Below are 72,089 nucleotides of genomic sequence, written 5' to 3'. Positions count from 1 at the left end.
AATATGATTTTAAAAAATTTGTAAAAATAATTCGCTTATCCTAAACTCTTCATAAACAGTGAATCATAAAAATTGAATATGACTTCGTAGTTGATAATACTTTAAAATAATTTGCTTATCTTAAATTGGATAAATAGCTACTTGCTTTAGGTACATTCAATTTAGATAACAAAAGCTAGTTAGCACTTCAAAACTTTTAAAATAAGAATAATACAAGAACATATGATAAAAAAAAAATAAAAAAAATAATTTGTTTATCAAAAATTCTGCAATAACATTAAACCATAAAAATTGTTATGACTTCGCAATTTAATACTTTTATACTAATCAACTGATCTATTCCAGCAACGTCCTTTAAAAGATTTATAATGCATAGAATATGGATGCCAAAATACGTCTTCGTATGCGATTATATATATATATATATATATTTGGATTTAAAAACGTATTTAGAGAACATATGAATCCCATTTTGCAAATGGGGTTTTGTTTAGGTCAACACATAAATCACATTTGCCAAATAAGTTTTTCTTAAATTTGGCCATATTTCTTTGATTCATTATATACTACGCAAGTAAAAAGAAATTAGATAACAAAAGCAAGTTAGCAATTCAAAACTTTTATAATAATAATAATAATAATAATAATAATAATAATAATAATAATAATAATAATAATAATAATAATAATAATAATAATAACATGACATATGATTTTAAAAATTTTGTAAAAATAATTTGCTTATCTTAAATTCTTCAAAAACAGTGAACCATAAAAATTGAATATGACTTCATAGTTATAAAACTTTTAAAATAATTTGCTTATCTTAAATTGGATAAATAGCTACTTGCTTTAGTTACCATCAATTTAGATAACAAAAGCTAGTTAGTAATACAAAACTTTTAAAATAATAATAATACAAGAACATATGATAAAAAAAATAATAAAAATAATTTGTTTATTCAAAAACATTAAACCATAAAAATTGATATGACTTCGCAATTTAGTACTTTTAAAATAATTTGCTTATCTTAAATTCAGTAATAATTAATTAAATTCAAATTATATTCACAAGTTTAAATCTTCGACCTTGTAGTTATTTAAATTCAAATTAGTCGCTAGAAAGAGGGCTTGAACCTCCACACGCTCTAACCAACTGAGTTATTCCAGCTACCTTTATTAAAAAGATTTATAATGCATTGAATATGGATGCCAAAATATGTCTTCGTATGTGATTATATATATATATATATATATATATATATATATATATATATATATATATATATATATATATATATATATATTTATTTATTTATTTATTTAAAAATGTATTTAGAGAACATATGAATCCAATTTTGCAAATGAGGTTTTGTTAAGGTCAACACAAAAATCACCTTTGCCAAATAAGGTTTTCTTAGGTTTGTCCATATTTCTTTGATTCATTAAATACTACGCAAGTAAAAAGAAATTAGATAACAAAAGCAAGTTAGCAATTCAAAACTTTTAAAATAATAATAATAATAATAATAATAATAATAATAATAATAATAATAATAATAATAATAATAATAATAATAATAATAAAATTACATATGATTTCAAGAAATTTGTAAAAATAAGTATGTATGAAATCATCAACAATTAGCCTCCAAACTACGCATTCCTTCGTCGCTTTGGTTGTTTATGTTTTCCCTATCTCCGTTTCTACAATCAGCACAAAATAGAGTATCGTTTTGCTCCATCTATCTTCCTTGGTTACCAGAGTTTTTTAGAGGATATCGTTGCTTAAATCTAAGTACTGGAAAAATTCTTACCATTCGCCATGTTCAATTTGATGTGCGTGTTTTCCTTTTTGCAATTAAACTCTTCCATAGGTTTCCACTACAACTCAAGATGTAAAACCATGGGTTGTCGTCAATGTACTAGGTGAACTGGAGTGGCAGAATTTTGACACACACGTGTTGCCGGCGTGTCACAGCCGTGTCGACATTCTAGTGAGTGACACGACATGACCCCAACACGGGCATGCCACGGTGAATCCAGGCGTTGCAACTCTTGACACGGGCGTGTCGCCATCGTATCAGGACCGTGTCTCACTTCCAGCAAGGGACACAGCCTCGACACGCCCGTGATACACCCGTGTCGCCGGAACCTCCACACCTCTAGCCGATTATACTCCCAATCCTTCTCTGGTTTACCCTTCCAGACCTGAGCGCCATCAACGCACACATCCTATGATCCTAAGGAACATGACTCATGATTCCACATGTAACAACGCTCTAATTGCATGTATTGATGAATCATAACCCACATGCCACTCCCAAGCTGTGAAAATCCATGAATGGAGGACCGCGATGGATGAAAAATTTGATACAATGCTACACAATAACACTTGGAGGCTAGTTCCACATGAAAACGATATGAATGTCATTGGATGCAAATGTGTTTACCAAATCAAAAGGAGAGCTGATGGTACAATTGAAAGATACAAAGCCATACTTGTTGCAACAAGGTTCAATTAGGTTAAAGGAGAAGATTACTTTGACACTTTTAGTCATGTCGTTAAATTAACTACAGTAAGACTTCTCTTATCACTTGATATGACAAATGATTGGTCTATCAGACAGTTTAATGTTCACAATGATTTTCTCAATGGCTGCTTGAGTGAAAATGTATACATGAAGCAACCACTAGGATATATTGAAAACAATTTTCTCACTCATGTCTGTATGCTCCAAAGGTCTCTTTATAGTTTAAAACAAGCACCACGTGTATGGTTCAAGCATTTCAAGATTGCCTAATCTCAATTGGTTTTAAGGCATCAAAAACTAATGTTGTCACTATTTATTTATTCCATTGTTAATACTCACATTTATTTCATTGTCTATATTGGTTACATACTATCATGAGTAGCAGCACCAATCTCTTGGCTTCAGTAACAAGCAAACTAGTTGATACTTTCAAAATCTAGGATATGGGACCTCCAAGCTTTTTCTTAGGGATTGAAACAGTAAACAACAAGGGGCGCTTATTTTATCACAACGGAGGTACATGCTAGAGATACTCAAAAGATCCGGAATAGAACACTGTAAGCCAATTTCCACACCAATTCCAATCAACAACAAGCTAAGTGAATCAAACTCATCTCAACCGTATGACAATCCAACATAGTATCACAGCATAATTAGAGCACTCCAATATCTCACCATCACTCATCCATATCTCTCATTTGCTGTCAACAAACTTTTCCAATTCATGCAATCTCTAACCAATGATCACTGGATTGCCCTAAAACGTGCTCTAAGATATGTCAAAGCCACTCTAGACTATGAACTTCGACTTATGAAATCAAATTAAATTCAGACGATATTCATGCATTCTCGAACTTGGATTGGGCGGGCTGTCTTTTTTTTTTTTTTTTTTGTAAGAATCTAATTTCATGGGCCTGCCGCAAACAAAAGATAGTTGCTAGATCCTCAACAGAAGCATAATAGAAAGCTATTGTTGATGTCTCAACGGAAGTTACATGGTTAGTTGTTTTAATTAAAGAGTTTGGTCTTACAGTTGAAAAACCACCAAAACTTTGGTGTGACAATCTTGGTGCCACCTATTTGTTTGTAAATCCTGTGTTTCATGCAATAAGCAAACATGTTGAAATTGACTACCATTTTGTTCGTGACAAAGTGGCCAAAAAAGAAATACAAGTGAAGTTCATCTCTACAAAAGACCAGCTAGCATTCATATTCATCAAGTCACTAACCACAACAAGATTCAATGGTCTAATTAGGGACAATTCACCAAGTCACTAACCACAACAAGATTCAATGGTCTAATTAGGGACAAACTCAATATTTTCTCAAGAGAAGCTCAAGCTTGAGGGGGTATATTAGGACTCTGTATTCTATGCACACTAGAATTCATTCTCCCTCTCCCTATATTATTAAGAATATTATCATTTACCATTCCTATCCTAACTAGGACTCTTTGTATCACTATAAATAGTACTATATTATTTCGAGGTATTCAATAACAGTACAATTTATTCTTCCAGAATTATTATTCTCATCAAATTATTTGTTCCCATCATTTCTTGGGCCTTTGTGGAATCGGGGTTCAAGGGTGATCTTGTGAGCACCAAAGGTAACTCTCTCTCTCAATAAATTTAAGAACATCTTAGGCAATAATTTCTTGAACGAATTATCCTTATAAGATTTGCATCAATTCCCCACAAGAAAAATAATTATATTACCTGGTAGATTCTTGTGAATTTATTAGGCAAAATGATGATATTTCTACAAAAATGTCTTCAAAAAGATCATGATATTCCCTTCAAGAATTTCTTAAGGCAAAATGACTACAAAAATGTCTTAAGAAAAATGATGATATTCCCTTCAAACTTATAAGCCCGTATTACAAATTATGACCAATATCTTCAAAGTACTGACACACTCTAAGCAATTGAGTTATTCTACCTACCTTTATTAAAATGATTCTTAACATTATTTAAGTAATAAAGAATAAAATAATAATAATAATTTTATTTTGTTGTTCTAGTTTAAATAAATGCACTAACTTATTTACGTATTTATAGTGAGAAAATGAGAGAAATCTTCATGGAGAAAGTTTTGGACAATATAAACATTTTAATGAGGTAATTGAGGAATTGAAAAAATAAAATCAAACTTTTAAATTTTAATTAAAGCTATTATTAGAATTTCGGTGTAGCCTTTAGTGAGTGTTTGTTCAAGAGATCTTAGATTATATTTCAGAAATATTAAATCTTTGAGAATGTTCTTAATTTGTCTTTGATTTAAATTAAAATTGATCGGATGCAATATTAACCAATTTGGTTAAGAATTTTTTTTAAAATATTATAATCGTTGTAAATTGTTTCATTTTAGCTCATAGCATTCTCCGGTGGAACGAATTATAATATGACTAAAGAAGATGAGAACTAATTGTATTATATTTTCTGAACTTAATTACAATGAGATCAGATGATGTGAATATATAGAATAGAGAGTCACAGTGTGACAATGATAAGAAGTAGAGAGTCACAGTGTGACAAGGATAAGAAGTTCTAAACAGACTCATATACATAGAGTCCTAATACTCCCCCTCAAGCACAGTGTATACTGGTAACCTGTAGCTTGTCCCCTAAGGAAGAAAATCTAGGTCCAGGCAGAGCTTTGGTGAAGATATCAGCAAGTTGATCCTTTGTGGAGATGAAGTTGACTTGGATATCGCCCGAAGCTACTCGATCACGAACAAAATGATAATCAATCTCCACATGCTTGGTGCGCGCATGAAAGATTGGATTGGCACTCATATATGTAGCTCCTAGATTATCACACCATAATTTTGGAATGGAAATACCCGGAATCTGTATCTCACGCAATAATGACATAATCCATAGAACCTCAGCACAAACATCTGCAAGAGCTTTGTATTCAGCCTCAGTGGATGACCTGGCAACAGTTCTCTGTTTCTTGCAAACCCATGATATAAGATTGCTCCCCAAGAAAACAGCAAAACCACTCCTGGATTTTCGATCGTTAGGACAACCAGCCCAATCAGAATCAGAGAAAGCATGAATGTCTCTAGATGAGCACCGTCGTATGCGTAAACCATGATCAACTGTTCCCTTAACATACCTGAGTACCCGTTTGAGCTGCTCCCAGTGTGATATGGTGGGGGCATGCATATGCTGGCATAACTGATTAACTGCAAAGGATAGGTCAGGTCGTGTGACAGTGAGATATTGCAGTGCTCCAGCTAGACTCCTGTACTGTGTGGGATCATCATATAGATCTGAATTGAAGGGGACAGTTTTCGAGACAAAGATAGGTGTAGAAAGGGGTTTGCATTCAGACATTCCAGCCCGTTTTAAAATATCATTCATATACCGTTGTTGAGATAAAATAATCCCATTGTCACTCTTAACTGTTTCAATACCCAGAAAAAAATTTGGTTCACCAAGATCTCTGATTTTGAATGTAGCAGACAGTTTGGACAAGAGCTGAGACATAATACCTTGATCACTTCCCATTACAAGAATGTCATCCACGTACACCAATAGATAAACCAAAGCAGAGTCTTTAGAGTAATAGAACAGAGAGACATCTGTCTTGGATGCTTGAAAGCCAACCGATAATAAGAACGTATGTAGTCGATTAAACCAAGCTCTGGGAGCTTGTTTTAACCCATACAGAGATCTTTTTAACAAACAAACATGATTCGGGAAGTTAGCATCAATATAACCAGGGGGTTGCTTCATATAAACTGTTTCAGCCAGATTACCATTCAGAAAAGCATTATGAACATCTAGCTGTTTGATAGACCACCCAGATGATAAAGCTAGAGATAGAAGGAGTCTTACAGTCGTAGGCTTTACCACTGGACTAAAAGTGTCGAAGAAGTCCTGACCTGGAACCTGATTAAAACCTTTCGCAACCAGCCTGGCTTTATGCCTTTCAATAGCACCATCAGCCTTTCTCTTCGTACGAAACACCCATTTACAGCCAATAATATTCATACCTGCAGTGGGTGGAACTAGAGACCATGTGTGGTTATGCAGGAGAACATTGAATTCTTGGTCCATGGCTTCACGCCACTCAGGATATTTGACAGCTTGAGAGTAACATGTGGGTTCCGTGGGATGCACTTGAGCTGCTAGAGCAAAAAGATGAGCATCTGCGTTGCTGCGAGTGGCCATAGAGTGAGTACGGACATTGGGCCTGATGGACCGCCCACGTGGACGGCCTCGCCGGCGAGCAACAGGCTCTACAGGATCACCCGACGAGGCAGCCTGTCCAGGATCCACGGCTGGTTCGAATGAAGCAGGTAGCGGCGGTTCTGGCAGCTCATCATTGGACACGGCAGGAATAGGTGTGCTGTGACTGAGAACAGATTCCGCCCAAGGTCCAGAAAACGGAGTAGATAGATCCTGCAAAGAAGTTTTAGTAGCAAAGGGGAAAACTTCTTCATCAAATCTGACATGCCTGCATGTGTAAATCTTATTAGTATGTAAGTCCATGCATCTGTACCCCCTAAAGGACTCAGGATAACCTAGGAAGACACATGGAGAAGACCTGTATGACATCTTATGACGATTATATGGTCGAAGATGAGGGTAGCATAAACACCCAAAGACACGAAGAAAAAGATAGGAAGGAGGGGATTTATGTAACAGGAGATGAGGACTGGAGTTATTTAATACAGAAGATGGCATTCTGTTAATTAAATAGACAGCAGTCTCAAAGGCAAAATCCCAAAATTTTAAAGGAACAGAGGCATGAGCTAGAAGAGCCAGACCAGTTTCAACAATGTGACGATGTTTTCGTTCAACACGATCATTCTGTTCATGTGTATAGGCACAGGATTGTCTATGTTGAATTCCTAATTGAACAAACAAAGAATGCAACTTTTTGTACTCAGCACCTAAATCAGACTGAATGGCCTTTATTTTGCAATTAAAGGACCGTTCAACAAGAGTACGAAATTTATCAAAGATGACATAAAGATCAGACTTTAATTTCATAGGAAAGAACCATGTATAACGGGAATAGTCATCCACGAAGATCACAAAATAACGGAAGCCAGAAGTCGATAAAGTGGGCGCAGGACCCCAAATGTCTGTGTAAATAAGATCTAGGACTTGAGAACTAGAGGAAGCAACACGGGGGAGGGGAAAACGGGCAGATTTGCCTAATTGACACGCATTGCATAAAGAATTATGACAACGAATATTATCACGAGACCCACTAACCAAACAAGAACGAAGTATATGGCTAAGAACACGGTTATGAGGATGACCTAGATGATTGTGCCAAGTGGAAGCTGAGGCACGAGCGGAAATAAACGCTGACGGAGACGAACTAGGTAATGAAAGTGTGTATAGTCCCCCCGAACTATTGCCCCGAAGAAGTATTTCCTTGGTATTGATATCTTTTACAACAAAAAAGGAGGGGTGAAACTCAAAAAAGACTTTATTATCGGATGCAAACTTCTGAATAGATAATAAAGAATTAGACAAACGCGGAACGTGAAGTATATCAGACAATGTAAATGATCTAGAAGGGGTATTAAAAGAGGCATGGCCAACATGACTAATAGATAAACCCATACCGTCACCGACACGTAAAGTGTCATTACTAGTGTACTTCTCCGATGTAGAAAGGGCAGCGATGTTCGGAGTTGCATGATTTGTGGCTCCAGTGTCCGGAACCCAAGTATGAGAATTTGACGAGGTTTTAGCAACTAAACCATTCTGAAACACCAAATTAGCCTGAGAACCCGGAGCCCCTGAATATCGCCGAAAACAGTTGACTCCCGTGTGACCGAAACTTTTGCAAATTTGACACGGATCATTATAGCGCCAAAAACAATTGGCTCCCGTGTGACCAAAACATTTACAAATTTGACACGGATCATCATAGCGCCAAAAACAATTGGCTCCCGTGTGACCAAAACGTTTACAAATTTGACACGGATCATCATAGCGCCAAAAACAATTGACTCCTGTGTGGCCGAAACCTTTACAGATTTGACACGGATCATCGAAGCCACGTTGCTGACCTCCACGGTAATTAAGGTTGCCATCGCAGCGCTGCATCTTCTTAATTTTATGAATCACAAAACCCTAGCTAACTGATACCAGATGAGAACTGATTGTATTATATTTTCTGAACTTAATTACAATGAGATCAGATGATGTGAATATATAGAATAGAGAGTCATAGTGTGACAATGATAAGAAGTATAGAGTCACAGTGTGACAAGGATAAGAAGTTCTAAACAGACTCATATACATAGAGTCCTAATAAAGAAAGAGACAAAATGTAGGGAAATAAAAAGGACAAAGCAAAGTGTAATCATAGATATTTTATATTTTTATTCTAACATTCATCTTTAGTAGAAATGATATAACACATATCTACAAATTTAATAAGAGCCCATAAAGTTAGGCCCTTAACGGGAACAAAAAATATTGATGTAATTGTTTGTTAAAATGAAAAAAAAAAAACAAACAAACATTGTTTCAAAAGAGTGTAAAAAAGAGATATGGTACAATCTTTAAGATTGTCATTAGAGTTAATATTATATATAATAATCTCGTGACTCTTCTGGAGCTCACGTGGGTTGAATATTGACGTTATATATTTTGTCTAATATTCTTTAAACACATCATTTATTATTTGTATAACACAAGCTTTGTTGTCCTCACATAGGAGAGTGTGGGTAAAGCAAAACATAACCAGTTTGAGATTTGGCATCATGGCGATCAAATAAAAGAGCCAATATCCAAGAGGCTTAAAATCTTTTATAAATCAACTATACTGGAGGATAATTTGAATACTATTCTAATATTTAATTGTATGAGCAGCACTAGATGTTGTTAGTAATTTCATCTCAAGAACAATGTCAGGCCTAATGCGATTATGGAATTTCTAGTTCTATAATAGTGTCCAATAGCGAAGTTGTAACACCCCAGATTTTTTGAAACTTTTAAAACTTATAATAGGAAGGTAATTCTATTATTAAATACCGAAACAGAGCATACAAAACATAAGAGTTTGGGGTGATATGCCACATCTGAGCTGGAGAACTTAGATGCACAGGCAATACTAACTAAATATCCTCAAAGCAATGTCAATACATCATCATGGCACGCAGGCCGAAAGGAAAACTATCTATCTAAGCCTCGGTCCTCTAGTGCGCTCCGGAGCTACTCAACTGTGCCTGAAAGCCAAATATATCTGTTCAGCGAATAATGCTGGTAACCCACTCCAACGCGTTAAAATACAATATATATATATATATATATATATATTGAATCCGGTGCACACCCCCTAGGAAAACCATTTTGAAGCCGGAAGATATATACTTTGGAAACTCTAGCTTTAAAATCAGGAATAGACTCGACAAGTAGGGACAAGCACATTTAACAGTTATAATCAAGCATATAAAGACACTAGCATATATCCTAAGGTCACAAGCTTATTTCTCATCATTCATATCATCATTCAAACATTATCTTATCACATAAGCACACTTTGGTGGCGACACAAGACCAATCGCATGCCCATACATGAGGGAAAGTGCATATAGCGCTAACACGGTCCCGCAGAACCCTACCTCATACCGCAGCATGATGGGGTTGACCGCAGCCAACCGGTGCACCGCAGCTCATCAAACCGTTTGCAAGCCAAATGGTGGACCGCAGCCCAAAAGTGTATCTCTGACCGCAGCCAGGCTACGAACCACAACTCATGTAAAACGTTTGTGAGCCAAACGTTGGACCGCAGCCCAAAAGTGTATTTCTGACCACATCCAGCTTATGAATCGTAGCTCATGTATAACCAATTTGACCGCAGCCAATATTGGAGAATCATGCACACATAACACATAACAAGCACATGCAACCCACATTAACACATTGGGAATGGAGAGAAAAAGTATAATGAAACCTATGCGTGGTCATCCACATACTAGGAATAATCCTAAGGGGTTCATATTCCTTTCACCTAGGCCAAAGGGGTACCGATTCAGCTAGTATGCAATACATAAGACTCCGTTATCCAATGAATGGTACCCGAAACATCAAACTAAACTTAGGCACGATAAACAGATTCCGTTGGGACACCACGAGGATCGGGGAAACATCAAACGGGAAAGCCACCATCCCGAAGTGGGAAAAACCAGCAGGTGGCCGGCGAGTGGAGGACCACCCGCCAGCTGCCCGATGTCGGCGACGCCCATTTGGGGCAGTGGCTAGGTGGCGGGTTCCCCTACCCCCCACTGAATCTTTTCCAATACATTGGTCCCGGGATCTTTCGTGGAACCCGAAACCATGTTTAAACACTCTTAAACATAAACGACGACACCACGTAGTCAAATAATGGATCAAACCAAGAATCATATTGAACACATCCTAACCTGACTTCTAAACATAATTAACACCCGAACATGCGAAATCCCACCCAAATATATCAAGAATATCACAATACGAAATTCTCAATTTAACCTAGAGCTCTAATCATATTTAAATCATCAAAATCATAGTTTATCTTTAGAATCAAGAACATCAAGATTTACCAAGAACATCACACAATATCAAGATCCTCTTCTAATCATCAAGATTATCAAGATCAACACATAAGATCATCTCATCAATCATCAAGATCATATCATCATCATTATAAAAGATTTATCAAGACACAAGCATAGAGAAGGAGCCAAAGAAGAAGATTATAGCAAGGAAAATAGGTTTTGTTGAGACATGAGTTACCTCTTAGCCTTAATTAATCCTCCCTTGGATATTAAGGTTCTTCTCTAAGATTTCCATCCGATTGATCTCTCTAGGATTGGTGGTGGTGAATTTCCCGGGAATATTTTCGTGCAATATAACTATGGGTGGTAAGAGTTCTAATTGCTTTCTATTCCCCTGTTTATAGAATCAGGAATCCTAATCCTAATCTGGCTAGTAAAGGCCTACTTTCTTTATTCCTAATAGATATATAGGTCTAGGATTCCTAATTAGAATCTGACTAGTAAAAGGTTTACTCTCTTTATTCCTAATAGGCTTAAGACTCTAGTTTAGGCAAGGGTCCACGATTCATGGTGGACCACATTAATTAATTAAAGAGAATCCTAACCAAATTAAATCCTTTTTAATATTATTAATGGGATTAATTAAATAATTAATCTGGGATTGAAGGCCTTAACACGGGGTGTTACACCCTCCCCCCCCCCCCCCCCTTACAAGAAGCTTCGTCCCCGAAGCTTAGAAATCATTACGGGGGTAACGAGTCCAAACTAGTACGATGGTTATATAGAGAAAGTATTCTATGGGGAAAAATGTATAATTATATATCAATGTATACTGGGTTTTTGGGAACGATTGGATTAAAAGGATAAAGAGAGTGGGCGGCTCGGGTTTCAAACTTGAGGTCAAGGTGAATTTAGGAATTAGGATCGAAGTTTTCAAAGTTGCAACTTAGGAAGTGAGGTTGCTACCTTGTATGGAGGTTTGAAGGGTAAAAAGGGTTTTGCAATAAGACGTGGTTCGATTGTCAAAGGGAAAGAATGGAGTTCGGCTAGGATGGGTTAAGGATTCTCGACGTCGAGTGATTATTCTTGTTTAAAGCCCGATTATGACGTTAAGACGAACTAACGATCCTTTTTCTTTAGTTTTGGCTCCGCTTGGCTCTAAGATTTTCGTTGATATTTTCTTCCCATGCTAAGGTCTCATCCGTCTTTACCGCTTTTGAAGGAATTTTTGTGATGAGTTCCGTGCATACTCTCCCAAAATGCCCAAAGGTCTTGACCTAGTCGGTTAGCAAAGCCAATCCTTAGGTCTCAACTCCCGATTCTTGTTGGGGTCCCATGAGGATCAAGGGACTTTGGGTTGGTTTCCTCGTTTTATTGAATTTCATCTCTTCCTTGGTAAGCGAAATCCTTAGCACGACATGACGTCCTTCCCGAACTTTAGCTTGTTGCGCCCTCTTGGTGATGCTTCTAGTAGTGAAAGCTTCTTAGCACGCTTCCTTCCTTCTTGGAATGCAGTCGGTTTATTGATTCTTGTTGCAAAATGACTTGGCGGTCCTTACGAGTTGTTTTACTTCCTTGTTTGGCCCTTAAAGTAATTGAGGTCTTGATACCAAAGTGTTCCCTACACTTCCCTTGAACGTACGACCCTAGAATGGGTGCACGAAGTCTTATAATACGATATGTCCTTAGACTCTAGTCGTCTTTATTTTGTTCTTCTTGGGCGGAAGGGATGTCATCTTTATTCTTCACGGATTCGGGGGTTTTTGGTAAGGTAAACAAAGGGCTAAGGACTGGAACGGGTTGTACCATAGTTTTCGGCATTCTTGCCCTTTACGGAAAGATCTTGAAGGAGTCTTTTGGATACCCGAACGATAATCATGTTTGTAAGAAACTAGGTCCACCCTTAGAGCTTGACTCGGGGCCTTTGTAAGTCTGTAACTCGACTTCTTGGTTTGCACGTTTCTTTTTGTCAATCATTCCTAGTTGGTTGGATTGTAGGGTTCAACTATAACTTCACAACTAATGCTATCGATAACACCTCTTGAAAATGAGACGTGGGCCTAATTCGTTTAACACCATGGGATGACCCATGGCTCTTTACTCCAAGGACTCACGTAGGTCCTTGCTACTTGCCCAATCGGTCGGTCTCGTTTACAGTTTAACAATCTTGAGATCTTCATAAAGTGGCTGACTGTAATCCAACTTTTGTCTTCTCCTTGTCTTGGTTAACAACAAGCCCTCTTTGGTCTTTCTGGAGGTCTGGCCTGTCGTCTGGTCCCATTTAATCTTTTAGCGATCAAATGCTTAGTGATGCCTTTCTCTTCCTTGGAATGCATCTGGTTAACTGTTCTCGTTGTCGCGTGACGTTTTGGTGATTCTGTGTGTCGCACGTATTTCTTACGGTGTCTTAAAACCATCAAGGTCCTCATTCCCAAATAAGGTTTCTTATTGCAGTGGAGCTTAGTGCATGGCATTTTCTACGCGCCCGCCGCTTCTGCTTAACACGCCGAGTCCTTTTTAACAACTATCCTAACACCAACCTAATAAGTGTCAACCCTTGCGCCATCTAGGCAAAGCGAGGGGTTTACACCACTTGTAGGGTCTTAGTAAGGGTTCGAAAGAGAGGGATACAAAACTAGTGCAATGACAATGATTCCAAGCTCATAATGATTTAGGGTTTCTAGGGATAAATTAGATACAACAAGGAGTAGGTAAAGACACAACGGGTGTTTGGTTATTTTTAATGATATCCAAGGATTCGGGGCAAGGGTTTCAACAATTAGGAATATCGAGAGGCTGGGATTCAATGGCGAGTGATATTTCAAGCTGGGGCAAGGGCTTCACGAGTCAACATGATATACTTACCTTGCACTAAAGATTAAGCAGAAGCGTTGTTCACGCGTTCCTTGTATTTAATTGGCGTCCTAGTTCTCTTTACAGGTGGTCCCCCACCTTCGTTACTCCTTTTCCGAATCTGCTTCTGAACTCCCCGTTGTAGTAGTTGGATTTGATAGCGATTGGTGGCGCTGGTGTAGGCTTCGTTAAGAGTTCGGAGTTTGCTTACGATTAGGGCCTTTGGGGCTTCGAAGTTGAGGCCTTACACAAACTTCTCTATCATGGTTGTCTCTGTTGGAACTAATTTGGGCGCGAAACGAGCCAGTTCGAGGAATCGTTTGTGATATTCCATGACGGTGGTCATCCCTTGTTTGAGGTGGAGAAATTCCTCGTACATGGTTGCCCTTACGTGTGCGGGGTAGAACCGTTCTCGTAGTCGTGTTTTTAGGCATCCCCAGTTGAACTCCGGTTCTTGTCTATAAGTGGGTCCTTCATGGGTCCACCAAAGATCGGCCTTGTGTCCGAAGTAGAATGAGGCTATCTTTACGCGTCGTTCCTCTGGGCATTCCACTAGCCCGAGGATTTGTCGAAGGTTCGGATCCATTCTTCGAGGATCGTGGGGTCCTCTTCTCTTGAGAAGTTGGGTGGGCGATGGTTCAAAACTTTGTCGAGTGACATCTGAGTTTCCGTTTGGTGGCGGTGGTGGTTGGTTGTTGTTACGGAGGACTGCGTCGCTTAGTGCCTGGGCGACCTGAGTTAGTTGTTGTAGATTCTGAGCTAGAGATTCGGGTTCGGGGGTCCTTGACTGACTTCTTGTTGGTGCCATGTTGATGGTCTATAGGACCAATATTTATTGTAACGGTAAGTTACTGGTTTGCGCCCTTACCTTGATGTGATAAGCGTAGGGGGGGGGGGGGGTTATTCTTAAATTAAGTGCAGATTAGAGTGAGGGGAAATTTGGGCATGTAGTGATAGGTAAACCCACAATCTCACCGCGCGTCCTAAGTTTCTTGAATCCTATGTACCTAAATACCTAGAGTCCAAGCTTAATGTCCTAAAATCTTGTCTTAAGAGTTTTATCCTAGGGTCAAACTTAGGTTCTGATACCAACTGTCACACCCCAGATTTTTTGAAACTTTTAAAACTTATAATAGGAAGGTAATTCTATTATTAAATCCCAAAACATAGCATACTAAACATAAGAGTTTGGGGTGCTATGTCACATCTGAGCTAGAGAACTCAGATGCACAGGCTATACTAACTAAATATCCTCAAAACAATGTCAATACATCATCATGGCACGCAGGCCGAAAGGAAAATTATCTATCTATGCCTCGGTCCTCTAGCACGCTCTGGAGCTACTCAACTGTGCCTGAAAGCCAAATATATCTGTTCAGCGAATAATGCTGGTAACCCACTCCAACGCGTTAAAATACAATATATATATATATATATATATATATATATATATATATATATATATATATATATATATATATATATATATATATATATATAGGAAAACCATTTTGAAGCCGGAAGATATATACTTAGGAAACTCTAGCTTTAAAATCAGGAATAGACTCGACAAGTAGGGACAAGCACATTCAACAGTTATAATCAACCATATAAAGACACTAGCATATATCCTAAGGTCACAAGCTTATTTCTCATCATTCATATCATCATTCAAACATTATCTTATCACATAAGCACACTTTGGTGGCGCCACAAGACCAATCGCATGCCCATACATGAGGGAAAGCGCATATAGCGTTAACATGGTCCCGCAGCACCCTGCCTCATACCGCAGCATGAAGGAGTTGACTGCAGCCAACCGATGAACCGCAGCTCATCAAACCGTTTGCGAGCTCAACGGTGGACCGCAGCCCAAAAATGTATCTCTTACCGCAACCAGGCTCTGAACCGCAGCTCGTGTAAAACGTTTGCGAGCCAAACGTTGGACCGCAGCCCAAAACTGTATTTCTGACCGCAGCTAGCTTATGAATCGCAGCTCATGTATAACCAATTTGACCGCAGCCAATATTGGGGAATCATGCACACATAACACATAACAAGCACATGCAACCCACATTAACACATTGGGAAGGGGGAGAAAACGTAAAATGAAACCTATGCGTGGTCATCCACATACTAGGAATAATCCTAAGGGGTTCATACTCCTTTCACCTAGGCCAAAGGGGTACCGTTTCAACTAGCATGCAATACATAAAACTCCGTTATCCTATGAATGGTACCCGAACATCAAACTAGACTTAGGCACGATAAACGGAGCCCGTTGGGACACCACGAAGGTCGGGGAAACATCAAACGGGGAAGCCACCATCCCGAAGTGGGAAAAACCAGCGGGTGGAGGACCACCCGCCGGGCAGTCGCCTGCCCGCTGCCGGCGACGCCCATTTGGGGCAGCGGCTAGGTGGCGGGTTCCCCTACCCCCACCTACCCCCAACTGACTCTTTTCCAATACATTGGTCCCGGGATCTTTCTTGGAACCCGAAACCATGTTTAGACACTCTTAAACATAAACGACGACACCACGTAGTCAAAAAATGGATTAAACCAAGAATCATATTGAACACATCCTAACATGACTTCTAAACATAATTAACACCCGAACATGCGAAATCCCACCCAAATATATCAAGAATATCACAATATGAAATTCTCAATTTAACCTAGAGCTCTAATCATATTTAAATCATCAAAATCATAGTTTATCTTTAGAATCAAGAACATCAAGATTTACCAAGAACATCACACAATATCAAGATCCTCTTATAATCATCAAGATTATCAATATCAACACATAAGATCATCTCATCAATTATCAAGATCATATCATCATCATTATAAAAGATTTATCAAGACACAAGCATAGAGAAGGAGTCAAAGAAGAAGATTATAGCAAGGAAAATATGTTTTGTTGAGACATGAGTTACCTCTTAGCCTTAATTAATCCTCCCTTGGCTATTAAGGTTCTTCTCTAAGATTTCCATCCGATTGATCTCCCTAGGATTAGTGGTGGTGAATCTCCCGGGAATATTTTCGTGTAATATAACTATGGGTGGTAAGGGTTCTAATTGCTTTCTATTCCCCTATTTATAGAATCAGGAATCCTAATCCTAATCTGGCTAGTAAAGGCCTACTTTCTTTATTCCTAATTGATATATAGGTCTAGGATAAGGGTGTCAAAGTGGGTCGAAGCCCGCGGGTTAGCCCGCACCCGCCCCGCAATTGGGCGGGTTAGGGCGGCAAGAAATTAGGCTCGCGAAAATGCGGGCCTAATGGGCATGGTCCGCGGAGGGCCAGAGCCCGCGCGGGCCAGGCCATATTTAATAAATAAATTATATATATAATATCTTTTTTTAAAAAAAATCATATATATAATATCTTAATTCTTAGTCAATGTGTAGATCTAACTATCTAAGAGTACGCAGAAGGGGAGAAGTCCAATAATTCAATAATCCTTCACTAATTCTTAATTCAATAATTCTTTGAGTACGTAGTTCTTCGGTTCTCCCGTCTCCATCCGCCTCCAACTCTATCAAATAATTACTAAAACTAAATCATCAATTCATACATATTTATGAATTACTAAATCGCCTCCAAGTCTAGCAAACATACATATTTATATATGTATTATACACAGACGGGAATTGTAGAGGGAAAATCTGAAGCCGAGAGAGAAATCGAGTGTGCTGTTGATGTAACACCCCGTGTTACGACCCCTAATATCAATTAAATCATTTAATCAATTACCCAAAAGAAAGAATTAAATCACAATAATTAATTAGGAAGGCCCACCATAGTCCACGAGCCCTTATCCCTAAACCCAATCCTTAGTCCCAAAAGAAATAGAACTAGCAAGCCCATAATATTAGTTCCTAACTAGGACACCTAAATATATAAATAGGGGACTTAAGAGGCACCTAGAACCCTCCCCACAAGATTAACGCCCCACCACCCCAAAAGAGCTCCAAGAATCCCCTTAGGAGAAATCAAGAAAGCAAGAAAGCTTAAAGAAAGACCCTTCATAGCCAAGGAATTAATTAAGGCTAAGAGGTAACCCATGTCTCAACAAAACCTATTTTCATAGTTATGATTTCCCCCGTAGGATTTCCCCATATTATTGTGTATTGATGAATTGTGATGTTATTATTGATGATTGATGGGATAATTCCATGGGAGATCTTGATATCGGGAGATTCTTGATAATTATGGTGTTCTTAACGATTATGTGGAGTTCTTGATGATTATATGTTGCTCTTGATAATTGTATGGCGTTCTTGATGCTTATGTGTTATTTGTACCGAATCTTGTAATTAGAAGACGAACCGTATTCTTGTTGATGTAAAAGTGATTAGAACCCTAGGTTGTATCGTATGATATTATTCTTGGTGTATCGGGTGGGGAAATCGCATGTTTGGGTGTCAATTATGTTTAGAAAAGCATGATAGGTTATGTGCCGTACGTTTCTCGTATTTGATCCGTTGATTGTCTACGTATTGATCGTTAATTGCGTTGTAAAGTGTCTAAGCATGGTTTCGGGTTCCACAACGGTTCCCGGGGCATTTTGTGTATAAAGAGTCAGTGGGGGGTAGGTGGGGGGTAGGGGACCCGCCACCTACCCGCGGTCAAAAGAGGGCAGTCCCGGCAGCGGGCAGCCGGCGGGCGGGCAGCTGCCCGCCGGCGACCCGCTGCCCGGAACAGTGTTACCGGCGGGCTGCCGGCGGGCGGCCCCCCACCCACCGGCTACCCGCTGGAAATTCCCATTCGGGACCCCGGCTTCCCCGTTTGATGTTTCCCCCGATCCCCGTGGTGTCCCAACGGACTCCGTCTATCGTGCCTATGTCTAGTTGGATATTTCGGGTACCGTTCGTAGGTTGTATGAGTCTTATATATTGCATGCTAGTTGAATTGGTATCCCGTTGACCTAGGTGGAAGAAGCATGAACCCCTTAGGATTATTCTTAGTATGTGAAGGATCACGCATAGGTTTTGTTATACGTTTTCTCCCCCTTCCCAATGTGTTAATGTGGGTTGCATGTGCTTGCTATGTGTTATGTGTGCATGGTACCCCAATTCGGTTGCGATCGGATTGGTTATTCCTGAGCTGCGGTTCAGAAGCTGGCTGCGGTTCAGAAGCTGGCTGCGGTCAGATTTATACTCTTGGGCTGCGGTCCACCGTTTGGTTGCGATCAAACGTTTCCACATGAGCTGCGGTTCATACTTTCCTGGCTGCGGTCAGATGACATTCTCTTGGGCTGCGGTCCACTGTTTGGTTGCGATCAAAAGTTATGATGAGCTGCGGTTCATCGGTCGGTTGCGATCGACCCCTCCGTGTTGCGATACGGGACAGGGTGCTGCGGGGCCGTGTCAGAGCTATATGCGCTGACCCTCATGTATGGGCATGCGATTGGTCCTGTGGCGCCAACAAAGTGTGCTATGTGTTGAGATATGGATGAGTTGTGATTATGAGTATCTTGGGGGTTGTGACTATGGGATTTATGTTGGGGATTGTTTACGTTGGGTTATGATTATTAATGGTGCTCAGCTTTATCTGTCTTGCCTGTTGAGGATTGTATAAGCATGTTATAATTGTTGCTTGTGTCTAGCCTTATCTGTCGAGTCATCCCCGGATTTAAAAGCTAGAGTTCGTAGGATATATCTTCATGCTCAAAATGGTTTTCGTATATCTATATATATCTCTATATGTAATGTATTTCAACGCGTTGGAGTGGGTTACCAGCATCTCTCGCTGAACAGATATATTTGGCTTTCAGGCACAGAAGAATAAGTCACTGGAGCGCGCTAGAACCTGGAACGTAGAAGTAGATAGCTTCCCTCTCGGCCTGCGTGCCATGCTTATGCATTTACATTATTGAGGATATTAGTTAGTTAGCCTGTGCACCTGAGTTCTCTAGCTCAGGTGTGGCATAGCACCCCGTACTCTTGTATTATGTTTTGGGATTTAATGAGATTTCACCCTTATTTTATAAGTCTTAAATGTCTTGAAAATCTGGGGTGTTACAGTTGAACCCTAGCTTTGATCACCGTTCTATAGTTCTGGTGAACGTGCGGTATCGATGCGGGAGATTTGGGCGAGGTTTATGGATTTTATGGAAGTTTCCGGTGCCATATTTCAAGCGGTTTTAACATGTTTATATACTTTTTTTTTTTTTTAAATTTAAGTGATGGCCCGTCGGGCCAGCCTGCTAGACCCGCAAGCTCACATGGGGCGGGCTTGGGTTGTATAGTTCCAAGCCCGCGGGCTTCACGGGCCGGCCCGCCAAAGCCCGCCAAATAAAAAGCCCGCGGTGGGGCGGGCCTAATGAGGCAGGCCGGCCCATATTGACACCCCTAGTCTAGGATTCCTAATTAGAATCTGACTAGTAAAAGGTTTACTCTCTTTATTCCTAATAGGCTTAAGACTCTAGTTTAGGTAAGGGTCCACGATCCATGGTGGACCACATTAATTAATTAAAGGGAATCCTAACCAAATTAAATCCTTTTTAATTATTATTAATGGGATTAATTAAATAATTAATCTGGGATTGAAGGCCTTAACACGGGGTGTTACAGAAGTAATGGACTTCCAATCCCAAAATGTCCTCATGCATTATTTTTTTCGATTCTAAATGGTCTCTTACCTACTTCAAGAGATTATTGGACAATCGTTACTGTGATAAGTCAGTGGTACTTATCCATATAAAACGTCTTCAAGACGTTTTCAATGTAGGCTAACTGGTGTATAAAATCCCTTCAAGGATATGCTTGATCTTCAGGCTGAGACAATACTTGGTATTTTCAAGTCTTTCATTTGATCATTTCAAACTCCGTCTTTAGATACGAGCTAATATCACTAAGCTCTTTATGTATTTCAATGATGTTCATATCATCAACATAGACTGAGATAATAACTAAATAACTCAATTAACAACTCTTTAATAAGTACATAATGGTACATATTCATTTATACATTTTTTTACTTCAGGAGGAAATTACTCAATCAATTGTTTGTTATTTCAAGTTATGCAAGGCCTAGCCTTTGTACTTCAACAACAAACATGTTGTGATATTTATTTTCTTTTATTTCAAGAATTATAAATTCATTAAGAATTTTTCCAAATAAACATTAGTGTCTAATAACCCATAATTATATGGTCATGACTTTCATCATCTACATATCTAAATTTATTATTCTGCCAATTATGTAGCAGAACTTAATGACGTCCATTATGAGAGAGTATATTTGATTAAAATCAATTATGAGTCTCTGCGTGAACCCTTATGCTACAAACTCGCTTTATATCACACCACCTCATCATTCTTGTTTCTCTTTCGTACAAACACTCATTTGTAACCTATCTACAGGGTTAAAATTTCAATGGTGTACATGTTATAAATAAAATACATTTATCAACGAGCTAAGTTATATATGCCTTAATTGCTCCTTTTATACATTAATCTATCAAGACGCTTCTGGCGTATAGCTCTGGATCTAGATTGTCATATAATATGAGCAATTTTGAAGGAAATTCTGTTGTCGACAACTAAAATATTTTCATAAATTTCTCCCACATATATATAAATGTTCATTGTAATTTATAAGTCAACCACATTCTAGCCATTTTTCAAAGATATTCATATTTGGTTTTTCCGCATCTCAGTATTGTGATTATTTGATGCACCTATAAATTCATTGGGTTTTCTCGTCTTCTGGACGAACGTTTTGTCAAGGCGGACTAGAAAGGCTGACAAAATACGGGCCATAAAATTCAAAGCTCGCCCCGCCTCTTTAGCGGGGTAGGACGCGCTCGCCCGGCGACCCGTTTTGACGGCTCTACTCCTGGTATTTAACTCTGTCATTGCAACACTAATGTCGGAGATCAAACTCATCACTTCGCTCATATCTAAAAGATAAAAAAATCAATACTATTATAAATAAGAAATTAAATCGTTAATATGAATATAACTCATGCACCAAAAATGTCATTTTTGTTAAGTTTTGGCCTTTTCACTCGTTAGTCCCGCGTGATGCTTGCACAATTATACACCCGGAATTGCGTATATATATATATATATATATATATATATATATATATATATATATATATATATATATATATATATATATATATATGTATGTGTGTTTGTATATGTAAAGAGAAGAAAAAGGAGGAGGAGAAGAACACCAAGTTATAGTATAACCATCATGTAAGTGTGTCCCTTTCATTCATCTTCACTCACTTTATATAGTGGTCATATACAACCTTTCAAGTACACAACATCAATACATGATTAAATGATAAGCAAATGAAAGGTCTAAATAGTTTAATAGCCATAAATATAAATATTTACAACACTCCCCCTTGGCCATTAAATAATTATACTCATGCCTCGTTAAAAACCTCGCTAGAAAAATCCTGTGGGAAAAACCTAGTCGAGGAAAAGAGTACATGTAGTATCAATCATGTGTTGCATCGGTTGCCTCGTTAAAAACCTTAGCCTAAGAAAAACCCAGTGGGAAAAAAAAACTTAGCTAAGGGAAAAAGAGTACAACCATAAGCCTTCTGGGCATAATCTTCAGGATTTAAAAGTCTCCTAGACCGAGTTTATCGCTCCCCCTGAACACAACAGTCTTCCTAGACTCCGCATCCCAATTTTATAAACATACTTCTCAAAAGTGGATGTAGGCAGGGACTTAGTGAACAAATCTGCCAGATTTTCACTAGAGCGAACCTTTTCAATGAGTATTTCACCACTCTTCTGGAGTTCATGTGGGTAAAAGAACTTAGGAGCAATATGTTTAGTAAGACCTCCTTTAACGTACCCGTTACTCATCTGTGCAACACATGCCGCATTGTCCTCATATAGGACAGTCGGGGAATCAACATTGCTCATTGTTCCGCATGAGCGATGAATATGCTGTATCAGTGATCTCAACCATACGCATTCGCGTGCGGTTTCATATAAAGCAATTATCTCCGAGTGATTAGATGAGGTAGCAACTAAGGTCTGTTTAATGGACCTCCAAGATATAGCTGTACCTCCACAAAGAAAAACATAACCAGTTTGCGATTTAGCAGTATGAGGGTCAGACATATAACCAGCGTCTGAATACCCTTTCAAAGTAATGTCCTGGTTGTTTTCAAAATAAAGACCAAGGTCTTTTGTCCCTTGGAGATATCTAAAGATATGCTTTATTCCACTCCAATGTCTTCTGGTCGGAGATGCACTAAATCTAGCAAGTAAATTCACTGAAAAGGCAATATCAGGCCTTGTGCAATTAGCCAGGTAAAGCAAGGCTCCAATAGCACTTAGGTAAGGAACTTCAGGTCCTAGAACCTCCTCATTATCCTCCTTAGGTCTAAATGGGTCCTTTTCCGCTTCAAGGGATCGGACCACCATTGGGGTGCTAAGGGGATGAGATTTATCCATATAGAATTTCTCCAATAATTTATTAATGTAGTTGGCTTGGTGAGTGAAAATTCCATTTGGAAGATGCTCGATCTGCAGGCCGAGGCAGAACTTGGTTTTTCCCAAGTCTTTCATTTCAAATTCTGCTTTTAAGCATGAACATGCTTCTATAAGGTCTTCCTTTGTTCCAATAATGTTCATGTCATCGACATAGACAGATATAATGCAGAAGCCATTAGATGACTTCTTAATGAATATACAAGGGCAAATATCATTTTTAACATATCCCTTCTTCAGGAGGAATTCACTCAGATGGTTATACCACATTCTACCAGATTGCTTCAAGCCATATAATGACCTTTGAAGTTTGATGCTATACATGTTTCGATCTTTATCCCTCATATTGGAATTTTGAATACCCTCGGGTATTTTCATGTATATATCAGCATCTAGTGACCCATAAAGGTAAGCTGTCACTACATCCATCAACTGCATATCTAATTTCATACTTACTGCCAATGATATTAAATAGCGGAATGAGATGCCATCAATAACAGGAGAGTATGTTTGATCAAAATCAATTCCGGGTCTCTGCGTGAACCCCTGAGCTACCAATCTCGCTTTATATCTAACCACCTCATTGTTTTCATTCCTCTTCCGTACGAATACCCACCTGGATCCTATTGGGATCACATCTTTTGGGGTAAGTACGGTGGGACCAAAAACTTTTCTTTGATTAAGCGAGTTGAGCTCTGCCTCAATTGCCTGTTTCCACTTCAACCAGTCAGAGCGCTTCCGGCACTCGGTTATTGACTTTGGTTCTGGATCCAGATTATTTTGTGGAATATTACAGGCAACTGCATAGGCAAAAGTGTCGTCGACGACTATTAAATCTCTGTTATATGTTTCTCCTGTATCAACAAAATTTATGGCCGTTTCTATATTGACATCAACCAGATCATCGTCATTTCCCAAAATATTTTGATCTGGATGTTCCGCATTCCCAGTGTTCATATTATTTAGAGCACGTGCAGGTTCACTGGGTTCTCCGTCTTCGGGACGGTCGTCTTCAGGACGGTTAACATTTTTCTGGAGTGACTGAGATATTTTACCAATTCTCGTCTTCCGTGGATTTAAATCTTTTGCACCAAGTGGTCTCCCGCGCTTCTGGTGATGGGGAGTGTCAGTGTGCATACTTGGTCCCACGGGGACTTCAACTCTCGAAGGAGCATTCACAGCAGGGATATGGGACCTAGTCACTCCTCTGTTATCAGTAAAAGCATCTGGCAGGTTATTTGCTAAATTTTGCAAATTAATAATTTTCTGAACTTCTAGTTTAGTTTGACTAGTACGTGGGTCTAGATACTGAAGATCATTTTCATCCCATGAGATTTCTCGGCATTTCGTTAAATAAGGTCTTTTATCTCCCCCTAATGTCGAGAAATGATCTTCATAAAAAATGCAGTCAGCGTACCTCGCGGTAAACTGATCTCCTGTCATGGGCTCTAGGTATTTAATGATGGAAGGAGATTCATAACCAACATATATACCTAGTTTTCGTTGCGGGCCCATGGAGGTACGATTTGTAGGTGGTATGGGGGTATAAACTGCACACCCAAATACACGCAGATGGGAAATGTTAGGTTCTACGCCACGTAGTAGTTGCAAGGGGGAATAATCATGATATGCACTAGGTCGGATTTGAATTAAAGCTGCAGCATGTAATACTGCGTGTCCCCAACATGAGACTGGTAAACCAGACTTTTGCAGTAATGGTCTAGCGATTAATTTAATACGCTTAATCAGAGACTCAGCCAAGCCATTCTGAGTATGGACATAAGGTACAGGATGCTCCACTTTGATGCCCAAGGCCATACAATAATCATTGAAAGCCGTTGATGTGAATTCTCCAGCATTATCCATTCTTATTGACTTAATGGGATAATCTGGGAATTGGGCATTCAACTCAATAATTTTCGCAACAAATTTAGCGAAAGCTTTGTTCCTCGTGGACAGTAGACTAACATGAGTCCAACGAGTGGAAGCATCAATAAGGACCATAAAATATCTAAATGGTCCAGAAGGTGGACTAATAGGTCCACAAATGTCGCCCTGCAATCTCTGCAGAAATATAGGCGATTCATGTCCAACCTTAGTACGCGACGGGCGTACAATATATTTACCTTTCGCACAAGCCACACATGTAAACATATTTGGCGAAAGTACCTGAGATCTAGACAGGTTATGTCCAGCAGAATTAGATATGATCCGGCCCATCATATTCTGCCCAGGATGACCCAGACGGTCATGCCACATTTGAAAAGAATGTGGATTTTTTAGTTTCATGGTAAGTGCCACAAATGAATCATTGGGTTGTATATAGGTATAATATAACCCAGAGGATAAAGAGGCAAGTTCCTCAACCTCCCGCTTTTGACCAGTGATCAACTGAGTCATGGTCAAGAACTCCTCTTTGTTCTTAGTCTTGGTTTCAATATGGAAACTATTTGAACGAATATCCTTGAAACTTAGCAAGGTTCGTTTAGATTGAGGGTATAACAAAGCATTTTCAATTAGTAGCTTTGTACCCTTAGGGAGGATGATGGATGCTCTTCCGGAGCCCACTATTTGTACCTGATCATTAGAAATGGTAGTAATATTACTACTTGATTTGTTTAAGGTACGAAAAAACCTCATATCCGTTAGGATAGTATGCGTGGTTGCACGATCCACCAAACACAATGTTGGTTCATGCTCCATTGTGCGAACAACAACTTTGTAATGTTGTAAGATCTTCGGGGTTACTTCTCGAACAGTGGTTGTTCGTTACTAATTAACCAATGCCTTGGTACAAAAAATAACATGTGAAGGTTAAAAAAAGAGGTGAACCATTCATCATGATAAAATAGAAAACATAGAAATCAAGTCATAAAACGATATGAAAAAAAAACATAAGTTCATAATCTAAAAAAAAAACGATACGAAAAATAGGTTCATAAACCAAGAGCATAAGACAGATCATTCTTGATCACCAAAGTCTTCAAGCTCATATTTTAAAAGATCATCATCATCATTCATCACTGCATTTGCTTCAGGCAAATCAGTGTTGGTGTGATGAGATTCCTTTCTTGACGATTGCTTATCATTTTTCTTTTGCGTCATTTTGTAAGCTTCAACCAGATGCTTTGGTGTACGACATGTACGAGACCAGTGTCCCGTACATCCACACCGATAACAGGTTTGTGACCTTGATGAACCTTGATCACTTTGTTTCTTATCTTGGGCCCGGGAGTCATTGTTGCCTTTGCCTTTACCACTTCGATTGTTTCGACCGTGACCTCTACCACGACCCTTTCCTCGACCCCTTCTAGAATTGCTTCCCTGGGCAATATGATGTGCTTCAGGCGCGGGGGCAGACCCAGCAGGTCGTGCATTATGGTTTTTCATCAACAACTGGTTGTGCTTCTCGGCCACAAGAAGTGCAGATATCAAATCAGAATGCTTTTCATAATTCTTTGCCCTGTACTGCTGCTGGAGTACAAGGTTACTCGCATGAAAGGTAGACAGAGTCTTTTCAATTAAGTCTGTCTCTGAAACTTCTTGTTTGCAGAGCTTTAGTTGCGAGACTATCTTATGAAGGGCCGAGTTGTAGTCAATAACTGACTTATAGTCCTGAAACCTCAGGTGAAGCCAGTCAAATTGGGCTTGAGGGAGGACAATCGATGACTGCTGGTCAAAGCGGTCCTTCAGGGACTCCCATAATGCCAAAGGGTCCTTTTCAGTCAAGTATTCATTTTTCAGGTCGTGGTTCAAGTGGTGACGTAAGAAAATGAGAGTCTGCGCCTTCTGGGCGTTTGTACACTGTGACTCAGCAACAATGGTTTGGCTTAGTTCTTTAGACGCGAGATGAATCTCGATGTCTAAAGCCCAAGTCAAATAGTTGCTACCGTCAAGTGCGAGCTCATTAAATTATCTTTTGGCGATAGAAGACATGATCTACAAAACATATATCGTATGGTTTCATATACATTCATAAAATCATATGTTCTCATAGCAAAATAAGGAATTTAATAGGATCTCTAGATGCAAAACAAACTTCAAGAGATGAAATTGAAAGGTAAAAACTGAAAAAAAAATTGACCTTTCAGATTCATGCAAGAGGGAAACTTCCATATTGAAGCATAGCAACCTTATTAGTAACATGCTCATATTGCAGTAATAAATCACAAAATAGCCATGATTAACATAATTTAACAATAGCAGCTATGCAATTTAATTTGGATGCTCTTATGCGCATCATACATTATCAATACATTATATCGTGTACGCACATTACATTATCAAAATTCATGTGTACAATGCAAAAAATGAATTTTGAATATGAATGAATAGAGAAAGTAAATTCTTAGAGATAAAAATAATAATAATAATAATAATAATAATAATAATAATAATAATAATAATAATAATAATAATAATAATAAAAGACAATACGTATAGAAATCTATTATTGCTATGTATATGTAATCAATTCTTCCATCATACAATACTTAATCAAGAGGGACAAGACAAGACAATTTTTTTTTTAAATGTACGAACTGTGCACACACTGTAGAAGCAAAATCACATTTGTTTTTCACAGAAGCAAAATAAAATAGAAATATATATATTACAAAATTTCGATTATGACATACATCCAAAATTTTGATTATAACATACATCCAAATAATTCATTTATGACATGCATCCAAAAAGATTTAGAAAAAAATACAGTTTATCTAAAGAAACAATCCATTTTAATTGTAATTGCTATTCAAAAACAAAATTAATGAACCATATTCTATTTTCACAAAGAGAAGGAATTAAAACTCTCTAGATGCAAAATTTTCACAAAATATATAAATATCTATTTTTTTTTTGGGGGGAAATATATACAATCTAATAGTGGATTATATACACACATTATTTATCATATGAAAGTAAATTTCAAGAATACAAAGGATCAAATATAATCATTATGAGTCAAATATGCAGTACGTACATTTCTTCCGAAGAGACAAAGATTTTAGATTTCCTTATTCAAGAATTTGCAGGCATATATACAAACTATGCGTACATATACAATATCATACTTATCTAGACAATATAATATAATATATTAGGAAGATAACCAGGCATATTGTGTTCATATATTTCATTCAATTCGCAGGATATAGAATTGGAAAAACATATTCATGAATTTACACAAACATACATATATGAGCCAATATGTGCAATTCATATTTCAAATTTTAGAAGAATATGTATCATATAAAACAATATCTTCAAAAGGAATCAAAAAGGCATATAACCAATAATCATATCCACATATCCATAGAACACAAAATATGCAATTATAGGCATTTTTGGCAACTAGGGATGATAAAAAAAAATTAGCAACATTGTTCATGCCAGCATGTATATTTGAACAAATAAACATGGCAGAATATTTATATGCATTTTTGAATAAAATATTGTATGCAATATTTTCAGTTTATGTTATAAAGGATACGCATAGCATTTACAGACAATGCATATAATTCAATCATACAGAGTACATATTTTATTAACAATAAATATGCACTTTGTAAGAAAAGTAATGTATAAAGCATACCGTTCACCGAAGAGCGTGCTTGATAACGTGTTAAGTTTTGGCCTTTTCACTCGTTAGTCCCCGCGTGATGCTTGCACAATTATACACCCGAAATTGCGTGTATATATATATATATATATATATATATATATATATATATATATATATATATATATATATATATATATATGTATGTGTGTTTGTATATGTAAAGAGAAGAAAAAGGAGGAGGAGAAGAACACCAAGTTATAGTATAACCATCAGTGTGTCCCTTTCATTCATCTTCACTCACTTTATATAGTGGTCATATACAACCTTTCAAGTACACAACATCAATACATGATTAAATGATAAGCAAATAAAAGGTCTAAATAGTTTAATGGCCATAAATATAAATATTTACAACAATTTTCTCTTTCTCTCTATTACATTATAAATTAATAAATGATAAATGATTAATAAATGATTCTTTGCGCTCTCTTTCTATCTTTTGTTTTAGTTATTTAGTTTACGTTAAATAAGTTATCCAATGACTTGGTCTAATATATAAAAATGCTCACTTTAGGGATATATGGAATTAAACTGTACTATGAATCGAGTACAAAATTCTATAATTTCAGTATAGGATTCTGCAGAATTAAATTAATTTTAATAAAAATAGGAGTGCGGAAAAAGGAAAACAAAAATGGTGTCGCCCAATTTGCCACCATTAAACAACTGCCAACCAACGCAGTGCTCGTCTACGGAGACTTCATTGTTTTTTCTCTCTTGTACTTCTCGCTAGCCCTGTACTGTTTTCTGGAATTCTATCATCACTAATCTTTCCCTTTCTCGATAATTCTTTCCTTGTTGTCTCTCTTTCGTTATTCCTCTCCGTACGTGCATGAGATAAAGATGGCGGCATTGAACATTAAATCGGTACTGTTTCTTGTTTCGAGCTCCAATGATGGAAACCATGGCGTTCAGGATCTCATGTCTCGCCGAGGATTCATCAAAATGAGCCGGCAGCTAAGTTCTCGGGGTACGAGAAGTCGGAAATTCCGTGTTTTCTGCGAGTCAACGGTGATTTTCTTGAGTAACCTTTTCTTCATTGGATGCCAATTTGCGTATCAGGCTGTCTCTAGATTCATCTTTGATAAATTTTCGCAATGATGATGTGATTTGCAAGAATTGAGTAAATTTAGTTGATCATTAGTGTTGTAGGTTATGTGGTCCTGTGGAACATCTGTTTAGACAGTAGTAGGGATTTAGGTAAGGGTAGGTACAGAGAATCTGGGCGACGTGCGTGATTTAGTCTTCAAACGTTGAAATTTTGTGCTCAGCTTTACTTTATTGACATTTCTAACAAGACTGCTACTAATTTAGGTGGTCTTATAAATTATTTTTTCAAGATAGATTTTTGGTGGGGGTTGTGTTAGTCTAAAATGACTGTTATGACTGAAGTGCATTTTTGCAATTCCAATGTAGTTTCCATTTTTGCCTGATTCAATCAGGTTAATTACTCTATTGAAGTCATGATTTTGCTAGACAATTCTCCAATCACCTTCCCAGCTTCACACAGTTCTCTTGCTATAATATGAGAATATCTGCCAATTTTATATTGAGTTCATTGAGGATTTTTAATGCTGGTTACTTCTCTTTTGAGAACCATTTGCTAGGTGTTGTCTCACACTCTACACCTTACACAATCAAGCATAAAGCTTCTGGTCAATACCAGTTGCTAATGTATAAAAACATTCTGATAGTTAAGAAAATTTAATGCAAACCTTTATTAAGTTTTACATTCCCATCCTTCTTCCTCTTACCTAACATGTACTTTTGGAATGAAAACTTCTTGAGCGAATGTAATATGATTAGGAAATGTTCTGAGTAACGGATTTGCTCCGTTAGATTATTCTAATATTTTTCAGTCCCTAGTTTATTCATTATATTCTTTTTAACATGAAGGTAATTCAAATCAGGAAGTGCTCACCTGTTTTGGAGAGCATATTGTTGCCAGAGAATGGATTATTGCCATCTTCAGAATGGAAAACAGTTCCTGATATTTGGAAGACAGCATCAGAGAAGTTTGGCAATCGCATAGCATTAGTGGACCCATACCATAATCCTCCAACAAATCTAAGCTATAAGCAGGTAAGCCTTTCCTTTGGATATTTTTGCTTTATCACTTTGATATTTTTGTCTATCATGTGAAGCATAGTGTTTAAACAGAGTTATTTTCTCTCCTATATGTTCTACGATGTGGGGGTGGCTTGTGCACTTGGTCTCAACTTTTCTTTTGAACGTTGGGGTTGGTGTATTTACTGAGTGCTCACTTGTTGACCATTAGGTAGTGGTCTGGTACTAGGTCATTGACTCAAATCCTTGAAACAACATATGGTAAAGTTCTGTACATCTTTCATACCTAGATCTTGCAAGATGTGACAGCCTTGCACATTAGATTCAAACTTATTTGTGCGGTTGTGAGAGTTTTTATCTGTTGTTGCATATGTCCTAGAGGCTTTGTTTTGTATTTTTTTAATTGGTTTCATATAGTTGATGATTATCTTGTCCTCGCAACATGTACATTTCTAGATTTATTGGTAAAATTATTAATTGAGAATGTTGTTGCCTTCTATTAGTGATTATCATCTATTTGAAGTGTATTGAAACTATGTTATAATTAGCTACACTTTAGGATTTCTTGATGTGTCCAAGTGTATAGAGACTGGTTTCCAGTGCATTTCTATGAGTTACTGCTGTAGCTGGTGGGGTATTCTTCACTAGATCCTGTAGTTTGGCAGCTAGCTACTGTTACAAAGGTGTAGAATGGTCCTGTTATTGCCACTTAAGTTGTTTATCTGAAATATTTTGTCTGCTAAGATCTTAAAGAGCACTGTATCTTTATGGAACTTGGTTCTGTACTTCATTTGAGAATCAGTAGTTTCAGTGTTTTCAATTCCTTGTCATGACAATTAGTTACATATTTTGCATCTGGCAACCTCCACATCTAATATACTGTTGGGCGTTTTCGAAGCTTGTTTTGCGAGCAATTTAAGTATCTTGTTTCAAAAAGGTTTGAGTCTCTAACTTTGTCTTGATCCTGATTTTATCTTCTTCTTTTATTTTCTTTTCTTTTCATTTTTTTTTTGGTCATAAATATGAAACTTGCAGCTTGAGAAGGAAATTGTGAGCTTTGCTGAAGGTCTTAGAGTTATTGGCTTAAAACCAGATGAAAAGATTGCACTTTTTGCGGACAATTCATGCCGATGGCTAGTTGCAGATCAAGGTACTTTCACACACAGCCACACAAACTCTCTCACTTTTACTTCTTACTTTTCATATTTTTATTATTGTAAGCTTCCACAAGCATGTGCTGCTTGTATACCCCAGCATTCTCAGAAAGATGTTGACTATCTTTTACTTTTTACAAGTTTAACAATGGCTGGAAAACCATTCATGACCAGAATTTGACAAAGCCATTGTTTGAATTTATTCATTGTTAGTATTTCATGGAACAAAGTTCTTAAATCCTAAGTATTAGGTGCAGTAGGAAGGATTTCCTGGTTAATTCCCTTGTGCTTAGTTGCATGATTTCTCTGGCATTTTAAGTATCACATTAATGTTCAAAGTCAAACACATTATAACTCTTTTGAAGTCCGAGAAGCTTAAAAATGCTTAATATTGCACACATTTTCATGTTTACTGGTGGTTTCCAAAACCACCATATTGCTACCATCATTTATAGTTGGTGTACTCTTATGTGGGGTTGAATCAACTAAAACTATTTAAAAGTGACCTTGCGGTTATATTAGCTGTATCGAGTCAGAAACCTACTTTTCACCTCCTACACCAATGGATTCCTCTCCCTCTTGCGACCTTATCTGGAAAATTTCATCGCTTTCCTCCACCGCCGTCATCCTCACGCGCCGGCGCGTGAGTCTACCTCCGGCGAGTTTTTCCTGCGAGATTTTCCAGATGTTTGTTTCGCCTTTCTTTCGAATTTTTGGTGAAATTTGAAGGTTCTTTTTTGGATTTGTTGCTGAACTTCTCCCCATGGTGTTTGTGTTTTGGTATAACCGTGTTTGTTTCTTATCTCCGGTATGCCTTATCCCATGGGCCCTCAGTTTCAGCACTATTATAAAGACCTTTGATTATTTCCCATGTTTCAAGTAAGGGGGAGTGCGACTAACTACAATCGGTGTGTTATCCTTTGCTATTTTGTCTTCGTTACTATGGGCTCTATTGCATCCTTTGCTATTCTTTGCTCCCTTTTTGTCTCTACCGCTCTCTTGTGTTATCTGGAGGTTGTTCATGTTCAACTCTATCCTTGGTGTTTTCATCTTCATTCCTGAGGTTCGTGTTCAATTCCGTCCTCGGTGTGTTCATTCCCAAGATCGTGTTTAGCTTCGTCCTTGGTGTCTTCGTCTTTATTCCCAAGGATTGTGTTCAGCTCCGTTCTTGGTGCCTTCGTCTTCATTCCCAAGGAAGGGTCAGACATAGCGCAATCTCTTTTGAAGTCATCCATCCTAGAGTGCTTATATTGCTGTGATGGTGTTCGTGTTTTCCCTTGGTGCCTCCATTCCCAAGGATGTTCGTGACAAGCTTTGCCCCTGCCGTGTTCATTCCCAAGGGTTGCATTGTCCCTCCGAAGCCATCTCGCATTGTTATCCTCTAATTGCATTTAATTTTCACTTGTAATTTTGAGTGAGGCAGAGTGCTTGTTTTAATCCAAGCTTGGAACTTCAGATGTTCCAGCTTGAGGGGGAGTGTTGAATATTAGGAAAGTTGTCTTAGTTTCCTATTCTTATTAGTAGTTTCCTATTTCTATTAGGACTAATTTAGTATCTAGTTTAGTATATATAGAGGTCCATAGACATACAGAGATACATTCTATTGTAATCTTTCATTATAATATATCATCTATTCTCTTGTTCTTTGATTCTCACATATTTTGCTTCCGCCTAACTGGCGGGTGGTGGTTATTCTCCACCCGGCAGACCTATCAATCCCTCAATTTCAACACTATCAAATACATTATAAATTTATAATGCAAAATGAAGTTCCTTTATTAAGAAAATTCATTAAAATGAACCCTTTAGGTATAATGACCACTGGAGCAATCAATGTGGTGAGGGGTTCAAGGTCCTCAGTTGAAGAGCTTTTGCAAATATACAACCATTCTGAAAGGTTAGTCCAGATATTCTTCCAGAGAGGTGCCTCTATTAACTATTAATTTCACTTTCCTTTTTGTCTGAATATCTGATGTATATACATACATATGATGAAATTTTCTACTTGGTGATGATAAGATTATGATAATTTTAATTTGGATTATGTTTGTGACTTACTATCTAGTGTTTTCATTGTTTACCTCATAGAGGGCATATAACTTGCTTTCTATTCTTTCCCTCCTTTTCACCATTTTCTTGTAACATTTCTGTATCACAAGAGCTGGCTGAGCTGCTGACTTATTTTTGCTTTAGGCTTTCATTGAACCAAACCACGCTATCTTTCATTAATAACTCAAAAAATCTGTATCACAAAACATGATTTTCCCCTTTCTAATTCTTATAAAAGTACAACGGAAAATATTAACAGCTTCAAGTAAATTAGACTGCTTCACCTCTCACACAGTTTGCGACTTAAATTGCTTGAGATGGATGCTACATCTGATTTGTTAAACAAGTTAACTCCAATCCTACATTGAAGTTAAATTCAGTGGGCTTCTGTGGTTCTGCCACTGCACAAAAAATACAATAAAATTTACTCCATATAATATATATATATATTTGCAGCATATATGTGTTGGTGGCTTTCGTTTATGAACATATACATGGAGGAAGAGAGAGGTTTACCCGACAAGGGGAACCCATGGATTTCAACTTTGTGGAAGCAGGCATTATACCGAGGAGTTGATAATGGCACGTAATTGAGGATTTTTGGACATCTCTTGTCCTTTGTGTCTTGCTCTAGGAATCTAGGATTGTACAGATTCTAGACTTTACTTTTATTAGAGGGGATTAGTTTCATCTAATCATTAAATGTATTATTCTTATTATATTGTTCTGCCAGTGTCTTTTGCTTAGGGTGCATATGGAAGAGCGGTTTGAGTGGCCTATTGCTCCAAGTCCTCCAACAGCTTTTTGGATGAATTGTTTTTGACATGATTGGAGTGGTTCACTCCTCCAATCGCAAACATTTCAATTGGAGGGGTAAGGATTTGGTAGTTGCAATGTGATTGGAGTGGTCCAACCATTCCCACCTCACCGCCACCACTCTAACCATTTTAATCTCACCCCTCTCCCAAAGGGAGTTTTGGTTAAGGTGAGGCCTCCTATACTTAAGAGGTGACTGGTGGGGAGTTTCAATCCTCAATCTTTGTCATGCTTTGGTCTGTTTGGCTAGTAGGTTTAAGTTCGGGAATGGGAATTATACCATGGATGTTGTTTGGTTAAGAGATTACCGTGGATGTTTGGGTAAGAAATTAGGCATGCATCAATTGGAATGGTATTTGTGTATTCCCTTCTTTAAATTGGGTTTCAACTCCTATTTTCAGTGTCTTTCTTTCTTCTTTCTTTCTCCAACAACCCTCAACCCTTGACCCCACCCCCTCCAAGTAAAGGGGTTTCTAAAAATTGCATATCAATTAACCTGTCTTTTCTTCTTCCAAGGTTGTTGTTGAAACCCTAGGCCCGTTATAGTGGGTCCATATAAATTATTGTATTCTGTACAGCTCTTTGGTGTGGAAAACAGATGAAACCCTTCACACTTTCACATGGTATCAGAGCCTAAACCCTAAATAATATTTCCCCTTTCTTTCCCGCCTCCGCCGCCACCGGAGTTCACTGCCGCTGCGACTGTTTTTGCTTTCCGACATCTGCCTGGTGGTTCTTCTCCCAAACCAAGACCACAGGCCTCACCAGAGCCTTGTCGCGAGCCAGAGCCCAAAGTCCGGTCACCGTCTGCCGCTGCACACGCTACGCGCCACCGCCGTCGCCGAGATCCACCACTGTTTTCCGGCCAGATCTCCTTCCTCCGGTCTCCGATCGAGACGCCGTCATCGCCGTTGGACTCGTCTCGACGAGACGCTTCCGGCAGTGTTGTCTGTTTCCCCTACCGCTGGCCGTCGACCGCCGCCGCCGCCGATCACCACCGGCCAGAAACAGTAAACAGTGTGTTGTTTTTTGTTGGTAACCTCTATGTCTTCATATTTTACCTCTTATCCCACCATTACTATGGACAAGTTGGTTGGGAGTGAAAACTACACTTCGTGGCCCGCATCTGTGAAACTCTGGTTTGGGTCAGTGGATGTCTGACCATCTAACCAAAAAGGTTGGGGAAATTGAAGAATCAAAGAAATCAGATTGGGAAAAGGCAGATGCGTTATTATGCAACATGTTGTGGCAATCCATTGACCCTAAACTCTATCTTATTTACAAGTCTTATGACACTTGTTATGATGTTTGGAATAAAGCTAAGTCACTGTATACTAATGATATCCAAAGGCTATATTCCCTAATATCTAATATGTGGCTATATTCCCTAATATCTAATATGCTTAATTTTCGGTCCACTGCTGATATGAGTACACAGGATTTCTTGGGTCGATTGAAGCTTTACAACAGGAGTATAATAATTTACTGCCATATCAGGAGACAGCAAAAAATCATGCGAAGCAGTGTGATAGGTTCTTCATGGCGTTGACCTTGGCTGCCCTGCGGCCTGACCAGGTTCACGTTCGTGATCAGATCCTATCTAGTCCTAATGTGCCTACCTTCACTGAAATCGCTGGTAGACTGCTTCGTGTTGCCTCAGATCCCTCAATTGAGCCTATTGGAGAATCATCGGTTCTAACTACTCGGGCTACAGATAGAGGACCCTCTGGACCATCTAGTGGTGGTGGTGTTCGTCGTGGCAGACGTCCTCGGTGTGACTATTGCCACAAAGATGGTCATACCAAAGATCGTTGTTGGAAGTTACATGGTCGACCTCCCCGTTCTGCTAATCTGGTCCAGGCCACTGCATCCGAGAGTCAAACTCATGAACCAAGCTCTACTCCAATTGAGATGACCCCTAGGCAAGGTTTAAAAAGGCGGAGGCGTGCCTCGAGGCGTTTTCTATTTTGAGGCGAGGCGTAAGCCTCAATTTTTAGCCTCAGAATATATTAGTAAGCTGTAAGCCTATAAACATTATTCATAAAATTTACCAAAATATAAGATTAATATTCATTAGCTAAAAGTTTCATTGGTCTCAAAGAAACACACCACAAAACATCAAACATAATATAAGTCTAAAGCAAACAAATGCATAACAATCTAAGATTAAAGTACTAAACAAACAATCAAACATTCAAACAAACAGTCAAACACATCATAAATCACAATATAAATTCATCTAGAGAATCATTATCTATATCCTCATCATTCCCATTGTCACTATCTTCATCAAAATCCTCCCAATCTTCTTCATCTTCATTGATTAGTCTCATTTTTCCTTTTCCCTTATTTGATCCTTGTGCACTAGCTTTCTTGGAGTTCTTGCTTGAGGATTCAATTGGTTGAGCTTGAGTTGCTTGTGATGTCCCCTCCCCCTCAAAAACATCAACATCAATGTCATCTAAACTTATGTTGGGAGCATATTCATCTTCACCCACAAGCCATTCATCATCCGATGGCAACTCATCAATCAACAAATTATCCATCATTTCCCAATGACTTCAACTTCAAATGCCTATCCTTCAATTTTTTGTTGTACAAGATGTAAACCAAAGCATTCATCCTTGCCGTGGTCAAACGGTTTCTTCTTTTGGTGTGCACTTGATTAAATGCACTCCAATTGCACTCACATCCAGAAGAAGAACAAGTGAGACCTAACACTTTAATGGCAAACTTTTGAAGCTCGGGAGTGCCATCTCCATATTGAGTCCACCATTCAACTAAAAGAATAATAACAATATAACATTAAGTATTTAAATTTACTATAAATCTATAATTAACACTCATATTTAACTATTTAAACTTTAATTACCGGGACTTCGCTTGTAGAGTGTGTTTTTAGCTTGAGTCAACCCAAAGAATCCTTGTTGAGCGTGGAAAGCACTACATTGTACGTCAGCTTTCTCCATTTCATCTGCGTTGGGTATGAGCTTCACTAAACAATCTAATAAGCCACGCTTGATCTCAACATGTGTAGAAAAACCAGGAGCATAATGGCAACGGAGATTTAAAAAGTAAGCAGCTGCATGCAAATCTCGGTGCATCTGAATCTCCCATTTTTGATCAATGAGATCCCATATCTCCTTATAATCCTTTTCTTCTCCTCCCAAGTTCTTGGCTATCTTTTCCTTTGCTTCATCCATAGCATTGTAAAGAAAACCCATTGCAGGCTCTTTTTCTCCATCTACTAGCCTCAATACTTCAACCAAAGGCTTTGTAGTCTCCATCTACTAGCCTCAATACTTCAACCAAAGGCTTTGTAGTCTTGATAGCATAGATTAAACTTGGCCAAAAGTTGTTATCCCTCAAAATTATTCTTCTAATTTCCTTCCCATCAGCTTTGTTTGCGTAATTACTATTTGTCCACTTTTCAGAAGTGAACATAGCCTCCAATGGTTGCCTCACTTGATAAATACTTTGTAATGTCAAGTATGCAGTGGCAAATCTAGTAGCTGCTGGCCTTATAAGCTCTCGGTTAGTGAATTGCCTCATCAAGCTCAAAACCCAAGAATGATGCTCACTTTCTTTGCCTTGATCAAAGCATTTTTGTGTTGTGGTAGCTCTCCAATTTTTTCTAGCATTAAATCAAGGCAATGTGCAGCACATGGAGTCCAATACAAATGCTTCCTTTTCTCTATAAGCATTTGTCCCGCTGCCCGGTAGTTGCTTGCATTATCCGTTATCACTTGAACCACAAGCTCTTCTCCAACTTCCTCAACAACTTCATCAAGCAACCGAAACAACAATTTAGCATCTTTCACATGCTCGGATGCATCAACACATTTCAAAAAAACTGTACCACTAGGATTATTGACAAGGAAATTAATTAGACTCCTATGTCTAATATCTTGCCAACCGTCAGACATGATTGAAACTCCGGTAAGTGGCCAGGTGCTCTTAATGTCATCAACAATTTTTGTTGTTGTTGTCAACTCTTCCTTTAATATCCAAGTCCTAAGGTCGTACATGCTTGGAGGCTTAAATCCCCGACCATATGCGCCAACCGACCGAAGCATGTTGACAAATGAAGGACTCCTTGCCACATTAAAAGGTATTGCATTCTCATAAAAAAACCTCCCGATGTCTAAAGAAACTTGGTTACGAAGTTCTTTTGCATTCTGGGGTGTAATTGTGGTTGGTTGGTCCCCACTAGAACTGTCTTTCATCATGAATCTATCCATCGGTCCCCGGATACCTCTAGTAGAGATAGAACCAGAACCACCGGAAACCACATTGTTTCCATCATCACCTTCAGCTTCCCTCCCGCTTCCAAAGTATGAGCCAACGTCCACACGTTGCTCAAACTCCATCTGTGCTAAATTCTTGGAGGCTTGAACTTTGTTTAATATATCAACAAATTTTTGTTTCACTTCTGTTGATACATTGTCACAAGGCTTGACATTTTTCTTTGTTCCGGCGAGATGATGTTTCATCCGTGCCACTCCGCCTGTGATGACTTTCTTGCAGTAATTGCATACCACATATTTGTATGATCTTTTTTCTTGACCATCCTCAACAAGTTCAACACAATGATCCTGGATCTTTTTTATTCTTTGAACCGGTAGACACTCCAAGATTGCCTAAACTTCCTGCACTACTCTTTTTTGAGTGGTTCACCATTTCTAAACAATCAATCTTTCAACCTACAAATAATTATAATATTCAACACATTAATATTTAAAAAAAAAAAAAAAAAAAAAAAAAAAACATATCACAAATTTGAAGTGCCTACTGCCTACTGCCTATATCACAGTGCATATACTAAGTATACTGTATACTACTGCCAAAAAAACATATCACAAATATTATTTATATTACTTATATACTTATATACATTATACATATATATAATACTCTAACAAGTAACAACACTACTCAGCTTATTATTAGTTTATCCCAAAAAAAAAAAAAAAATGAAATAAAATGAGAAATCAGAAATGACGCATCAGTGCATCACCTGTCGTTGGAGGGTTGGAGGTCGCCGGAACTTGGAGGTCGCCGGATGGGGGAGGTCGCCGGAGGGAGGAGGTGGCGTCGCACAGTGAGTTCGCACTTCGCACTTCGCAGTCTTCCGCAAATCCCACTTCCCGTTTCTTTTCTTTGAATTATTACACTTCTGAATTCTAATTTTAGTCTAGGGTTGGGTCATTGGGTCGGGTTTTATTTTTTGTATTGGGCTTAAACAAATAACATCTAAAAGGCCTATAAAGCCTCACTTCACGCCTCAGACACGCCCTGAGGCGTGCCTGAGGCGTACGCCTCTATGGCCTGAGGCGTCCGCCTCTAACATTGCCTGAGAGGCGGACGCCTCAGGGCTTAGTTGGACCGCCTCGCCTTGAGGCGTACTGAGGCGCGCCTTTTTAAACCATGCCCCTAGGGAGTATGAAGAGTATCTCCAGCTTAAAGCAGCATCCGGCCTTAACTCTTCCACACCTCCAATGAATGTTACAGACAGAGATAAGGTTGAAGGGACTATTAGGAGCATATAAAACAGACTCCAAAGAAAAAGAAGGCATAGGGGAAGCCTGACCAACACCAATAGCTGGTGTCTGATGACCATTAGCTAAGGTGACCGTTGGTAAAGTCTTAGACTTAGACACATGCAAAAGATAAAGGTTACCGGAAATATGATCTGAAGCACCTGAGTCCAATATCGAAGATTTTGGAGTATTGGTGTGTGAAAGACAAACCAAAGATGACGTACCAGCATTCATTGGAGGTGTGGAAGAGTTACAAGAAGATTATTTATCTTGTGTGTTTGTGTTGTCTTCTGTTAAGCATTTAACCATTAAAATGTGGATTAAAATACTCAACGATGGTAATAAGGGTTCTATCCAAAGAGAAGAAAAGATTGTGGTACTAGTGGTACTACCTTATGGTGGTTAAGGGTGGAATAGAAAAAAAAAAGAGGGGAACTGATAACAGAGCCATAAATCTATCAACATGTGAAACAAGCTATGCAGCTGAAGCCTAGCACTCTCTCAAAGTTGCTAGATGATCATGGTTTCAGCCTTTCAGGTGCAAAGCTGATCGTATCCAAAGAGCAAGTTCTGTGGTGTGTGAGTTTGGTATGACTAGAAGTGCGGTTGATCATTCAGTTTTCTATCATCATTCTAATGGGAAATGCATATACCTTGTAGTATATGTGGATGACATTGTTATTACAGGAAGTGATCAAGAGGGCATATCTCAGTTGAAAGAGTATCTCTTTAGTCGGTTCCAAACCAAGGATTTGGGCAAGCTGAAATACTTTCTTGGAATTGAAGTGGCTCAATCTAGCAGTGGTGTTGTTATTTCTAAAAGGAAGTATGCATTGGATATTTTAGAAGAAACTGGCATGTTGGACAGTAGACCGGTTGATAATCCAATTGATCCGAATGTTAAACTCCTACCAGGACAGGGGGAGCCATTGCCTGACCGAGAGCGATATAGGAGATTAATTGGAAAGCTGAATTATATCACAATTACATGACCGGATATCTCTTTCGCAGTTAGTGTGTTGAGTCAGTTTCTTGAGACTCCTTGTGATTCTCATTGGGATGTTGTTGTTCGTGTTCTAAGGTATATCAAGAGAGCACCAGGACAAGGCTTATTATATGAAGATAGAGGACATTCACAAGTTGTTGGGTATTGTGATGCAGATTGGGCTGGTTGCCCGTTTCACAGACGCTATACTTCAGGTTATTGTATTCTCATGGGAGGTAATCTCATATCTTGGAAAAGTAAAAAGCAGGATGTGGTTGCTAGGTCCAGTGCTGAAGTGGAATATTGAGTCATGGCACTTGCCACGTGTGAGCTTATGTGGCTTAAACACCTACTACAAGAATTGCAATGTGGCAATGTAGCCCAAATGACATTGATATGTGACAACCAAGCAGCTCTACACATCGCATCAAATCCTGTTTATCATGAAAGGACTAAACATATCGAGGTTGACTGCCACTTCATCAGAGAGAAGATTGTGTCAGGGTGCATTAAAACTAGCTTTGTCAATTCTGCAGATCAGTTAGCTGATATCTTGACAAAATCTCTTAGAGCTCCTAGAGTTGAATATATTTGTAACAAGCTTGGAGCATATGATCTATACTCTCCAGCTTGAGGGGGAGTGTTGAAACCCTAGGCCCGTTACAGTGGGTCCATATAAATTATTGTATTCTGTACAGCTCTCTGGTGTGGAAAACAGATGAAACCCTTCACACTTTCACAGTTGTAATAGCCATTTTGCTTCTCTCAATATTTCTCCTCCTCAAACCAACCTCTCCTATAGTCATAATCTTCAAACTACTAAAGTTATGTTTTTGAAATTATAACATATGTATCTTTTCCATCAGGATCCCCAAACTGCCTCCCCCACCAGATTATAGAAACAACTTTTCATTTATTTCATCATATGTGCGTGTGTAATACACACACACACACACACACACACACACACACACATTACATATAGACACACCCACCCATGTAGGAAAGTACAATAATGGAGTAAAAAAAATTGTGATTGATTCTTATTCCATATGTGTGTATTCAAACCAAATGTTATTTCAACCATGGTTGCCACTCCATTCTGGTTTAATGCCAAACAAGAAGCTTTTCATAAAACCCATACAGATTCCTCAATCTAGGATCTGAATTTTGATTCTGATTCTTGTCTTTGAACCAAACACCAACAAAAAGAATTGGGATTTTTAATTAATAGGTACCTCTCTGTAAATTTATAAAAACACAGCCTGGGAGATGATTACTTTCACACATTCCCTTCATAATTCTGCCTCTTTTGGTTCAATCCTCCACAGTACAAAATGAATCTTTTGACTTCACTTGTATGGAAGATTAATGTGGAGAATTTAGAATTTTGAACGAAGTTTAATTTTGTTGATTGAATATCTCAGCATTTGTTGTTGAAATTGGACAATTTGCTCAAAATGATCTATTCCTTTTATGAGTAAGCAATCTCAACACTCTTTTAGAGTGTTCCTAAACTTACCAATGTTCCACTTGCATTTAAAAGAAGCATGCCCAGTTTATGCTAGTAAATGTAATTACTACAGGCTGATTCTCCCTCCTGTATCTTCTTCCTTTCCATCGAAACTGACAAGTTTTTATATCCTTACAAAATAAATGGAACATGCCATGATTTTTTTGTCACTATAATTACAGTGTTGCACTTGCTGTCGACAATCCTGAAATGTACAGCCGAATTGCAGAAACCTTCCACTCCCATGCAGATGTAAGATTTATCATCTTACTTTGGGGGGAAAAATCAAGTATCACAAGTGAAGTAATGGATGGACGCCCCATATATAGTTATAACGAGATCATAGATTTGGGGAATGAGAGTCATATGGCTTTGCTTCACTCACAAGAAGCAAGTAAGTGATTTTACCTCAGATAAATGAATGATTTACAAAACTAATTACTGATATTTCTAAAACTAATGCAGAAGATATTTTGAAGCTTTATTTATATTATCAAAAACAATAGTCAAGAATCTTATCATTCCAATGTTTTCTATGTAGATGGAAATTGTATTCTTTTGAGGATGGTAAATACAATAATATCTTCCTCTCTAGTAGTTTTTACTTTGGATTGGGGTGGAGCACAAAACTTAGCATCAAGACAGGCAGTTTATTGAACTGTTAAATAAAGTAATATATATGTCCATCGCTAATAGTTTGAAGTTTAGTTATGGTGGATAACATTTGCTACTTTATCTATCACCCTCAGCAAATATACCAGACAAATGATACTCCATTGGATGTATATGCAGATACATATATCCTTACTGTATATTTTCCATTTCTTAGCAAGGAAATGCTAGTTGCCGGTCCATTTTTATAGAAGCTTAGACAACAATTCTCAAATCCACAGCTCACTTTAATTTATCTTCTCCCACATAATCACACTGCTTTTTAACTCTGTAATTTCCAGTTCCAATCCAGGAATTCTCTGTAATTTCCACTAACTCACAGTCTAGAACCATGGGGTATATGAGGCTACAACACATTTGATTTGACTTAAGAAATAAAAAGAAAAAAAGAAAAGAAAAAAAAAAACAACCATGAATATAATAATGGCCACTTGGTCATACAATATACTTTCACATGGTAATGTGAGAGTAAAATGCTGATTTTATTTCATTTATTTCTTGTTTTATTTTGAATTCTGTTAAATGTAAATGCTTGGCCATCTTAGACACTAGTATGTCCTTTGAAGATTCCTTGTCTCAGACTGAATTATGTTTGGGTGGAATGATCACTGACTAACTATGCAATTGCAGGGCATCAATACACATATGAACCGATCAACTCCGATGATGTGGCTACACTTGTTTATACTAGTGGAACCACTGGCAATCCAAAAGGTGTTATGCTCACGCATGAAAATCTGCTTCACCAGGTCTATGCCTTTTCATTTTAACCTTTACTATAGTAACATTGCCAATATCATTGACCTTTATAATTAGTAACCTCTAAAAAACAACACTAGTTTCCAAAAGTGATATCATTTTAGAAGTTCTTTTAAGCAAGGCACTTTAAAGAGTCTCATTCTAAGTTTGGGGTTCACATATTGCTAAACCTTGGAATTGATCATAAAGCAACAGATAGGATATGGTGTTTTTATATTGTTGATCTTAGTCCATAGATTGGTTACAGGAAGCATGCATGCATAGAGCTACAGTGTTGAAATTCAAGTTTTGGTAAGGTTGCAATCGCTGAATTCAAAGAGAGTGAGAGGATACTGCATTGGGTTGGAGTATTGGAGTGACCACTTTATTTATTTATTTATTTATTTATTTATTTTCGTCATGATGATCCACTTTGATGTTGTTGCCAACTCTTGGCTAATGTTAATTTTTATTGAATTAGATTCAGATAATTTTTTCCAAAATTTGTACTTCCTTTGTCCCATTTTGTAAGAATAGTTGCGTTTGGTGTGGTTTTTAAGAATACAAATAAGATGGTATGTAGTTTCCAAATTTGCCCTTCTAAAAAGAGGTAAATTTGGACCCACCCTGAAAAAGTTAAAAGCAAAAAAGGTTGTATTTGGACAGGATCAATAGCTTTTTGATCATCCATCATGGTAATTTTTGCTCGGTTAATATCCCAGGTTCTGGTTGTAATGATTTATAAGAAACTACTTCTAGTGTTTTAGGATCTTGTTATTTTGCTTTTGCTATCTACAGAATTGTTGTTCAGTTGATGCACATTAAATGAGGAGACTTTATATGTAGATTTTGAATCTTTGGGATCCTGTACCTGTTGTGCCCGGGGATAGATTCCTGAGCATGCTTCCCCCATGGCATGCATATGAACGTGCTGCTGAATATTTCATATTCTCATTAGGATGCGAGCAAGTATACACTACGGTCATAAACTTGAAGGTATATTGTATTGTTATATTCATACTCTTCCATTGAATTTCAGTTTACCTAGTTTTCATTGATATTAAACATATTAGAAATTGTACTCAATTTGCAGTTGTGATTGTCCTTTTAAAAAAATAAAGAAAAGAAGATTATGTCATTCTGATTCAGTTTACTCATATTTTAGGAAGATTTAAAACGTTATCAGCCACAGTATCTAATATCAGTTCCTTTGGTATATGAGACATTATACAGGTAAATTTTATGTAACGAGCTTTTTGTTTTATTACTTCATTTCATACAAATGTTCTATAACTTTACTAAGGAGGAGCTATGCAGTGATAAAATGACAAAAAATTGGTTTTGCTAAAAGTTGGATTGGCGTTAATTTCTATAAACTTCTAAAACACTAAACAGAATTTATGAATACAAACTCCCTTCAATCCAACTTTCCATCTGTTATATTTTGTGATCTAAATTTCTGTAGTTTCCTGGAATAACAAATATGAAGATTTGTATTCTGTGTACTTTCCAAATATTCTGGATGCATTCTTTTCTTTCATGATACAGTGTTCTGTATTTTTATTTTTATTTTTTAATTTTCAATCTTGCAGTGGAATTCTGAAGCAGATAAATACAAGCAGCCCCGCTCGTAAGCTCATTGCCTTGTTATTTCTAAAGATCAGTTTCGCATACAAGGAGGCCAAAAGGATATATGAGGTTTAGCATCAACCTTTCTTTCAATTATGAATGTGTTTGAGTTTCTAAATTTTAATTAATATAGAGAGAGCTTTGGTTAGTATTCAGGATTTTCATATTCTAACAAATCTTTAGCTACAGTCAAAATGTCAGATACTCCACATGTAAATCGATAGCACCTTAACTAATTTCTTTGAATTGTCCTCTATATTTTTTTTTGTCTCTATGTTTCAGGGGAAATGCTTAACAAAAGATCAGAAACAGCCTTCTTACCTTGTTTCTGTTTTGGACTGGCTATGGGCCAGAGCCATTGCTGCTCTATTGTGTCCATTGCATTTGTTGGCAAGGAAATTAGTTTACAGTAAAATTCACTCAAGCATTGGTATTTCTAAGGTATGGTAAAAAGCATACGTAATTAAGCCATGGCATGCGATTCAGTGTGCAGAAATTGAAGTTAATATGTCACTCACTTCCTTTCTTTTACTTCAAAAGAAATTTGGGATATTTGGATACAAGTGAATGAGTTTCTCAATATTTGGTTAGAACATGCCCATATTATTTATTTTAGAGGATGCTATTTGCACACAGAATTTTATACACAAGTTTACACATGCTGACATGGTTCCACAACTCTTCATATTCATTGGTTACTCGTGAATTTCAAATTGATAAGCTTAAAAGTCAGCCCACAATGTGCTTACATAATAACTGGGAACTAGTATAAATAGTCTTTATTTGTCACTTTGATATATGATGTTCCCAGGAAATTGTGGTAACTTAGCTCAAACTTATAAATTTTTAACTTCGAGTCTTCTCTGTTTAAAAAGTATATAGAAATGTTGAGACCCACTTTGCAAAAACTGGTGAGCATTGCTTCCATTATCCATAAGGAAAACCATTGGACTGAATAAACTAATTCTGCTTTAGGTTGCACTTAGAGTTATGCTAGCAACGAAGAAGCTTATAAGCAAATAAACGAGAAACATGGCAGCAGATAAAAGCACACTGTGGGTGATTTTCTTGATGAACAGTTAGTGTCTATGGAGGACCCCTTTTCACAACCATTCCTAAAAGCACTTATAACGCCACTTCTAAAATTCTGTTCACTAAATCTAAGAAATGCGGCAGTTGAGTGGGGTCATAATAATCTGAGCTAAGATTGCCATATATGTCTTTCTCAATAGTTTTAAGCACTTATTGAGACCTATAACAACTTAATATGGTTGAAATCATACAAGCCAAAATTATCTTCCAAAAATGGGAAACACTAAAAGAAGTGAGTGTAGCATAGATGCCAATGTACATCGATGTACTGTGAAGATGTATTTTCATAATTACGTGGCCACATGTATAGAAAGTATATTTGGCATAGTGAGAAAGAGTCAGGCGCTCAGGCACAATGTAGGTTTTAGGAAAGGTCTATGCAACTTTACCCCTGTTGAGAAGTTGATTCTAGCACGTGAACCTATGACGAGCAATTGATCACAACACTCCTACCAATAATTTTTTTGTACTGTACAAGATATTATGTAGTAGATGTTAACTTATTAATGGCTTTGGTCTTTTGCAGGCTGGAATAAGTGGAGGTGGTAGTCTTTCCTCGCATGTTGACAAGTTCTTTGAGGTTTGGTGCTTTATCTTTATGGCTATCGCCAAGGGTGTGGATTGATGCTTAGCTCTGATTCAAACTGTGATATCATACAGGCAATTGACATAAAATTGCAAAATGGATATGGTTTAACAGAGTCAGCTCCTGTTGTTGCTTGTCGGCGTCCAAACTGTAATGTAATCCTCTTCACATTGAAACTGTGCACTTCTAATCAATTTTTAACTGTCATAGCTGAAGTTGTTTGTTGATTTGCACTGATTAGTACTTCAAATGAGTGAATTGTCTATTTGTATTTGTTTTTCATCGTCAACTATTCACGTGTTAGAATCACCTACCTAGACTATTTTTTTAGACATCACTTCTTAATTTCCTCAAAACAATTTTGAGTAGAGGTAACTTTTCATGAAATAAAATTGACAGACCCCACAATTGTAACTTTTGACAGTACATCTAAACTGGACAAGCCACTGGAAATTACCCCTAGCAAAAAAAATAGTGTGCATTACTTTCAGCCTTTTCTCTCATCACGATTATTGAGTGCACAACCCCAAACAATCTTCTCTTTGATCCATCCAATATAGGTTTTTTTAATCATTTTGCTTTATTAAGTTTTTCTTGGGTGGAGATTGGTGTTCACTGGGGGAAGAGAGGGGGCTTGTTGGCTTGTACAAATTAATTGGTACTTACACCATTGCATGCATATCTGTTCTTGTTGCTCATTTGATTTCGATCTTACAGATCATAAATTCCTGTATTCAGCTACTTTTTTACTGTGCTTTACGTTGCCTATACAACTGAAAGTCTATATCGTGACAATTACACATTTAATGTTTGTAGGTCCTTGGCTCAATTGGGCCTCCCATTCGGCACACGGAAATAAAAGTAGTAGATGCAGAAACAGATAAGGCCCTCTCCCCTGGTTCAAAAGGCATTGTCAAAGCCAAAGGACCACAGGTGATGAAGGGCTACTACAAGGTTAGTACTCCAATGATTTTCAATTTTTTTTTAAATCAGTTTCATTTTGTTGCAATCAATGCTTTCTTTGTTATAAAGTATTTGATAGTGTTATAATCTAAGATTGGGCCAAGGTCACTCAATTGGGCTATAACGCACATCGGCCAAACCACACTAAAAGATTGGATCCAATCAATTAGCTAGACTAACTCATGGCCTTATTAACCCATATGTTCTCTCTTATTTGATCAATGTGGAACTCTTAACACTCCACCTCAAGTGGACAACCGTGTCATTCTGAATCTAACCGGTTGACCACTTGAAATGGACCCTCCCCTAAAATGAAAGGCTCTGGATACCACCAAAGTGGACGAAAGTTTGGACGCCACCAATACCACTAATAGACAACCCGGTGAACACAAAGTGGATCGGACATGATGTTGTAATCTAAAGATTGGGTCAAGGTCACTCAATTGGGCTGTAATGCACATGGGCCAAACCACACTAAAAGATTCGAATCCAATCAATTAGCTAGTCTAACTCATGACCTTATAAACCCTTATGTCCTCTCTTATTTTATCAATGTGAGACTCTTAACAGTTAGTAAATCTAAGAAATTTCCATATTTTTCCATTGAATAAGTCTCTCTTGCCACATAATTCATGAATTTGTATGTGTGCAACTTCACTTTAGTTCTACTGAGTTCTGCTTTCTATGACCAATTGGCCACGTAATGTCTTATACTCTTATAACTCTTATGTGGTGTTTGGTTCATGGAATAGGCCAAGAATGGAACGGCATTTCATGGAATGTCTATTCTGCCCTTGGTTCATTTTATATTCTGCAGAATTGGCTATTTACAAAGCAGCATTAAGAATATATGGTCGCATCTCCTTGTTGCTTGTCTAGTAGCTTATAAAGAACATTTGCTTTTATCTTTGAATACTGATCTTGTTGTTTGTGTATTGAGTATGAACATTTGTTTTATGTTCAGAATCCATTTGCTACAAAGCAAGCTATTGATGAGAATGGATGGCTAAATACTGGTGATCTTGGTTGGATTGTTCCTAATCATTCTATAGGGCGATCTCGCAATTCTTCTGGTTTTATTGTTCTTGAAGGTCGTGCCAAGGATACTATTGTGCTTTCATCAGGTGATTGCTAAACTCTTGGGGTGCAATGATACTCAAGCTGTTATATTCACCCACCATTTTTCATTTACAGTACTGAACAACAAACTTTTCTAATTCCATACCATGGTGATATGGGCTGACAGTAGGAATACAATTTTGCACGAATACCAAATTTGGAGTAAAAACCTTTCAATCAGCTAAAACCTTTTAGTCACTTGCAATTTGAATCACAAAATTGTTCCCTTTCGGTGCTTTCTGTTCATGTAACTTCTGCATTTAATTCAATGCTGCTTTACATGCTTATAGTATTTTATTCTACCGGTTTGGGCTCCTATGAGAACCACCCTCCCTGTGAGAACTGTGGACAAATATGGAATGTCCCATCTACTAGATCTAACGGTTGAAAAAAGAAAGTCAGTCAATTTCATAAATATTACAAAATTCAAAGTTTGTACGGAGTAATATTTATAAAACTGACCCACCCTTTTTAACCTTATTTTCAAACGTTAGATCTACTACAGCTCAAATTTGTTCACAGTTTTCACGCAGAGAGTGGTTCTCATATGAACCTAAAACACATTATCCCACTTTATAATGGGAAAAGTAATCTTCTTTATCCTCGTTTATCAGGTATCTAGTATCTTTTACTCCATAATTTCATTTTCTTCTCAAAGCCTTGGCTATCAGCATTCTAGCTGTGAAACATTTCCATAAAGTTTATGCAACAACTGACATATGTGTGCAATGGATAGGTGAAAACGTCGAACCATCTGAGATTGAAGAAGCTGCGATGGGTAGCAATTTGATTCAACAGATAGTTGTCATTGGTCAGGTGTGTAGTAGATTTTGATTTTTACAGCTAGTTTTAATGTTCATTTGAATACATACACCTTTTATTTTACATCATACAACTTCACACCTGTAACATGTAGGATAAACGACGTCTTGGAGCTCTTGTTCTACCACATAAAGAGGAGGTTCTTTTAGCTGCAAAAAAATTGTCCGTGGTTGATTCTGACGCTACAGAAGTTAGCGAGGAGAAAACATCTAAACTAATACACGAAGAACTACAAAAATGGTAAGGCAATATCGACCAAATTATTGTTGTCATCATTTAGTAGCAACAAACGAAATGCGCAACAAAATCCCGTCTCGTGTTTCCCCTAATGCAGGACGACAGGTTGCACGTTTCAAATTGGGCCTATCCTCCTCATTAATGAGCCTTTTACGGTAATCATTTTCGGCAGCTTAGCCATTCATTTCCCAGATCAAAGAGATGACAATAATAGCTTAGACATTTTGGTTTGTGGGTTTGCAGATTGATAACGGTTTGCTGACTCCAACAATGAAAGTCAGGAGAGATAAAGTAACAGATCTATACAAAGAGCAAATTGAGGATCTATACAAGTGACTTGAAATTTTGAACCAATAGTATTTTAATAAGGAAAATACTCATTCTCTGCACTCAACTTTTACTCCCATACTTAAGTTTTCAATGTACACACATTTACAGGGGCCCACATGAAGAAAATAGTCAATCAATGCTCGCCACATCAAAGAATAAATTTGAGAGAGTAAGACATGTTGTAGAACTCTTTTAATAATAACTCAGCTGCCTTATGTACCTGCAGGTTTTTGAAATTGTATTTTGCTTTTTACTTTTTCCTTGTATCCAAAAAAAAAATTAAGTGATTGATATACGGAATTTTGTTAAATGCATATCAGTCAAAATTTTCTTGATATGCGTTTGGATTTAATTTTTATTTTTGTCACCATAAAAAAAGCTAATGAAATACATATTTGCCATTGAGGACCAGAATTAATAATGAAATACATATTTGCCATGGTGGCTGGTAGTTGATAATTGTTAGCTGACTGGTTAATTAAAGTTAATTGACTAAATATTTGTATTGATTTTTTTAACCAAGTCAAACAATTAATAGTGATCAAATAAGTTAAAATTGATCGATAAGTTAACTATTTTACTGATCTACATATTTTTATTTGATTAATTGGAGATAATATGTTGGTTGAGTTTTCCTTTAAATTTTGAAATGTATAATACCTAATTAAAAGTAATTAAACATTATAAGATAATTTTTAAAGGCATTTTTCTTTGTTTAACCAATTTCTACATTCTCATCAAAGCAACAGGAACACATACTTCAATAGAACAAATCTCACTTAATGTGATAGTATTTTAATTAGTAAATTATCAAAATTGTTATAATAAGTTAATTTATCAAAATACATTCCATTAAACTAAACAAAATTTATCATCTTCAATCAACTAGCTAGGAGCTTATTTAAGCATTTTTTTCTTGACAAATGTAAAATGATTGGTAAAATATATGTAAGAATGTTGCTATGTTGCGCTTGTTACTATTCCAAATGGTGGTTACAGAATCAATTCTGGAGCTGAAAAAAATTGAGAAAATAGAACAGATACTACATTGAAGAGAGTAGTCATGATGAGTGTTTCAAAAACAATTATTTATTAATTTACATATAAAGTATATAAAGATTAAAGTGGAGACTTATTATATCATATATCAAGTACATTATTGTCTATGCTATTGAACTATACTAGTATTTGTCCCGTACGATTCACGAAAAATATGTTATAAAAATATCTCGTACGATGCACGAAAAATATGTTATAAAAATATACCCTATATGAGGTTTATTCATATATAAAATTTTTGTTATTTAATACTCCCTCCGTCCCGAATTGGATGTCTCATTTACTTTTTGCACGCTTTTTAATGAATTAAAGTAAATGTTATGCACTTTCCAATTATGCCCCTCACTTTTTCACTTTTGGAAATAAAAACAATAAAGCAAGCAAAAACTAGAAGGGTAATTTGAAAAAAAGTGGAATGATAGTGATGTTCAATTTTGGAAAGTGGACAACATTTTGGGACAAACTAAAAAGGAAAGTAAGACACATAAAATGGGACAGAGGGAGTAATTATTATATATGTGTGAATTTCTATGATAAAATTATGAACATAAATATATTTACAATTAAAATAATATTTAAGGTGGGTGATTACTACAAATCTTAAACTATATTAAAATTTTAGTACATAGTATTTAATATTACAAATTTTTAAGAACTTAGTAAACTACAATAGTAATTGAATTACAATTTTAGAGTCACCACGGATCAAAATTTTTAGACCTTTGAGATTTCTAACTCTAGATGTAACAACATATAATTGACCTTTAAAGACCAAACAATCACAATCTTAGTTCGAACATTGATTTTTTCTTTCAAATACTATCGAATTAAGTGTGTAATCAATAAAAGATGAGAACTAATAATTCGAGAATATAATCTTAATGTTACTAAGCCTACTTCACGTCAATTAAGTTGGAGAGTGTTGTTGGATAGTATCCGATGAATCCACGAATAACGCATCTTTGTCTCCGTAGTCCTCGATATTCACATCAACAATCTTAAATATTAGGCCGCCTAGCTTATGCTATATATTAATTTCAAACTTATGGACTTTGGGGTTGCACGTGTGGTGTGCATGCATGCTTCTTAGGGGGCGTTTGGTTTAGGTCATCTTAGATTACCTAGGTAATCTGAGTCTGGTAATGTTATATTATCTTTTTTGGTTCAAATTATAACATTACCTGGTAATGTTATATTACCTGAAAGCTGACGTGGCGATAATGTTTCAAGGTAATGTGATTACCCTCATTTTTTTTTAGGTAATCTTAGATTACCTTGAATTATTCCAACTTTGCCCTTGTTAACTAATCTAATCTAATCTTGTAACTCTTCTATCTAATATAATCTAATCTAACTTTATAATAAAGCAGAACTTCTTGCAATTTCATTTTCCCGCCCAACAAAAATGCTGTCGTTTTAGAGTTTAGGGCTGATATTCGCAATAAATTCGAGTGCAAGTTAATTAAAAGTTTTTATTAAATACTTTTAGAAACTATTCATTATCCAATGAATATCTATCAGAATAAAGGAGATATTTTGCAACTTCCTAATTCCTATACATAAATCATTATTACATACAAATGTTAATGCAAATGAATTTAAATCTTACATAACTTTTACAATCCCCAAGATTAACATTAAATATGCATAACAAGTTTCTATAAACCTAGAACAATATAAATACGTCTTCACAATTCAGAAAACATGTTAATGAACACGGAGAGTGGAGGAAAATGGTGTAGCTGAGGAGAAAGTTGGGAAAGCATTCACGAGGAGAAGAAGACATTTGCTTGAAGATTAAGGTGCGTTGTGGCTTAGAATTCAGAACACCTACACATGCTAAAGCTCTATATCATCTTTCAACTTTCTTATGAAAAAGAATAGAATACTAGAAAATATTTAAAGCACACTGTCGGTGTACTAATTTGCCGAACAGTCAATCTTTCTACTAATTTGTTTTTTTTTTTTTTGTATTTTATCATGTTTATAGGTAAAATAGAGAGAAATCTGTCCAGTTATCTCACTGCAGTGCAGAAACTCTTAACAGATGGAAAGGAAACAGCAACCTCTACATTTGGCAAGTTCAAAAATTGTTAATTTTCTAATCATTTTGTATAGTTGTTCTACACATTAGTTTGGATCTTTGTAATTAATTTTTTTTTTTTTGTTTTATATGTAAGAATAGATTCGTTTTGTAGTATTTATTAAAATGGTTATCTTATTAATAAAAAATATATATGCTTAAACTATATAGTCTTGTGAAAATTAAATGTTGTTAATACCAACATTTAACTATTAATATCAACATTTAATTTTTGAAAGATCATATGACTTTATTATAATTATTAAGATAATAAATATAGAAGTTTATTTGAAGGTGAAGCGTGGTAGGTTGGTTTACAAGTTAAAATAGCAGATCATCCACACCTTGGAGGAGAGTTGCTTCCAATGAATTCCCCTTCGAAATTTGAACAACTGGCCTTGGTGAGTTCTTGAGATTTCCATTTGATGTCCAATCCCGACAACGTGATATCTCGGCAAGGATTAGCTTTGCTGCAATTCATGATCACTGCAACCTCGTCGTCGCTGGTTCCCTTGATGTTCTCGTATTTCACGTCTGAAATCTCCACCGCCGATTCTCCCTCCGATCCGCAATTCGAATTCGGACAATAGTTCTGATCGATGATGATCGGATTATCGACGTTGTCCAAGACGATTTCTCTGTAAGTAACGTCGAACACCTTACTAGGGTACGGAGACGCCCAGGTTTTGATCCGGAGTCCGTTTGAGGTGCCGGATAATCGGGAGTTCTCGACAACGATGCCGCTCACGTCGCCTTCGTCCTTGTACTTTCCGAGGCTTCCGATGCTGATGCCGTGGCCGGGGCCGCAGTTGACGTTGTTGATGTGGAGGTTGGTCGTTCCTCGGATTATGGCGATGCAGTCGTCGCCGGTGCCGATGTCGGAGTTGAATACTTTGACGCCGTCAGATCTGGAGATGTCGATCCCGTCGGTGTTGGGGCTCTCGGCCGGCGCTTGTATTTTGACGCCGTTTATCTCGACGGTCTTGCTCTCGGAAATTTTGATGTGGGCCGACTTGCTGTTTACCGACGTTATGCCTCCGATGTACGCATCACTCACTCTGCTCAATTTTATAGACTGTAATATAATAAATATATACAACTTTCAGTTAGTCTAATAAAAGATCATTAAAAATGGAAAATTGATACCTCTGTCATCATTTTAAATGAATAGTCACATGATGTAATGAGGAGAATAAATAATACCTTTTTAAAAAATCATAAATGTTTCAAAAAAAATATTTATAATGATTTTTTCCCTTAAAATATACATGTATCACGTCATTTCCCTTATCCAACAAATTAAGTTATTGCTAAAAAAACAATGACAAAATAAGTATCCTAAGTCATCACTTTTTCCTCCAATAAATTATTGCTTGAATCAGTATAAATGCACAAAAAAAAAAAAAGGCTGACAACATTTGTACTATAATACTAGTAATAGAATTAAGATTTAAATACAAATTTAACAACAATAAATTATTTATATTTAAATCTTAATTCTGTTGTTAGCATTACCTTAAAACTATAATTAGAATATTTGCAAATTTTTTTTGTTATGTTTTGTATTTATTCTAGTTCCTATGTACATATAAATAATAATTTGTTGAAAAAAATAATAAATAAAATATCTATTTTGCCCGTAATTTTAAGGGTCCGATCTAAACGTCCATTTAACATAGAGATCAAGAAAAATCATCACTTGAATAATTCATGAAAAAAACGAGCTATAAGAATATAATTCAAAGAAACGAGTGATAAAAAACAATTAAATATCTATAAATTGAATAAATAATTTGAATTTTGTATAAATGAATTAAAAGAGTATATAGTGTAGATAATACATACCGTGGGGAGTTGGTCGCAATCGTTATCTTGTTTGCAATTGTTTTCACCCCACGCAGTGTCACCGAGGCCATCAAACGTGCCGGTGCCGGAAATGGTCAAGCCCTGGACGTCGGTGAACAGAACCCATTGTTCGGCGCCGCCGACAGAAGCGCCGGCCGGAGCCTTCACGTTGCCGTCAACTTGAAATGTGATCGGAGCATTGCATGGGCCGGAAAACGTGACGGCCTTCAACGAGAAAGTTCCCTTTGGAATCAAAACTGTGTTTTTGTCGTCATTGCTTCCCTGGCATGCTAGGCTCCACCCTTCCTCCAACGCCTAAAACACAACAAACTAGAATTTCTTACTACTAAAAGATACATTATTTGATATACTATTAAATAATGAAAACATTCAGTACACAGATAATGTATAGTCATCAGTATATTAAAAATGAATATTTATTCATGATTTACGTTACTATGTAAACCATGTTCGATTTTGAAAATTTTATTGATATTACACTACTGGAAATTATTGAATTTTCGACCACTTGAAAGTGATCTTAAATCAAGTTGAAAGCAAAAAGTGGTCGGAAATAGCAACAAGGGTTTTTCCAGATACCAAAAGTGGTCGGTACAAGGCTTTCTACTTGATTTAAGATAACTTTCAGGTGTTCAGAAATTTCAGAATTTCCAGTAGTGTTAAATCATCATATCTGATCTGCCAATCATAAAACGAAAATTATGATTGGCACGATGACCCGAGATCAAGTTACACCAGCAACAGTGTGGGAGCCGCCTCTCAAAGTGAGGGGCTCCTCATGCACAATAAGCATAAATCTGACCTCCAGTTCCACTAAGTTATCATGATTTACAACATCCTCTCAGATGCTCTATCAAGTCTGGACGTGGGAGTCCTTAAGATTGGGGACTCAACCTTTTGAGAACAATAAAACGAGAATTATTTAAAAGAAAATAGAGAATAAATATTTACCGCTGTAATATCAGAATCTTCTTCATCGGAAATGGCAGCAAAAGAATAGACGTTAAAGATTTCAGCTTCAACGTTATGTAAACAAATTCTGAGTAAAATGAGAGCAAATGTTGGGATGAATGAACTGCTGCAACCCATTTTCAACTTTATTTTAATCTTTCTTTCTTACTTTCTTGCTATCTAGTAGCTAGTATATATATAGATATATGAAGTCACACACAAGAAGCTAGGGAGTTTTACTTATATTTAAATAACTGTTAAAAGAAATATATATTTGGTATGAAAATTATATCCAAGATTTAAAATCAATTATATAACTGATCTCAAAATGGCTTAAAGGGTTAAAAATTTGCAATATGCATGATACATACGGAGTACTTAATAACCATTATGCAAATTTATATATATTAGGTATGAAAATTATGTCATGAGATCTAGAATCCTTATATGTCTTATTTAGAATGTTTATCCAAAAAATATTAATTAATCTTATTAGGAAAACGTATATTTTAATTCTAGTTAAGAATATATAACAAATCTGGATTGAACTATGACGGTGCAGGTCTCAATCAAAACAGATTAAAGGGTTAAAAATATACAGTAAAAGAATTATACAAAGCTTCTGCTTAATTGGAGGAATCGACCCCTAGGCGCTTTTAAATTTTAAATTTTATAGAGTACTACTTTATTTTAAATAATTAAGTGTTCAAAATTTTTTATTCTAAATTGCGATTTGATGATATTACTGCAATAGTTATGTTGTGAAACCGTGTTCACTATGCGCATGGTGAACACGAGATAGATTCATAATTTTTAAGCTGTAGATTCATAATTTCTATACTGTAGATTCATAACATGTATACTACTGTAGATTCATAATTTCTATATCGTACTGTAGATTCATAATTTCTATACTATAAATTCATAATTTCTATTCTGTAGATTCATAATTCATAGATTCTATATATAGATAGGCGAGTTCAGGTGCAGCGGTGTCTTACGGTGCGGCGGTGCGACATCACCAATAGTTCAACAAATATACACCATCAACGTTAGGAAAATACACCACAAAAAACAGAGACAAATTAGGTACGCATCACCAAACACACACCATTAGGTGTGAGTAAAAACACCATACAGTGTTCGGAAATACACCATTGGGGTGGTGAGTTATATGGTGTATTTTTTTGGGTCTGTTGTGTATTTTTTGATGTTTTATTGCATTTCATTATGGTGTGTTTTCCTTACACTGTTGGTGCATATTGTTAACATTGTTGGTGTATTCTGAAATTCCGCCGCACGGGAAGACCCCGCCGCATTTGAACTTTTTCCAATATATATATATATATATATATATATATATATATATATGAAAGCGTTCAGGTGCGAATGGCTTGCCCAGGAAAGAAATGAGAATGCACGTCATCCGTTCACGTGTCTAGATCTAATAGATGAGAAACACTAATGTTTTAAAAAAAAACACGGTGGTATTTGCGTAAATAATTAAACATCGAAGTGAAATAAAATGTATTACAAGTGCAAGTAGCAGTTTCATATAGTGCACCTAACTACAAGTAAAATGTATTACAAGTTCATGTAAAATGTATATATTATAGGTGCAAGTAAAATTTACACTGAATATCGAAACTAAGTGCACCTGACGTTATAACTAGGTACACCTATAGTTATAGGTAATTGCACCTAGGTGCATAAATATATATATTGTATGTTATATATATTGTTTCGATACTCAGTGTAAATTGAACCGATAATATATATAAGAAACTAAGTCTGAATTGTTCGGTAAAAAATTGAACCGAACCGAATACCATTTGATTTTTTTTAAATAATAATAATAATAATAATAATAATAATAATAATAATAATAATAATAATAATAATAATAATAATAATAATAATAATAATAATAATAATAAATAAATAAATAAATAAATAAATAAATAAAAAGTAAATCCAAGTCCCTTATTGCTTGCTCTGCCGTTCAGCTCATATTTTCACGGGCATCTCTCATAAATGTTTTATTTGATTTCTTTATGGTTTGTTATTAAAAGTTCTATATTATGTGTTATGGTGTTTACATAGTCCATATCTAAAGTCTAATATATAACAAAATAGCAATCCAAAGTTCAAACAGTATTCGGTTCGGTTCGGTTTTTACCGAACCGTTCGGTATACAAGAATTTATTACCGTTTGGTTGTTCGGTATATTACCGAATCTAACTAGTTTGGTATGGTTCGGTTCGAGAAAACTGAACCAAATTGCCCACCCTTAAAGTTATTTACCAAAATAGCCCATTGACTATAGCGAATTACTAATTTGATCCCAAGTTAACGATTGACTAACGGTCAAACAAACGGAGGACCAAATTGGTTAAGATTTTAAAAATTTAGGGACTTAATTGGTAAAAAAAAATTAAAAAATAGTCAATGACCAAATTGATAAATTTTCTATAGTCAAGGGACCATTTCGGTAATTAAATCTAATTTAAGTTTAGTTATAAAAATGTATATTAATTTAATGTAGGGCCCATTTTTGTTGCTACGCCCAGGGCCTATAAAATGATAGGACCGGCCCTCAGAGCTAATATCATTTGAGGTTCTCCGAGTAAAGTGATTTTGCAACGTTTAATCCTAAACTTTCAAATTGACCACATATGGTCCTTCCACTTTCAAATTGTTACCATCCATGGTCCAAGTTAATCATACATGGTCCTTCAAGTATTAAATTTTAACCAACCATGGTCCTTTCAAGAGGACCGCATGTGACATTAACTCTTTATTTAAATATTTATTAGTTTATATTAATATTAATATAATTATATATATAATTAATGTAACTTTTATTTATTACATAAATTAAGCAAAGTTATAAACTAAAAATTTTATAAACTTCATAACTTACTAATATTATAATTATAAAGTAAAATAAAAATATTACATATAAATTATATCAATGTTAAATAAATTATAATTATATTTCAAATTAGCACATTTACACTAATAAATATAATCTTATACGTCATTTAATTAATCTAAACCGACATTTCTAAATTCTAACTAAAAATAATTAATATACTTACACTAATATAATATTTAATAATTTTTAATTTTTCAATATTTATTATTATAAAAATAATTTATTTTGTAATATATTTATTAAAATTTTATTTTAAAATGTAATTAAAAATAGGGAAAAAAAAACGTTTTTGGCCCCTCAATTGTTTTACTTTTGTAAATTTAGCCCCTATCAATTGATTTCAACAAACTTAGTCCTTTAATTGTTTATAATGTACAACATTTAGTCATTGATGTTATATAATTAAAATTTTATTAATAATTTTTTATAGTTATATTTGTCAATTCTTTTCTACCATTAACTTTCTTCTCCTTAACGTATGCTTCTGGATGTGTTAGCTTTTGCAGCCGGGAAGTGGCGGGGAAGAAGCAGTTTTCTAGGCAGTTTCATGACATGGAGGAACTCCAACACTAGAACCATTGATTCTTCTTAATTTTGTTAACGATTCCTTGCATAGATTCTTAGACTCGAGGTGGGTTAGCTTTTGCAGCCCGAAAGTGGCGGGGAGAAGTAGTTTTCCGGGCAGTTTTACGACACGCAGATGGTTGAAAATAAAGTAGGGATCGATAATCCCAAGATTTTTAGCTATTACAAGCTCTTTGTCGGGTCTAATGGTTTTATGAAAGTGAATCTTGGGCAGCGGGTATACAGGGTGGTTATTATGCCCAACGACGGAACGGTGGTGGCGGTGAAGTGGCTGGCGGAGAGATGGGAGAGATTTGAGATAACTTTCCCGCGCGGAGCTGGTGGCCGTGGCTCATCTCCGTCAGCGGACTCTTGTCAAGCTCCGGGGTGGTGTGTTCATGACAATCAGCTTTCTTAGTATTAAGATATGACTACATGCCTAATCGTAGATTCGCAGCCTTGATAGAGTTCCGTTCAAAAGATAAGAGAACTTGGAATTTCATGCATGTTATGTTTCACATCATCACTTCTATAATAATAATAATAATAATAATAATAATAATAATAATAATAATAAAGAATAACTTTCAATAGTTCAGGTCATCGGGCTAGCCCATTAAATTTTGGACTAGCCTGATTGGGCCTCGGGCTAATGTTTTTTATCGGGCTAACCCGTTCGGGCAATAGTCATGTCGGTTTCGGTCTTATCGGGCCAGCCCATCGGGTTCAGGTTAAGATTGACATCTCCAATTAAGGTTTAAGTTTATAATCATATAGAACAAATATTATGAACATAATATAGGATGAATGTATGTTATTAAGCATGATACACATGTAATGTAATTTTATATAGAGCAAATTACACTTTTGGTCCTATAACTATAGGGGGCATGTTAATTTTGGTCCTTGACTTTTAAAACTAGCAATTTAGTCCTTTAACTGTGCTTTTTTTAGTAGATTTGGTCCTCCCGGCTAAATCACCAGTGGAATTTGGCCGGAAAAACGTAAACTTTAAAAAAAAAATTATTTAACGGGTAAAATGGTCATTTTTAGTTGAGCCGGTGTGTAATATGTGTGGGGTGGATCATGAAAATATAATGCATGCATTGGTATCATGTGACTATGCAAGGGCCATATGGGCACGATCTAACCTCCCAATCCCCAATATTATAACAGATATTTTTCATGAATGGTTTAGTGCATTATTAAATGTTCTAGACTCTGATGGGATCATGTTCGCAGCTGCCATCCTTTACCACCTATGGAGAGCACGAAACGGAGCGGTTTGGGATGCTTGCCTCCAAAGACCAACGAGAGTCCTTGCTACCGCAAGGTCCACCATGAATGCATGGACCCGTGTCCACCTCCCAGCTGCACTGTCGCCTCCGTCCGAGCATCACCCACCCCCCGCCGAAGGATTAATCTCACCGCAGCAACCTGTTTTGCAGCCGCATGATCCACCGTCTACTGCCGGAACGCCGCAAAACCCCCAACAATCGCAGCCAGTCCTATGCTATATCGACGCTGGGTACAAGCACCGGACAAGCACAGCAGTAGCAGGAGCAGTCCTCTTCACGGCCAATGGCGACTATCTTTCGGCTTTTTGTGCTCCACTCACAGCATGCTTTTCACCCCTAATGGCCGAAGCAATGGCATGCAAAGAGGCGCTTGCATGGCTTCGGGATCGTGGCGAACAGCGAGTACGAGTATTTACGGATTGTCATGCATTGCAAAGGCAATTAACTTCATCTATGCCTATACCCCGATCATACGTAGGATACGTTTTACAAGCCTGTAAGGCCTACTTATCGTCTTTTGACATTTCTATTATTAGTTTCGTACCTAGATCGCAGAATTTTTTAGCACATAGTTTAGCTTCTACTGCTTTTGATTTTACCACAGCTATGTATTGGGACGTCGTCCCTCCGAATTCTATTTCTGCATATCTATAAAATAACCATTATGGTTGCCTTAAAAAAATAAAAAAAAAATAAAATAAAATAAAAAAAAAAGCTTTATTTTTATGAATATATAAAAAGAATATTATAATCTACTACAAAGTGAAAGAAAATAGATGTGATGTAGATGTAGTTTTGTATTTATGTATATTAATGTTTAGATTTATGATCATATAGAACATAATATAAAATGAACATTATCAAACATGATGTATGTGTCAGTAGTGTGTAATGTTTATACACATTAAGTTTTGTGTTTATGAACATATAGAGAGAACATTATTATGAACTTACTATAAAGTGAATGAAAATACATACGATGTACCTTCAGTTTAATATTTATTAAATTAAGGTTTAGGTTTATGAACATTTTTTTTTTAAAAGCAAGCCAATGCTGTTTTATTTAGAGATAAAATGAAATAGTCAGGCGGGACAAACGTCCCAATACATAGCCGTACCATGTTCAAAAGTTGTAAAAGCTAAAGTGTGAGCTAAGTAATTTTGGGATCTAGGAATAAAATTAATTGAACAGAAATCAAACGTAGATATGCAAGCTTGCATATGCACCCATCAATAGCATAACCATGGGATCTAGGAATAAAATTAATTGAGCAAAAATCAAACGTAGATATGCAAGCTTGCATATGCAACCATCAATAGCATAACCAATATACGTACGATCCAGACAGAGCACTTGGTGAAGATAGGTAGCACTGAAGTGTACGACAATCCGTTTATAGCTCTATAGACTGTTCTCCACGAGCCCTTAGTCATGACAAGGCCTCTTTGCACGCGAATGCTTGGGCCATAAATGGGGAGAAACAACTCGGGAGGGAAGCGCTGTAGGCCGAAACATAACCACCTTCGGCGTCAAGAAGGTTTAGGTTTATGAACATAGTACTAAATAATCTTATTAAACATGATACATTAGTTGGCAATTAATATAAAACGACATCATTTTAGAGCATGATCCACAATATATATATATATATATATATATATATATATATATATATATATATATATAATTTGCCAAGGCTTTTTATGTGATTATAAAGAGCAACCCTCCGTTGGCTATTAGGAATTGAAGTGAAAAACAGACGTAAAGGGAGACGTAATCATTTATTTGAAATTATTAGAGAAATCATGAGACAGGGACTGAGTACATGTGTTTGATGAAATTAAACATGCATATCCCAGCTGGGTTATTTAACATGCATGAAATGCTAATATCCCATGGATAGTGGCTACAAGGCTTTATTGATTAAATCCAGATATCAGAAGTGCAGTCACCACCAGGATACCTCATCTCATGAGCCAAGGCTGGACCATCCGGCTCATCTCCAAAGTCGACGAAGAAGTTAGGGTTAATGGAGAGCCCGCCTTTGTGTGTGTCCACATCTATCTGTATAATGTGGGAGCCTTTCTCCACCAGATCTGGATAGAACTGCTTGTCCCAGGTGCTGTACAGCGAGTTTGTCGCGTATAGCCTCTTCCCGTCTAGGCTCAGCTGTATCATCTGCGGTCCTCCTCTCAGCTTCTTTCCCTGCAGATCACGACCCATCAGATCGATCAAATGTTAGGCAGAGGCCAATGAAGGGTCAATTGTTAGGCAGAGGCCGAGGAAGGGTCAAGCCCAGCAATTGGTAGTTATGAGATTGTTGGGCAAATAATATACCTGGATATCTGGGACATCCACCTGGTATGTTGTGCCATCTTCTGCCTCTGCAACTACAGAGCTTCCTTTTCGGATCAATCCACCAACCCATACTTGCCCCGCCAGCTTCGGGTTTGCTCGATCCTCGATGTTATACTGTCTAATATCGCCGTGCAGCCAATTCGCAAAGTAGAGGAAGCGATCATCCAACGAGATCAGGAAATCAGTAATGAGCCCAGGCATTTCAGGGAGAATCCAATTCTGGACTTTCAGTGCTTTCACTGACACTGCTAGCTGCAGTACATAGCTAATCAGCAAGCATATACGGAGTAATATATAAATCCAACTATCAGCTTAGATTTTTAGTTGAGATGGAACACATGCTTCAATTTGGTATCAGAACACGTGGTTTAAATCTCTGTGGCAAGAAACTCAAACATACAACATTACCTCATGGCTCCACGAGTCATCTGGATTCTTGAAGAAACGAACCATGTTGCTGGTCAATGCACACCCCACGAACCCGGTCGCTTCAGATGGATCATGCAGGAATCTTATCTGCAACGAGTTCAATCGATACGAGTGAAATAGAAAAACAGAGAAATGAAGTAAATGCAACTCAGTGTTTACGGAAATGGAAGAGCGAAAGAGTGAGCCCCCGTCTTACCTCCAAGGGTAGAAGCCCGGTATTTCCAAGATCCAGCGTCTGTTTCAACTCGCCATCGGGCCAGCTATAGACGTGCAAATGGCGACCGTACAGCCCATCAGAAACATGCTGAAGATTGAAGCCTTTCGTGAAGGCGCTGGGAGCTCCCCAAGAAGAGCTGATCATCGTCTTGTGTCGAGGTTGGTACCAAAAATCGTACCCGTACAGTGGACTGTGCCCCGGCTTTTCCCACCGCCCCTTCACATTGAAATCAGAATCAAGAAGAAGAAACCCATTCCCCTCGGCATTCCCATCTTTATCACCAAGGCACGACAGCATTATGTCGCCCGAAGCAAGGCAATGAGCCGTGTGTGGAAACGCCAATCCAGTCTTCTCTACAATATCATCCGGTTCAACAACTTTATACAGACTAGGAGCTTTCGGATCCTTTATTGTGTCAACTGCATATATCCGCCCCGATCTGAAACAGTAAAAATTCACCTCTTGTAAGACATGGCAATGGTGAAATACACTAATCTGGCCGAAAAATGAGATAGTGGAATGAGAAAAAATTAGATATGGTAGATGAAAACGGGACACCAAAAGAGTTGACTGCTGAGCCGAGACTACAAGGCAGACCCAAAGGCGGGAAATATATATATATAGAGCTATACTTACATTAGTGAAGGCAGGACGAGATATCTTCGAGTAGCAGATGAATCGCCATGGCAAGAACTGCAGGAATTCCATCCCGAATGGTGCAGTTCATCGCCTAAGTGAGGCATTGGTAGCCTGTGGATTATCTTAGAAAATGTTGGTGAATTAGGATCAACATCAACAGTAGCCAGGTAATCAGGTTTCTCTATTCCTGTTCCTGCATGGATGAACCAAACACAAATTTATCACTGAAATATTGAAACTTTAAATAGAACTGTCAGCTCCTACATCTATAGCTTTTCCATTCCAATAGAAAATGTATAGCATGCAGTGGTTTACAAGGTAAATAGATGGTTCAACTATTTCCAACATTATCACTCAAAATTGTTCAACTCGACTATCTAATTCTTGGTAATGGTAAATTTCGAATTCCTTGACTTGACAAGTGAGTTGTTACACACTCCTTAGCGAAATTCGACTTCCATGACCACCGTCTAGCTGTTTTAATCGACCCAAACTTAGGGTCTAGCCCCGCAGGGCTTAGCTCAATGATTCAAGGGTCACCTTAGAAGTCTTGCTCCAGCAGCAGGGTGGAGGTTCGATTCCCACTGAAGACATAGTCATTGGGAGACCCAAAGCCCAAAAGATTGATCAGAGGTGATGAAGACTCCTTATGCACAAAGTGTACATGCAGAGGTGACATGACGATGCTATAGTCACGCATATAGGCTATAGCAATACCTGTGGTACAGACTTAATCGCTGAGTTATATGCGTGACCATCTTTAATCCCTAAGTTATGCATGAAGTGGCCATTTTAGTCCTTGAATGACCAAATTCGTCACTTTATTAAGTGACAAATTGGTGATAAAAATAGTCCCTGAAGGACTAAAATCGCCACTTTGGGCCTAACTTAAGGGTTAAAGATGATCATACATATAACTCATGGGAACTAAGTTTGTATTACGGGTATAACTGAAGGACCAAAAATGCAATTTTTCCTCATTATGAATAATTTCAAACACTATGTGTGCACACTAGGTCCTTTTTCTTTTTAATAAATCATATGATGCAATTGTTAAATACATAAATTTTACTCTCTAAACACAAATATAACTAATAAAAAAATTAAATTAAACTTAGGTCATTAAACTAAATATGTAAAATAAGGTAAAAATAGCATTTGCTGGCCACAAAGTAAGACTCCATGTCAGAAATCAAATCCTTAAATACAAAAAGGAATTTTCCACATCAGTATATTAAAAGAATGCACTCATTTTGCTAAAATAATAATTTTTTGACAACAAATCGCATCAAATCTGTTCTTCATGGATTTGTTTTGAGAGAAGTACTAATAAATTATTTTCAAAAAAAAAAAAGTACTAATAAATTAATCTGATTTAATTGGACTTTACACATGCCACAAATATCGTATTCCAAATTTCATTTCAAATATAAAACCTCATGAGAAATGTGTTGACTACTTGACTAATGTGTAATTAGAGATGGATTATTCTACAACACCATAGGTCATTTTTATATATTTTAAAAGTGTTTTAATATACTGAATGTACATTATTTGTATATTGAAGGTTCATTACGTAGTTAGTTTACCAAATAACGTACCTTCAAAAAATAAGGTTTAGTTTATTAAAAATATACCTTTAATTTAATTTAATATAATAAAAATGTATCTTAAGTTAGTGTTCACCTTATAATGGTATATGGTATATATATGATTGCACATATAGTGTCTAGTTAACATATTATGTACTTCTAATTTATTAAAGACACATAAAATTTGTTAACTACATTCACATAATATATTAATGTAAAATGATAATTTTTTGACGGTCCATGGTATAACAATTGTTAAAAAGAGGTATCCGGTGACAATGTGACATAGAAAGTTTTTATCTAATCAAAATTATTAAGAATAGTGATGATAGAGTCAATATTTATCCAATCAAATTATAAAGATCACTTGGCCCAATGAGAAAATTCATTGTACTAAAAGATAAGGTAAGATAAATTCTCAGCCTATCCTAGTAGACCAAGACTCACGATGACAAACGTGCCGTATAGGCATATACTACTATTTTAATACTAATTAAAATTAATAATTATTGATCATAATTTTTTTTTTAAATGTAAAATCAAAATACTAATACTATAATTAATTATGGAAAAATGGTAAAAAATACCTCTTTATAATATCTAAATTATCAATGTCACCCCTAAATTATGAGTGGTGTAAATGTTGCTCCTCAATTATTAAAATAGTGCATGCACATATAACCCCTGCCGTAACGGATCTGTGGTTCCCCAACGCTGTGCATCACTGGTACTCGAATGGAGGGAAGGAAAAAATAAATAAATTACATATTTACTCCGGCTTAACGGTATTGTACACTAAAGGAGAACTACATGTCCGTTACGGGAGGAACTATATGTACACCGTTTTAATAATTAAGGAATAACATTTACATCATTCATAATTTAAGAGTGGGATTAATAATTAGCATATTATAAAGAGACATTTTTTTACAATTTTCTCATTAATTATTGTTATGTGACATAAAAGCGATAAAACCCACAAAAAAAAAAAGTGATAAAACCCGATAATGATAACAGCCTAAAATTCGCTGATTTTGGGGAGATGATGATATTCGGGAATCGGAATCGGGAACTGGATTTCCGAACCGGAATCGGCGATTCCGAAACCACGAAAGGGGGGAAAAAGAAGGGTACCTGAATAGACGCACGTGACATAAATGAGGGACTCCCGAGGACCTTTCATGGCTTCCTTGGGGCTAGCATAGCCGGGCCCAGACTTGCAGCACCCACCCACCTTGGGTTGCTCCGCCGCTACCGCCGTTACCGCCGTCGCCATCTCACTTCTCCGGCCAGGAAAACCAGAGTCAAGGCTAAGAGTGATGTGTTATCAGGAGGCCCCTACGGGAGGTTTTTTTATTCGTAAAAATAGTGAGACACCCCGGGCGAACTGCTTCTTCTTATAATACGACGACACGATTGATTGTTGTATTAACAGACATATATCGTTGCAGGGCAGTATTGTCACATGATTTGTCGGTATGTGGACGTCTATGAGGGTCGCAGGAATTTTGTGTCCAGAGGGGATGAATCCGGTGTGCTCTGTCTTTGGTGATACCATATCTTCAATCGCTTCTTCATATGACACGTCCGAAGAGTTATCTTTTTAGATAAAAGTCAAACAAACCTTCTATTGTAACAAACATATAAGCCTATTTTTATCTACTAGTAATTCACTCGCGCGATGCACGAAAAAAAATTATGTTATTATAAATATAAATAAAAAAAATAGAAAAATTAGAATATTTTAAATTATTTAATATAATAATATTTTTGAACTTCCATTGGTCAAAGTATTTATTATTTTTATAGAATACAAAATTACAATTAAAATTATAATTATAATTATAATTTTGTATGGTTAATATAATCTCTAATTATGTGCATATTCAAATAAACTTATAGAGATAATTTACATAATTACATTGATTTATTCTTAATTGTATTTCATCTATATTATAATTTTCACAATACAAATAATAACTAAGATAATTACATTTGAAAAACAAATTTCAAATTTTATATGTGTAAAATTGTAAATTTAAACTCTAATTGAACATATTTTTTATATAATTATATAATATATAGCTATTTTATTTTTCAAAAGTATATTTTTTATATGATTATATAATATATATAACTATTTTATTTTTTAAATGTTGTGTTTTTTTTTTATAATAAAGGATGTTGTGGCATTAATTGTAAAATTAATTATTTTCCAAACCATATAGCTTTATTATATAAAGGATTAAATTCTTTTCCATTTTTAAAAACAGATCTTACTTTATCATATCAACCAGTAAATTACTCGTACGATGATAAAAAAAATAAAAAAATAAAATAAAAAAAAAACTTATTTTATATTTATATAATAAAATTAAATTTGAAATTATAAATAATTCTAATATTTGAAAGTATACATTTGTAATATGATTTAGGCAATTATATTATTACTAAAATAAATATGGGGAAAAAGAAAAAATAAATTTAAAAGACATTAAGCTGTGAAAAAAATTGAATTAAATCGCCTTCAATTTTTACTTTATCTTCAATTTTCACTTTATTATTGTATCACCCAAACAAGTGAATGAATCGCAATAAAGACAGCAAAAGAATATAGAGATCGAAGAAGAGGAAAATGATGACGGAAAATGAAGAATTATGATTGTGATCACCCAAAAAAAAAAGTGAATGAGAACACTCCGATCGAAGAAGGGAAAAATGAACGAAAAATGAAAAATTATGATTGGGATCACCCAAAAAAGTGAATAAGAACACCCAGATTGAAGAAGAGAAAAATGAAGAATTATGATTGAGATCACTTTAAAAAAAAACAAATGAAATCATGATAAAGAGGGAGAATGAACACACAGATCAAAGAAGAGGAAAATAAACATAAAATGAAGTGGAAAAAAATGTGTTAATTATAAATTTGTACGATTTTTTCAAAAGGAAAGTGCAAGCATTTATTTAAGGTCTTTAAATACTAATCCCTAAATGATACTTTTGTTCAATGATGTTGATATTACTAAATTGTCCTTGATGTTGATATATAGGGGCGCGTTCAGGTAAGAACAACCATCCAGGAGAGAAATAAGAACCACTCACAACCGTCTACGTGTCCAGATCAACGAATCAGATGTAATTTTAAAAAAATGACGCGGTGGTATTTTCGTAAATAACTCAAACTTTGGTACAAGTAAATATGTTATAAGTGCAAGTAGATGGTGCACCTTTGCAAGTAAAAAGTGCAAGTAAAATCACTTTCAAGTGCAAGTAATTTTACCTTGTTAACCTTCCTGTACCTAGGTGCAACTACTTATAACTATAGATGCACTTAGTTATAACGTCAGGTACACTTAGTATTGATACTCCGTGCAAATTTTACTTGCACCTGTAATACATTTTACATGCACTTGTAATACATTTTGCTTGCACTTATTAGGTGCACTATATGAAACTACTACTTGCACTTGTAATAAATTTTACTTACACTTCGATGTTCAATTATTTACAAAAAAAGTCACCGCATTTTTTTTAATCAGTGTTTCTCATCCATTAGATCTGGACACGTGAACGAATAACATACATTTTCATTTCTTTCTTGAGCAAGGCGTTCTCACCTAAACGCAGCCATATATATATATATATATATATATATATATATATATATATATATATATATATATATATATATATATATATATATATATATATATATATATATATATATATATATATATATATATATATATATATATATAGTGCTTAAGGACAAAAACACCCATGCTTCATCTAAAATCAGTATAACATGGGATCCAAGTGGTAATCAATCTGAATCGTCAAAAAATTAAAATCAACGATCAGGGAATGTACTCACTGGCTCGGCTGACTAGGGGGTGTGCACCGGATTCAATATATATATATATATATATATATATATATATATATATATATATATATATATATATATATATATATATTCATTACTATTTTCTTTACATCTTTACAATTTCAACTTACTCTCAAAATATAATAATAATATATAATTTTTTTTTGAAAATAAGAAAGATCATTACTCATTAAAGTGAAACCTTAAACTATCAAAAATGATAGCTAGCGGAGTGTTCAACCATACAATACATTCATACAAAGAACACACTACTCTAGTTAAATTGAATCGTGGGCAACTCTATTCGCTGAACGCTTAACAAAAATAAGTGTAATTTTTGAAATACTACTCATTATATCTTTAATATTCTCAAGAAGTAGCCCAACTAGTGAGAAAATTTGATCATAATTTAAATCATCAATCATTGTTTGAGCTTCCACATTAACCTTAACATAATTCAAGCCAATCTCTTTGATCTAGCTAAGAGAGCTTCCCTAATTCCCAATCCAATTTTTTGGTAATGCTAAATTATATTATTATCCGAGTTGAATTTCATTTTTGGTCCTATTGTTATAGGGATCATTCCAATTTTAGTCCACCATAATTATTTTTGTCACATTGCGTTCACTATTATTAAAAGTGTTCCAATTTTAGTCCACGAAAAATTTTAAAGTGGACTAAAATTAAAACACTTTTAATAATAATGAACGTAATGTGACAAAAATAATCATGATGGACTAAAATTGAAAAAATCACTATAGGACCAAAAGGAAATTCATGGTCCAACAAAATGATGGCGGGACATTAAAAAAAAAAAATAAAAATGCCTACAATCCACAAGAAGGGCCTAGACTGGTAGGTAAGGGATAGGTGGATGGAC

General features: G+C 36.4%; 5 protein-coding genes and 1 long non-coding RNA gene across 7 annotated transcripts; 1 reads left to right on the top strand and 5 right to left on the bottom strand.

Annotated features, from left to right (window-relative positions):
• Positions 1-23,815: 23,815 nt before the first annotated feature.
• Positions 23,816-26,090, bottom strand: LOC109178951. The gene is made up of 3 exons (XM_019328501.1): positions 24,805-26,090; positions 24,004-24,594; positions 23,816-23,819 (listed from the first exon to the last, which is right to left on the bottom strand). Exons 1-3 carry the CDS (start codon positions 26,088-26,090, stop codon positions 23,816-23,818), a joined length of 1,881 nt encoding a protein of 626 aa, XP_019184046.1.
• Positions 26,091-26,348: 258 nt separating this feature from the next.
• On the bottom strand, positions 26,349-27,503 carry LOC109178950. The gene is made up of 2 exons (XM_019328500.1): positions 27,472-27,503; positions 26,349-27,273 (listed from the first exon to the last, which is right to left on the bottom strand). Exons 1-2 carry the CDS (start codon positions 27,501-27,503, stop codon positions 26,349-26,351), a joined length of 957 nt encoding a protein of 318 aa, XP_019184045.1.
• A 2,093-nt stretch (positions 27,504-29,596) lies between these two features.
• LOC109178990 (probable acyl-activating enzyme 16, chloroplastic) lies at positions 29,597-51,660 on the top strand. Of its 2 annotated transcripts, XM_019328541.1 has the most exons (18): positions 29,597-30,024; positions 30,910-31,095; positions 32,116-32,230; positions 34,044-34,131; positions 43,320-43,531; positions 44,440-44,558; positions 45,394-45,543; positions 45,713-45,780; positions 46,140-46,245; positions 46,459-46,617; positions 47,795-47,848; positions 47,929-48,009; positions 48,671-48,808; positions 49,782-49,941; positions 50,673-50,752; positions 50,853-50,998; positions 51,093-51,150; positions 51,239-51,660. In XM_019328541.1, the coding sequence occupies exons 1-18, from the start codon at positions 29,857-29,859 to the stop codon at positions 51,329-51,331; spliced, it is 2,181 nt and encodes a 726-aa protein (XP_019184086.1). In that variant the 5' UTR covers positions 29,597-29,856; the 3' UTR covers positions 51,332-51,660. The 2 variants fall into 2 exon arrangements, with proteins under 2 accessions (XP_019184086.1, XP_019184087.1); XM_019328542.1 differs by lacking the exon at positions 46,459-46,617.
• On the bottom strand, positions 48,843-49,770 carry LOC109178991. The gene is made up of 2 exons (XR_002053804.1): positions 49,257-49,770; positions 48,843-48,935 (listed from the first exon to the last, which is right to left on the bottom strand). It is a non-coding gene; the product is annotated as an uncharacterized LOC109178991 (long non-coding RNA).
• A 3,075-nt stretch (positions 51,661-54,735) lies between the features above and the next one.
• Positions 54,736-57,422, bottom strand: LOC109178949 (exopolygalacturonase-like). The gene is made up of 3 exons (XM_019328498.1): positions 57,285-57,422; positions 56,313-56,627; positions 54,736-55,542 (listed from the first exon to the last, which is right to left on the bottom strand). Exons 1-3 carry the CDS (start codon positions 57,420-57,422, stop codon positions 54,802-54,804), a joined length of 1,194 nt encoding a protein of 397 aa, XP_019184043.1. The 3' UTR covers positions 54,736-54,801.
• A 6,425-nt stretch (positions 57,423-63,847) lies between these two features.
• LOC109178976 (selenium-binding protein 2-like) lies at positions 63,848-68,729 on the bottom strand. Its single transcript, XM_019328526.1, has 6 exons — positions 68,455-68,729; positions 65,726-65,921; positions 65,069-65,528; positions 64,852-64,959; positions 64,423-64,695; positions 63,848-64,290 (listed from the first exon to the last, which is right to left on the bottom strand). The coding sequence occupies exons 1-6, from the start codon at positions 68,594-68,596 to the stop codon at positions 64,009-64,011; spliced, it is 1,461 nt and encodes a 486-aa protein (XP_019184071.1). The 5' UTR covers positions 68,597-68,729; the 3' UTR covers positions 63,848-64,008.
• Between the last annotated feature and the right edge of the window lie 3,360 nt (positions 68,730-72,089).

The sequence above is a fragment of the Ipomoea nil genome, unplaced genomic scaffold, assembly GCF_001879475.1.
Source record: "Ipomoea nil cultivar Tokyo-kokei standard unplaced genomic scaffold, Asagao_1.1 scaffold0875, whole genome shotgun sequence".
NCBI classification, from domain to species: domain Eukaryota; kingdom Viridiplantae; phylum Streptophyta; class Magnoliopsida; order Solanales; family Convolvulaceae; genus Ipomoea; species Ipomoea nil.
This window is presented reverse-complemented; position numbering and strand designations above follow the sequence as displayed.

Coding starts and splice junctions, on each gene's coding strand:
- LOC109178951 (XM_019328501.1), bottom strand. CDS start 26,090: ATGGAGCATGAACCAACATTGTGTTTGGTGGATCGTGCAACCACGCAT. Junction 24,595..24,804: donor GGAGATCAGTTTACCGCGAG/GTACGCTGACTG, acceptor TACTGATAACAG/AGGAGTGACTAGGTCCCATA.
- LOC109178950 (XM_019328500.1), bottom strand. CDS start 27,503: ATGGAAGTTTCCCTCTTGCATGAATCTGAAAG. Junction 27,274..27,471: donor CTCTTGCATGAATCTGAAAG/GTCAATTTTTTT, acceptor ACTTGACGGTAG/CAACTATTTGACTTGGGCTT.
- LOC109178990 (XM_019328541.1), top strand. CDS start 29,857: ATGGCGGCATTGAACATTAAATCGGTACTGTTTCTTGTTTCGAGCTCC. Junction 47,849..47,928: donor ATGTTGACAAGTTCTTTGAG/GTTTGGTGCTTT, acceptor GATATCATACAG/GCAATTGACATAAAATTGCA. Junction 49,942..50,672: donor TACTATTGTGCTTTCATCAG/GTGATTGCTAAA, acceptor TGCAATGGATAG/GTGAAAACGTCGAACCATCT.
- LOC109178949 (XM_019328498.1), bottom strand. CDS start 57,422: ATGGGTTGCAGCAGTTCATTCATCCCAACATTTGCTCTCATTTTACTC. Junction 56,628..57,284: donor AAGATTCTGATATTACAGCG/GTAAATATTTAT, acceptor GTTGTGTTTTAG/GCGTTGGAGGAAGGGTGGAG. Junction 55,543..56,312: donor ATTGCGACCAACTCCCCACG/GTATGTATTATC, acceptor ATTATATTACAG/TCTATAAAATTGAGCAGAGT.
- LOC109178976 (XM_019328526.1), bottom strand. CDS start 68,596: ATGGCGACGGCGGTAACGGCGGTAGCGGCGGAGCAACCCAAGGTGGGT. Junction 65,922..68,454: donor TGTCACGTGCGTCTATTCAG/GTACCCTTCTTT, acceptor TCATCCATGCAG/GAACAGGAATAGAGAAACCT. Junction 64,696..64,851: donor ATGACTCGTGGAGCCATGAG/GTAATGTTGTAT, acceptor TATGTACTGCAG/CTAGCAGTGTCAGTGAAAGC.